This window comes from Asterias rubens, chromosome 20 (genome assembly GCF_902459465.1).
Source record: "Asterias rubens chromosome 20, eAstRub1.3, whole genome shotgun sequence".
In the NCBI taxonomy this organism is placed as follows: domain Eukaryota; kingdom Metazoa; phylum Echinodermata; class Asteroidea; order Forcipulatida; family Asteriidae; genus Asterias; species Asterias rubens.
The window spans coordinates 6,629,627-6,701,715 of record NC_047081.1 but is presented as its reverse complement, the minus strand read 5'-3'; the positions used below and the strand labels follow the sequence as shown (position 1 = coordinate 6,701,715).

General features: G+C 39.3%; 3 protein-coding genes and 1 non-coding gene across 4 annotated transcripts in view; 1 reads left to right on the top strand and 3 right to left on the bottom strand.

The window, feature by feature from the left end:
- Positions 1–11,380, bottom strand: part of LOC117303918 (vitamin K-dependent gamma-carboxylase-like) — a 20,137-nt gene extending 8,757 nt beyond the window's left edge. The window contains exons 1-9 of the mRNA XM_033788377.1: positions 11,218–11,380; positions 7,369–7,649; positions 6,788–6,943; positions 6,161–6,326; positions 5,306–5,384; positions 4,490–4,596; positions 3,339–3,502; positions 2,486–2,655; positions 520–693 (exon numbers count right to left, since the gene is read on the bottom strand). Coding sequence (XP_033644268.1) covers positions 520–693; positions 2,486–2,655; positions 3,339–3,502; positions 4,490–4,596; positions 5,306–5,384; positions 6,161–6,326; positions 6,788–6,943; positions 7,369–7,573 — 1,221 coding nt within the window. The 5' untranslated portion in view covers positions 7,574–7,649; positions 11,218–11,380. The remainder of the gene's footprint in view (positions 1–519; positions 694–2,485; positions 2,656–3,338; positions 3,503–4,489; positions 4,597–5,305; positions 5,385–6,160; positions 6,327–6,787; positions 6,944–7,368; positions 7,650–11,217) is intronic.
- A 4,219-nt stretch (positions 11,381–15,599) lies between these two features.
- Positions 15,600–20,714, bottom strand: LOC117304047. Its single transcript, XM_033788526.1, has 3 exons — positions 20,623–20,714; positions 16,475–16,748; positions 15,600–15,969 (listed from the first exon to the last, which is right to left on the bottom strand). The coding sequence occupies exons 1-3, from the start codon at positions 20,692–20,694 to the stop codon at positions 15,881–15,883; spliced, it is 435 nt and encodes a 144-aa protein (XP_033644417.1). The 5' UTR covers positions 20,695–20,714; the 3' UTR covers positions 15,600–15,880.
- A 222-nt stretch (positions 20,715–20,936) lies between these two features.
- Positions 20,937–21,007, top strand: Trnag-gcc. The gene has a single exon. It is a non-coding gene; the product is annotated as a tRNA-Gly (tRNA).
- An 11,773-nt stretch (positions 21,008–32,780) lies between these two features.
- Positions 32,781–47,701, bottom strand: LOC117304104 (centromere protein U-like). Its single transcript, XM_033788605.1, has 10 exons — positions 47,335–47,701; positions 42,953–43,040; positions 41,863–42,034; positions 40,215–40,681; positions 38,413–38,539; positions 37,879–37,984; positions 37,325–37,403; positions 36,352–36,461; positions 35,612–35,771; positions 32,781–33,099 (listed from the first exon to the last, which is right to left on the bottom strand). Exons 1-10 carry the CDS (start codon positions 47,433–47,435, stop codon positions 32,983–32,985), a joined length of 1,527 nt encoding a protein of 508 aa, XP_033644496.1. The 5' UTR covers positions 47,436–47,701; the 3' UTR covers positions 32,781–32,982.
- Between the last annotated feature and the right edge of the window lie 24,388 nt (positions 47,702–72,089).

The following is a 72,089-nucleotide window of genomic DNA, read 5'->3' as shown; positions in this document are numbered from 1 at the left end:
TAAACTAACAATAGTATTATCATATTCTAGGAGTATCCATATAGACCTTTGGTCCACTTGTTATATAACCCTACAAATAAGAAGCAGGGACTCAAAATTAACACTTGACTCAGGCTAGAGACCGGTGATTTTTAGCATTGGGCCAGTAAACTAATACAGTACAAGTATTATCATATTCTAGGAACACCCATATAGACCTTGGGTTCAGTTGTTATAACCCTATAAATAAGAAACAGGGTTTTGAAATTAACACTGGACAGTGATTTTAGCACCTGGCATTTTAGCATGTACAACAGATTTACGAGACTCTCCTGAAAACATTGCTCTGTGATTTCTCAAAAACTTGATGACTAATGAACTTGAAACTTCTACAGGTAACTTATATTACAAAAATCTTCATACATAGTGAGTAGGAATTTATGTCATGGCCAAAAACTTCTTATACAAAAGGTATCAAAACCCTATAGGAAGGGCCCAGCTGACTTGATTACAGAAATCTTACGACACATTTAGCCTTACCTTTGTAAGGAAGTGAGAGTAAGGCAAGAAGAGCTGAATTGCGATGTAGAGGATGAAGAAACAACTCGTCAGATGATGGAAGAGACCGGGACGCCCATCTTTGTTCGTCTCCATCTTGGGTTTCTTCTCTTTTGTGTCTTTAGATTTGATTTCTTTGGCTTCTTTGGTCACCTCCTGATAAGGTTTGAAAAAAAGTTTTACTTTGATGAGAAAAACCACTGAAGGAAACGGTTGAATTAAGTCTCCATGATATATAATGAAAAACAGTTTCCTCTTTTACCAAATTCAAACACTGGGTAGACCGCAGACCTCAGGGCGTCAGTTGCCGGCACGCTAATCCAGACGATACAGGTTCACTTCCCACTTTAGTCAATTTTTCTTTGTTCAACCCCAAATTATTACAAATTTACCCACTCAGTTTCCCTTGTGGGGTATTTCTTTATATTTGAGAGAAAAGTTTGATCCCCTTGAGGTGATCCCCTCTACTACCGCTACCTAGAGGTTGTATCATAACCTTGGGTGTGATCACTGCATGGCTATAAACGATGGTTACAGGTTGTATGGCTTCTGACTAGCATTCCTAACAAAGATAGGGACAAAATAGTGAGACGGCCAGGATGGGTATATTCAGAATGCGTATTCAGTTAGACCCGAACCGGTTTAACTTTACAAGGTGGTCATAAGAAGTTGTTCCCCTTGCGTTCAGAGAGCACTGATGAGTTAAAGCCACTACAATTTATATTTGGTTTTAAGAGGTCGCACCAGACCAGACCCCATTACTCTAACATCCGGTTTATTGGTCACCGTGTTTCTTTAACGATCACAGAGGTCAATGGGTCATCTGTTGTGAGTTAAACCGGAATTTGTATTTTTTATTCTGTCCACACAGTGTTAAAGGAACACGTGCCTTGGATCGGACGAGTTGGTCTATAAAAAGCGTTTGTAACCATTTTTTATAAAATGCATATGGTTGGAAAGATGTTTTAAAAGTAGAATACACTGATCCACACAAATTTGCCTCGAAATTGCGTGGTTTTCCCTTTTACTGGGCGAACTAACACGGTCGGCCATTTATGACTGCCATAAATGGCCGACCGTGTTAGTCGCCGAGGTAAAAGGAAAACCGTGCAATTCCGAGGCATGTTTGTGTGGATCATTGTATTCTACTTTTACAACATCTTTCTACCCATGTGCATTTTATAAAAACGGTAACAAACGCTTTTCAAGGACCAATACGACCGATCCAAGGCAACGTGTTCCTTTAAAAGATATTAAACCCAAAGCTGTCTAAAGATAAACTTTCCAGCTCAATGGTCTAACTTTTACGGGTTAAACCTGATTCAGTCTAACTTAAGAGCTGTTCAGACACAATTAACTCAATCGTGTTGAACCATGAGTTTAACCGACTTTAGCACTGTGTTTGAACAACCTCTATTAGGGCGAGACAGCTCAATACCCCACCCCCCCAAAAAAAAAAAAAATGAATATCAAGCCCCTCCTCCACAAACTTCATGTACATGTTTAAACAGAGCTTAAATCATTATTCAATATTTCTGAAAAAACACCTGTTCATACTTGCTTTCCCTACCGTTCGAGAATTCCCTCATGTTCCATCTCGACCACCGCCTTTGGTTTTCTACAGAATAAAGTGCGCCTTTCAATGATGTGTTATTATTATTTATAGGTGCGTTCGATAAGCTTCCCTGGGTCGACCCTGGTCTGCCCCCGTACGTTCGAATAGCTTTGACGTCAGTCCAGGGGCTCAGCAAGGTCAGCCCTAAGTGCCCTGCTTGTGGAGCGGGTCACTTGGGGCTAGCCGAGGTGCATGCCGTTACCGATAGAGGGTGAGATTGTTCACTTAGCTCTTGTCAGGGGCTCAACCAAGTGAGCACCGCGGGGTCGACACAGGGAAGTTAATCGAACGCACCTATTATTATTGTTATGTGAGAGATTTGATGGTTTGAACCTTTTCCTTGATCTCCGCCGGGTACACACAGTGATCACTTCTCTGCTGACTCTCTTGGGGTGGGAGGAGACGTGTGCTCAGGAAAGATGGTAGGCGGGAGAGGAGAGACCTTGGCCAATCAGCATAGCAGAACACTGGCATGGTGAACAGCATCGCAAAAGGGAACATACCTGTCAATGTAAAGAAGGAATAAAGCGTTGACCATGTACCAGGTGAAAATTCCAGTTGAAACCTGGTAACCATTCAACTGGTTTCAACTGTTTCAAACTGGAGTTAACTGGTGTACCTGTTGAATGTAACTAGAAGCTCAAATAGTTGCAAAAGAAAGCAGTTCAAACCAGTTGAAGGAACCAGTTGCCAACTGGTATTTCTCGTTGTGTCAACAGGAACCAGTACAAACCAGTGGAAGGAACCAGTAACCATCTAGTGGCGTAAACAGAACCAGTTAAAACCAGTTGAAGATTTTATCTGATTTCAGCCCTTCAAACCAGTTGAAGGGTGTCAACAGAAACCAGCTACCAGCGGTAAATTTGTACCAACAGAGAGCAGTTGACACTAGAAGAGGAATCAAGTTTCATTCTTTAAGGAACAACATGGTAATTCGTCTGAGAAATAGTCTTAAGATTACATAGAGTAAAGGAACAAAAAATAAATCTTGATCCCCAATGCAACAATAACATCAAACATCATTGTGGCACCCGCTGCCAAAATATAGGACTCCAACTGCCTCTAGCCATCGAGCTAGCTGTGGTGGTCCCATGGTAAGATGTCTGCTCTAGCAATGCAAAGGTTTGGGTTTCAAAAACAGAAAAAATAAGTGTTAAATAAAAACAAGCCTTTTAAGATTCCTTACCGATACTGAAAATCTGAGAATTCATAACATGAAAACTCCCGCAGAAGAAGAACGCAAAGGGACGAGTACGATCAAAGAATAGCCAGAAGCCGACTGTAAGATCCAGCAGGAAACCTCCAATGTGTACAATCAACACATCCACCTGGCGGACGGTTAGAAACATCCTAGACAGAAATACAACTTTAATTGATAACATTTTTTATTTAAGAATGGTTTCTTCAGGAACTCATACAATAAAAACAATAATAGTGGCTTCTTTAAGTTCTTGTACATTGTGAATATCCATCACTCAGTGTCGCTCAAAACGCTTTTAACATTCAGTATTTTCCTGTAAGGGATGAGGGACTACGTTTGTGTTATTAGACTTACTGCTTTTACATAGTACCATGTAATGGTTTATACGTTGCTGTGGCGCAATATGCAGCCAATCAAACCAGGAACATCGGGGCGAACCCCTTATCTTTTCGATAAGTGCACTGGGTTCTTGTTTGAGTACGTTACACAACACACAGGACCAATGGCTTTACGTCCCATCCGAAAGATGAAGCATCATGGTTTAAAGACACTGGACACTATTGGTAATTGTCAAAGACCAGTCTTCTCACTTGGTGTATCTCAACATGTGCATAAAATTACGAACCTGTGAAAATTTGAACTCAATTGGTCTTTGAAGTTGAGAGATAATAATGAAAGAAAAAACACCCTTGTCACACGAAGTTGTGTGCTTTCAGATGCTTGATTTCGAGACCTCAAAATCTAATTCTGAGGTCTTGAAATCAAATTCATGTAAAATTACTTCTCTCTCGAAAACTACGTTACTTCAGAGGGAGCTGTCTCTCACAATGTTTTATACTATCAACAGCTCCCCATTACTCGTTGTGTAAGGTTTTATGCTAATAGTGTCCACTGCCTTTAAGTGTCTTGCTTATAGGACACCGGTGTCACAACCAGGACTCAAAACCACACTCTGCTGATCAGAAACATCCGAGTTTGAATCCGGTGCTCTTAACCGCTAGGCTACGACAACGCCACAATATATGTTGGTGTGCGACAGCGATGGAGTCCACTGTACAGATTCATGTCAGGGCCCAATTTCATAGGGCTGCTTACGCAGAAAACTACTAAAGGTGTCCAGTGTCTTTAAGACTTACTTGAATGGATCAAAAACCCAGTGATTGGCCAGCGAGTCCATGGAGTATCCAAACAACCAATCAGCATCGATCTTCTTCAAGCCGGCCAGGAAATACACCAAGAATATCTAACAAAGAAATTAGTTTCAAAATCGAAATAGAGCAATTATAATTGAAAATAAAATACCCAGAGGAAATTGAAAAGAAATTGATATTGCCAGAGACTCATCTTTAAATGAAATGTCAACTGTCATTGGCTTTTTATGAAAAAAAGCAGAATTATTCTTGTAATTATCAATTTCTGGCAATAAAACCAAGGATGTCTCTTATATGAGTGAATTTAGTCACTATAGCCTGCAAGCCTGAAGAAAAACCTGTAACCAAGGGAGCATTAGTGAACCAGAAACACTGGGGTTAACCCCTACTCTTCCACGATAAAGAAGTTCTGGGCTCTTTAACGTGTAGTACCAATCCTAGTATAGAGGACCTTCGGCTGAAGGAAACTTTGTAAAGCATCCTTGCTCTGTTGATCAGACACAAACTCTGTTGATCAGGAACACCAGGGCCCAATTTTATTAAGCTGCTTAAAAACAATTTCTTCTCAGCAAAATTATGCAGGATACCAGCCACAGATAGTAAATGTGAGATGGTAGTTTGGCTGGTTACCTCATTCTGGTAAGCATAATGTTGTGGTCAGCTACTATTTGTGCTTAAGCAGCTCTATGAAATTGGGCCCAAAGCTCGAGTCCGGTGTTCTTAACCGCTCAGCCACGACACGCCAAGAATGAAAAAGTGATTGCTGAGCACTAAAGAGGAACAGGGGATCTCCCTTCTTACCTGTGTCCGGATCATGGAGTAATTCCAAAGAGGAACATGGGCATTCTTAAGTTTGGGATTTCTCAGGCTATCAATGGACCTGAAACGGTGAATTGAATTAAGACATGAGTTTTAAGAAACACGTTGCCTTGAATCGGACGAGTTGGTCTATAAAAAGCGCTTGTAACCGTTTTTTATAAAATGCATATGGTTGGAAAGATATTTAAAAAGTAGAATACAATGATCCACAAAAGTTTGCTTCGAAAATGCATGGTTTTCCTTTTACTGTGCGAACTAACACGGACGGCCATGACTCCCATAAATGGCCGACCGTGTTAGTCGACAAAGTAAAAGGAAAACCGTGCATGTTTGTGTGGATCATTGTATTCTACTTTTACAACATCTTTCCAACCATATGCATTTTATAAAAAACTGTTTCAAACGCTTTTCAAAGACCAAATCGACCGATCCAAGGCAACGTGTTCCTTTAACGTACACAGGTGTGAGATAGCAAGAAAATGAAAAATCCAAAATTGCATAAGAATATCCTCTTGCGGTGAAATGAAGCTCCCTGAGGGTATAGAATGTTTTATTTTAGAGGTTTACAGACTCTCTACGTATCATTTTAAATAAATATATGATGGTCACAGAACATAACCGACAACTCTTTTCAAGAAGCGTTTCTGTCAAAAACGTTTTTTAGATCGAGTACTCAGCAAGTAATATTTTAAGGGAAGCTTTCTACGATCATTATCATTAAACTGTGTACATGTAAGCTTAATGTAAATGTGTTGTAAACGTGTTTTGTCGTACAAAAAGTACCCAAATACCCTTAATTGAAGCTATTTGATATGAACTACGAAAGTCTTGACTCACCAGAATCTATTGGCATCATAAAACAGCAACTGAAAGCTGATCAGCCCATAGAGATAAGAATGGTTATTCCAAACTGTCTTATCTAAGAAGAAGATATACCAGTATGGAATGATGAAGAGCAGGCAGCTGAGACGGTAGAAGGCACCTAGTAGGATGCCAAGTGCACCTAGGAGAAGGGATGGAAATAATGATGCAATTAATTGGTTCTTAATATGCTCTATGATGTACAAACTGTAGAACACACTAACAAATGAAAACAATATTACAGGCAAGGAAATTATTAACATTTTTTATTGCTTCTGTTGAGTGTTGATGCAGAGTGGTCTAGTGTATCGGACTGAAGCTCTGGTGTGGGTTCGAATCCCGATCATGACACTAGTGTCCTTTAACAAGACACTTAACTGCCATTGCTTGTCTCCACCCAGGGGTAAATGGGTACCTTTGAGGGTAGAGATGGTTCTTGTGATTGTATTAGCTTAGTGCTACATATTTGGCAGCACAGGCTGCATACTCCCAAGGGAGCTGAGATAAATTAAGGAATGAAATAAATGACTCAGTGACAAGGGGTAATAATGTTGGAGCGACATGAGCGTCACTTTACTGCATAGGCAGCAACAAACTACTTACCAGCAAGCATGACGAGGTACACAACGTACATCCAGTCTACTGGCAGAGGACGAAGGAAATTGAAGAGGGGAAAATGGCACGTCATGGGATCCCCGAAGCGAGTGTCAATCATGGACATTCCTCTCTCTTGAGGAATATCGATCAGCATTAAAATACCTGAAATAACAAATCAATTTGGTCGATAAGTAGGATTTGAAACTCTGCCCGGACTTAATCTCATAGAGCCACTTAAGCAGAAAAAAATGCTTACCAGTCACAAATTGTATTTGAGAAATGGCGTTTTGGCTGGCGACCTTATTCTGGTTAGCAGAATCTTGTTGTGCTTAGCTACTTGTTGTGCTTTATAAGCAGCTCTATGAAATTTGGTCGTGGTGAGAGAATAGTTAGGTACGGTTCAGCATTTTTTACGGAGCGCTGTTTGCTCTGCTTTTTTTGCTCTCCTTGGAAAACATTAAAGGATCAGACAAATTTGAACCAATTCAGTATTAATGCTATTGAAAAAAAACCTGATACAGATTCACTTAAAGCAAAAATGTTTATTAACTATTATTAAAAGTTGTTTAAATTTCCCAGTCACTGACCGTATGTGATTCTGAGGACCCCTAACCCAGCTGGATCCCGTGGTGAGTTCATGAAACGCACAAAGCGCCCCCAACTGTTGACATCGGACAACCCAAACCCTAGTAGTCGCTTCATGCTGCTTTGTTGATCAACGTCCACTTTGTTGTTGCCATGGTTACTCTTCGGATCTGAAATAGCTCCTTTCTTCTTTGATACCTCCGCCATTGTGGTGGGCAGCCGGTAGCGAGTCAATGGAGTAAGATGTGACCATTTAAACTACAGAGGAAATGTTTCTTTATGCCTGAAAAATATAAATGAGAAAATAGAACCAATTGCTTACCAACCACAAAGACCTTGGTATAAATGTAAAACATTAGTTCACGGCCCCACCTTTCAACCCTAGCAGTATTTTTAGACTAGTTTGTCTGAGGAGAGGGAGAAAAACTGTGGATAAGGTGCCTCACGACCAATCAATCCCATGGTCTGAACATCCAAAAAGAAATACACTAAGAACAATTTGTCTTCGTTTTCTCCTTTTTCACAGATCCTCCTTGTTTGTCCGTCTCATTCACTAATGAATTACTGTTCAGCTCATCTTCCCCCCTCCCCCATTGATTTCGTATTTTGTGTTTCCAACCTATTGTAGTTAAACCAGCCCCTACCCTCAAACCCTGGTCTCCTTCATTGTTCATCCCTCGCTATTTCTTTTTGCTTTCTGATTCTTTCTTTTCATTTATTTCCACTTGACTACTGGCTTCTGTTACACACTTTACTTCTTCAGTTGTGTTTTGTGTTTAGTGTTGTCATTAAGCCCTTTCTAGTGTCGGATATCAAATAACTAACTATTTTTAGACAAAAGGCAAAAACATACACAAATTATCAGGTTCGGTTTGCAACTCACAGCCAACGAGGGCGATTTATTACTAGTTCTTACTGAAATTATTTTGTGGTTGTTCTTCTCTTTGTAACAATTGTGATAGTGGAAAACATTTCAATTCTTTTTTGGCTCACTTAGACAGGGATCTGTCTTCTGTATTATCAATATCATTTCACAATAATTATGATAAGGCATTGTGAGAATCATCCATCTGTTTCAATAGATTGTAAAAAACACAAAACCTGACTTTTGGCACGTACGAATTAAAAAAGGAAGCAAGGGCAAAGTGAAAAATGTGTGTACATATATATAAACTTAGTGTCAAGTAATTAATTAACCACAGGGGAAACTGAATGGGTAAATTAACTGTTGAGGTTGAACAAAGAAAAATTTACGCCAGCACATTCAAAATTCTGAGGCTGCTAGTCAATTTTTCTTTGTTCCATCCCCCACAATTTACTATATGTGAAATAAGTCAACCACATATATAAAATGATGATAATATCAAACAAATAATCTTAGCTCTTCAAGACTTGCAATTCACAAACAAAGCCCAAATTTTATTGTAAAGCTAGCCCTATTCACGGACTCCTTTCGTTTTCGTTTGTACAAAGAAAGGAGTCTGTGATTAGGGCTGATGTAAATAGAATGAGGCTCGTATGATCCTTACTTAGGACAGAAAGCACACCACTTGAAAATAAATTAACGAGTAGACCTAATGGAGGTCATTGTAGAAGCTTCATTCACAAAATGTCTCAAATCATTCTGGAAGCATAAAACCATATGGTGAAACACGTACCTGCATCTTTGCGTCAAATTTACACTTCACTTTTTTTTCTATTACATCTTTGTATGCTACTGATGTGATGGGCAATTTCACACTAATTGATTGTAAATTTACTTACATTTTAAGTGTTTTGTGGTAAATTTAAGTCTGCAGCTACTATCATTCTTTTACTGCAAGCCTACCAGTTAATTTTTGTAATTTAAGATGGTTCTTTTACCAACCTTCATTTCTGAGCAAATAACTGATAATGAGTCTCCAAGTGGGCCTATAGGTAAACGACAAAGACTGATTGATAGCAGTGAAGTGACTGTTTTTTGGGGACTGGAAAATTGTACCAAAAGGTTAGCCTGTTTCTGTTCCAAGATTTTCCTTGTGACTTAATATTCATGAGATGGGAAACAAACTGTTTTACTATTTCATTCTTTAATGCCCTTTACAAAAAAATCATCAGAAGCCACTAATCAGAAGAAAAGGTAATTCCTCTAAAATAAAACGTATGCAAATATTTACGCAGCGCACATTCAGGTCGGTTCAAACAGACATTTAATTTCCTGCATCTTTCGACCACTTGCACAACACAGAGTTTCGTCCACCACTGTAAACATTTTGCGAGTCAATCTCTATATCTCTGTACAATTTAATCCAAAAATGACATGACAGGATAGTAGACTTGGCCCAAGTCTATCTTTCGTCGAGTCTGTTGAGTCGTTTGATTATTCCACTGAAAAATTGCACCCAAATCGAAGCTTTATTTCACCACTTTGTTGTGCGCACTCACTCGCAAGGATAAAGACAGGTCCCTGCTGTCAGATCCAGTGATTCCATTGGGTACAATAGTACGTGCAGTGACATGAGCTTTCCATGCCCAAACACTGCTACGTACGCAGAAGAATTTGACTGCGTATCTCTTTGTGAAATGATTGAGGTCAAAGGTGAAAGTGCTACACGCTGGTTTGGAGGCAGGCCTCTGGCGTTATTCATGAGCCTCGAAATGTGACGTCAGATGTTCAGGCTAACGCGACCCAAGTCACTGGATTGGCAACTAATTGGCACTAGAGGGCGCATGTTAAAAAAGCTCATCTGCTGCGGCTACTGACTCGACAAGCACAAGACCCGACTTGAACCAAGTCTAACAGGATAGGAGCGTATAAGTGCACTTCATGTTGGGCACTACAAGGGGTCAATAGGGAATTTTTTTATAATGTTGACTAATCGTGTACACAGAAAAAAAGGGGGCGCTAAACCATGACATCATACTAGTTCTACGGTTTAGTTAAAGACAGCCGGTACTCGCAAGAGAAATTTGTTAGGTTAGTTTCTGTTTCCCATTAGAGACTACCCATTAACAGGGGCGCAGTACTTCTGATCGACTGCAGAAGTCAACAGCGCCCCAGTTTCTGGGTCTACATTGAGAGCATAAAGTAAACAAATGTGGTTTAAATAGATGAGCTGGAGGCCAGTGTGTAAATCTTTTGAAACGAATGAAAGCAGCAAAGGTTTTTAATTGTAATCAACATTGCCCCTTGGACGTTCGCTCATTGATTATTTATACAATTAATATAATAGTCTCAATCAAAGTGCACGACAGATTTTGTTATTATTATGACAACAGACAAACAAAAGACAAGAAAAAAATCAAACAAAATCAATGTTCTTGTTTTACTCTGGAGGGAATAATAAGGAAGATTCTGAATTCTGTCAGTGAATTTTGAGAAATTCATTGCATTGTATTACAAATACGAATTTACAATGAATTCTTAAAAATTCACCGACAGAATCTCGCCGACGGCGAAGGAATACGTTGTCGCAACTACGACAGAATTTGCCACAAGATAATTTTGAGGAACTCATTGCAATTTGTATTACAAAATTAATTTTCAAAAATAAATTCCTACACATTTACTGACACAATCTACCTAAATTCCCATACAATACAAGTTTAAAAACATATGCTTTTGAAATGAAACACCAGTTGAATACTGACTGCAATGCAACTGCTAGTGGTGCAAGGTTTACAGACAGAAATACTGATAACACTGCGTTCTCCAACCCAAAACAATCTCACTCGATCCCCCCAGTCACACTCACACTGTCAATCTCTGCTGCAGAGCTCCTAAAAATAACAATGAATTCCTCAAACTTCACCGACAGTGACAGAATTCCCTCCAAATCTCAAAACATGTGCTCAAAAGAACAGGTATTCACCAGTTAAATGCTGCTGCTCCTGCTAGTACAAGGTAGTGGTAGTTACTGAACTCCTTCTGCGATCTCCAAAACCGTCGAATTTCACTCCCACACTGTCTCCTCTCTGCATGCAGCAGCTCGAGCGAAAGCAACCTACCGTGCACAGCGTCTACAGTACGGCAGCCGTCTGCTAGGTGCAACATGATATACCGTTCATTATGTATTTTCGATACTTGATTGACCTCAGCCAAAACACACGTGTGCCTTGTGTACGGAAGTCTTCGCGCATGCGTAATAATCATACATAAGTCAAGTGGATGCGGCCGATTCACAACAGAGGTTTGATCTTGGAGTTGGGAATTGAATCGATAGTTGCTACGTACAGTGTGATGTCATCAATGTAATACCATGGAGCAATAAACTAATACTGATGATTTTTGTCTTGCAATCAAATATTGCGTTGTGGTTTCTTTCTTATGCCTACACCTTTGGACCCGGTTTGAATACCACCTCCGCAGACCGGAGCCTTGTGGATTAGGTTCAGTCCCTGATTGCGTTTTCCCAATTTCGGGGATCTTGTACATTTCCTCTCGTTTCCATTGACTTTATAATTGAGTTGGTGGAATTTATTGTGTCATAAAATAAAGTAAATAAAAATAAAGTGATTTAAAAAAATCTGTATTAGACCCGCAGAATTACCAGAGTCACAAACGGTTCACTTTTAAATTTATTTTAAAATGTTGGCTAAGTTGCAAAAGTGTAGTCCTAGTATTTAGCATGGTATTAGTAAGTAGAAGAAAAACAAAATGATCTCTAACTATCGGGCAAAACTAACTAGCGGTGTGATCTAGCAACTACATGTACTTTAGTTTGATGGATACTTGGGGTGGAAACAGAGGTCCGTTGAGAATGCTCGTTATTCTTAAGTTACCCGTAAAATCTTCTATTCATGTCCGTGGGTGGTACTCTTGAGAATACATAGTTGACCTATTTATAAGGGTTTAAAATAGTTCATTGTTTTATAGATAAGGTTATCAGGACGGGAATTTTGCAGTTCGGGCGGCTGCCCCCCAAAAACATAATTTTGTACACTTCTCTTGTCATTCCTCTGCGGGGAAAAATTAGGGCACCGCAACTTGTCAATGGATGGAAACAATGTGACGGACGGGGTGATTACCAAATAAACACACCCTTTGAGTTCTATCGACTGAAAAACCGACGGGATCGGAGGAAAGACCGTGGACATTAAATGATTATTTCACAAGATGGTAAAACATGAAAAAACAAAATTGATTACAATAGTGATGGTCCTCACGCCATGATCGGTATGGAGATAAAACATTATCGGATCAAATTTATTTACTATTTGTTTTAGAAACAAAATTCAGTTATGACGCCGAGTTTTACTCAAATAGTAGTCTTTGTTCACACGCCAACTACCATCCGGAGTTACAAATTAAACAATAATATTATTTGGAGGCAAACAAAGCTGGACACCTATATAAACCCCATTAATAACATTACCAATTATCTCATTTAGCGATACCCGTCTTTTTGCAAATTAGTTTATTTATTTGTGCTGGTAGTAATTTCTCGCTCACGCGGTTTTCTAGGATCACAGAGAATTAACAACACGTGGCAAACTACAACTGGTTAAAAGAGCACACACTTTTGAATTTCCAAAGTAAGAGAGGCCGGACAGCGTCTGTCTGTGAATAACTAATTAGGCATTATTATAGGTATTTATCTCCTGATTGTTATACACAAAATAAACAGTAAAGGGCAACAATTATCTTTGTGTGATAAACTGTTACCATTGGATACAAAAGCTTTTTTTTTTAACCGGCACTAATTAAAAAAGAACTAATAGTGCCTATCATGCAGTCGAGTGAATCCTTGTATATAATTTATGTGGTGATATAACAATGCACACAAACGGCCCATATTTTATTGCATATTCCAGCAATTTTTCTAATCCAAACTTTGCCTCATCAAAACGACCACCACATGAATATCCCCGGACTATTCTGAAGTAAAAAAACCACAAAAACATTACTGGTTGATCAATACGTATCCGAACTTCCCCTAGTCCTTCCCCTAGTCCTTTATGATTATTTATTGTGATATTTGGAAATAAAAAACAAACAAACAAACAAACAAACAAACAAACAAACAAACAAACAAGGAAAGCGCGAGGAGGAAAATATTTGCTGGCAACATCAACATTTGTACAACTACCCTTTCAAAACAAAATACAACTTTATACACGAGAATTTGTGAATTATATACAGAATTCAATTATAACAAACAAAATGAACCTTCAAACTAACGATTCCTTTCAAAGGTAGGGTCATACGAAACAGAAAAACTGTAATGGAAATTGCAGGGTGTTTACTAACAGTACCACCTTTACACAAGCATACTTTCATATAAAGAAATTAAAACTCTTAATTTTTTTTTTTTTTTTTGGGGGGGTAAGCCTATTTACCAAAGTATTACCCTACCTCTTAAACAATTAATTACATATGCTTTGTAAGCACCTGTTTTTTGTACTAAAAAATAATCAAAGAGCATAGTTTACATTATTGCAAAGAATCTCAACAGTGGCAAGTGACTACAACGTCTTGGAATCATACACCGTCCAGGGCTCGAAATTAACACTGGACCACAGGCCCGAGGTCAGTACCTTTACCACTGGGCAAGTAAACTCATGAACAGAAATGCCCAGTGGTCATTTGTTTTCAATTGATTAGTAACAGTAATACCTCACTGTGTAGTATCTTTGTGATTTTTTTTATGAATCTGATCGATCTTTTAATACTAATGAGTATCTAATTAGCATGACAAATGAGGTAGATTATGTAGTGCTTGCTCATTTTGAATCTGGTTTTGTAGAATAAATTGTGGTATCGTAAAGCCACACACCCTACAGTCTAATGGATTTTCACCCAAAATTCCAGCCCTGCCGTCTTTCAACTTCCGTCTAAGCAATATCCACTTGAATGTGAACTTTGTTTACAATACGTGTGACCTTGTACATTCTTTGAGTATTCTGGCAGGCACAATACTGCACAGGTCGTATGGGAAAGTTGACATTTTGTGTCATAATTTCCACATAAAACCAAGAGTTATGAAAGTAAAGCTGGACAAGTTTTGAGATGTGCCCCCCTTTCATCATATTATCAGAAGTTGATAAGAATTAGACAGTGCAATCTCCATAAAAAATGATATAAAATGTTACGATTTCTTCAATTAGGCTGTGTACAAATTTTGCCTGCAGGAAGTCCAGGCTCTGTGGCTCTTTTGTAATATAATAATAATATCAAAGTCTTATATAGCGCACGTATCTACCAAACAAGGTACTCAAGGCGCTGAGTATATACAAACTTTCAGAAAGATAGGTTATTGCAGTGATGAATTCTGAGACCCAATTATTTAGCACCTTACAAGGGTTTACAAGGTGCTACGGCGCATTAAGCAGCCACAACCATGAACACCGGGGCGAACCCCTTCTCTTTTTGATAAGTGCACTGGGTTCTTTTACATGCGTTACACAACACATGGGACCAACGGCTTTACGTCCCATCCGAAGGACGAAGCAATGGTTAAGTGTCTTGCTCAAGGACTGAGTGACTGATCCTGATAAAGAATCAATGTCATGAGTTACTAGCAGTAACTCTGGGTTGTTTGTCTGCAGCAGAAGTTACATCGACACAGGCTTGGTCTTGCCATAGAGGAATGAATCTAATTTATCTGCAGCAGAAGTTACATCGACACAGGCTTGGTCTTGCCATAGAGGAATGAATCTAATTTATCTGCAGCAGAAGTTACATCAACACAGGCTTGGTCTTGCCATAGAGGAATGAATCTAATTTATCTGCAGCAGAAGTTACATCGACACAGGCTTGGTCTTGCCATAGAGGAATGAATCTAATTTATCTGCAGCAGAAGTTACATCGACACAGGCTTGGTCTTGCCATAGAGGAATGAATCTAATTTATCTGCAGCAGAAGTTACATCGACACAGGCTTGGTCTTGCCATAGAGGAATGAATCTAATTTATTACTCCATGGCCATGCTTGCATTGGCTCTTCTGAAACCCAGGAATAACACACAAATATCAATATCAGCAATGAATGTTAGCATTCATTGCTGTTATTGGAAACAGGTAACATGACTATGGGTGCGTTCAGACAGGGTACTAAAGTTGGTTTAACTCATGGTTCAACTCGATCGAGTTCAACTCAGTGTGTCTGAACGGATCTAAAGTTAGTCCGAATGGAGTTCAACCCACAAAAGATCAACCGTCCAGGGAGGGGGTTTATCTTTAGACGGCTTCGGGTTTATCTTTTAACACTGTGTGTGGACAGAATAAAAAAAGAACAAATCCGGTTTAACTCACAACAGGCGACCCATTGACCTCCGTAATCATTACGTAAACACACGGTGACCAATGAACAGGACCATAAACAGCCCGTTAGAGTAACGGGGTTTTATTTTTACGATCACACCCTGCTGCTCGTAAAAGTTAAACCGGTTCGGGTCTAACTTAGTACGCTGTCTGAACATACCCTATTAATATAGTGACAGCATGATAACGGTCTATACACCGTTTGAACTTCAAGGTTCCAAGTAATATCCACTTGTTGGTATATAAACACCATGATGAAGAATCAATGTCATATCACGCGTTACCAGTACTGGATATTGGGGTTGTATGTCGGCAGCAGAAGTCACATCGACACAGGCTTGGTCTGGCTTTCACTGGCTCTTCTGAAAAAACAAACATCACAAATATATTGATAACGTAAACAAATGTTTCTAAAATTCTGTTTTTAATTGGATCGGTTAATTTTATGCACTGTCCACTATTTTTACTGTTTGATTGGTTTAATCCTATAGATGTAAAATGAAAATACAAAAACTACAATCAAACCCGTGAAATTTCGTTTCAAAAGGTGGTAGCATTTTTTATTACCGAAATTATTGCCGAAATTCTGGAGTGGTTGTATCCTCGCAGGAATAATAATCCCTAATTAAAAATACACAATCTGAAAAACATATCCGACAAAAACATTTCTCAGATTCAATTTTGGGGGGATGAAAACTGATATCTTTTTCAAAGTGCAACGATTCTCAAAATGATCATACTGTCGAAAGCTAGCTAAATTACAAAATGTATTCTCTTTTCAAAAAGAAGCGACTTTTCAAATCATCAACACAAACTTTAAATGTTGATTAAATAGTTCTGAGCTAGACAATTACTTGTGGTACTTACTTGAAGTGACCTGCGCAATTTGACCTTTTAACCTCTTGACGACCTCTTGTATGACCCCTTTCATGACCTTCCTCTTCTTCTGCGGATTGCTGTTGGTTTTGTCCGAAGTTCTCCAATGTGGATTAAACAACGTCTTCCAGCTAATCCTTGCTGAAGAGTCGTCATGATCCTCTGAATCCCAGGTTGCCTTAGCAACTGGGAATATCAACGGCTTAAGGAGTTCATGACCCCATATCAACCAGAATTCCTGGATGGCTGCTGGGACAATCTTGTTCTAAAGAGGAGATAAAATATTGAATGGTTACAAAATTTAAGTTAAAGCAATGCATTGTAAAACTAAAGCATATGTTATGATACACTGAGTTGCATATACAATGTAGCAGAGGTCTGCAATTTCAAATTTGAGAGGGCAAGTCTATTTTAATTTTGCAAAGAGCACTTCCATTAGCCTTTTGAGGTATGGTGGATCACACTACTCCTAGAACTATGATGTTCGTTCCGCTATTGGAGACGATAGCGGCACAAACCTCATAGTTCTAGGAGTAGGTGGACACTATTTGGGTGTGTATACAGACAGTTTTACCAAAACCCAGTGTCAGCCACATCTCAAAAAGGCTTTATTGCATTGGGAAATCGTTTAAAACGTCTCTGGGAAACTTTTGAAGGGGCACCAAGGACCAGTGCGACGGACGTAGGCCATCTGATCATCATTTCTACTTCCATGCCAAAATAAAACTCACTGATATGCTTATAAATAAACTATTACAAGTCTATGGATGAAGGAAGGAAGAATGGAGTTTAGAAATTCCTGAAAATTCCAAACTCCTTCAACTTCGCAGTAAACACTACACTGGTACTACATCACTGTCTTTAATGTCAGACAACTCGTCCGTTCGGATAACTCAACGGTTCAGACAGCTCGACCGTTTGGACAACTTGACGGTTCAGACAACTCGACTTTGAGACAACTCGACGGATGGCCAAGACAATTTATGACGGATGAGCAGCTGACCTCCGTTACTAATACCAGGTCGTGCGAAGATATGGGGCGCCGTCTGTCAATTAATTGTTTCGCATTTTTATGGCATGTTTTTACCATGGTTTATGGCAATTAGATGTAAACCATAGAAAGTGCTGCCAAATCCTTTTTATGGTTTACATACCAGTAGTATTTTTGTGTGTAAGTTTATGGTTTACAAACCATGAACATGCAACAAACATTTATAAAATCATGGTTCATAAACCATGGAAATTTTACGCATCTTTCAAACATGGTTTATAAACCAGAAAAAATGAAGAATCAAATTCATGGTTTACAAATCATGGTTTATAAACCATGAAAAGTTGGTCATCTTAAAAACATGGTTTATAAACCATGAAAATTTAAGCATGAAAATCATGGTTTATAAACCATAAAAATAGAAGCACGAAAATCATGGTTTAAAAATTATGGATTATAAACCATAAAAATTGAGGCATTTAAAAAACATGGTTTATAAACCATGAAAATTGAAACATGAAAATCATGGTTTACAAATCATGGTTTATAAACCATAAAAATTGTAGCATGAAAAACATGGTTTACAAATCATGGTTTATAAACCATGTAAGTTGAAATGTGAAAATCATGGTTTATAAACCATGAAATCGAAGGCATCTAAAAAACATGGTTTGTAAACCATGAAAAGTGTGAATAATCATTGGCTTTCAAATCTGATTTTTATTTATTTGTTTTATTTATTTGTTTACCCTTTTTTTTCTCTTAAAATTTATAATAAAGCGTATAAATAAACAGTGATAATTGAATCAACAAGCTGATCGTTTAAATTTTAATATAAATAATAATATTGATCGGAGGGTAAAAAAAAAATTCTCAAAAAATATTAGAAAATGATATAAGGCACATGGCTTCTTTAAGCCTCTGTATTTTTTTTCCAGAATGCTCAGCAAAATATTCAGTCACATGATTTGATCATCATGAATTGGGAATTTAAATAGTGTTTGATACAACTTTTTTGAAAATTGAAACATGAAAATCATGGTTTAAAAATCATGGTTTATAAACCATAAAAATTGAAGCATGAAAAACCTGGTTTACAAATCATGGTTTATAAACCATGAAAGTTGAGGCATCTTGAAAACATGGTTTATAAACCATGAAAATTGAAATGTGAAAATCATGGTTTATAAACCATGAAATCAGAGGCATCTAAAAAACATGGTTTGTAAACCATGAAAACTGAAGCATCAAATTCATGGTTTATAAACCATGAAAATTGAGGCATCAAATATAGTTTACAAATTATGGTTTATAAACCATAAAAAAATGTGCACTCACAAATCATGGTTTATTACGGAAGCCCATTAGCGCCAGTAAAAAATAAATTTCAAATTTCGCAATTTGGACAGGGAACTGTCCGCCGTCTTTTTAGGAATCTTAGATCCCGACGGAGTTAAGTGTAAGGAAGATTCTTCAGAGAAGGTCTTCGTTTATATAACTGTCATAAGAACAATGATTAGAAGACAGTTGTAGTTCCTATAATTCTGGGTGACCCAATGACTTACTAAGTCCCCAGAGTGAAATAATTAAAAGGATAAAAATCAAACTAACATCACTTGGTTGGCAAAATTGACATTGATTATATCTGAGTAGTTTTAATGAAATACATCAAGTCGAGTCTCCACCGTGAAGCATTTTTTGTCATGATATATCTACATGTATCCATACCCTTCAAATCTCCGAAAACGCTTGTTATATGCTTAACAGAAAACCTATGATTTCAAGTCCAATAAACCATGATGGAAACATGAACAGTTGTTTTATTATTAATTTTTGTTGAACATTTAACATGTAACGTTGCAGAAATCGGTCCCTAAAAACAGTACACATTGCCCTGGATTTGGCGAATGTTATGAAGTAAATTTAAATGGTTGGAAAGATGTTTTTAAAGTATAATGTAATGACCGCACACAATGCCATTTGTGTGATTTTCTTTATACTACGTGAAGTAAAACTGTTCGTCATTTTTTGGTGGTGTCAAATCTTTGACTCCACAAAATGGCGGACGCCAGTCGATAGCTCTCGTCAATCAAACCACTGCACTTAAGGCCGAGTAACCAGCACATAGCACCCTCAGGGGATCCTCGAGGGAATCCGTAATAACGGATTGCTAATCCGTAATAAAAGATTGTGAATCCGTATTAACGGATTACTAATCCGTAATAACGGATTACTAATCTGTAATATTGGATTACTAATCCGTAATAACGGATTGCGAATCCGTAATAACGGATTACTAATCCGTAATCAAGGCCCCTAAGTATCTTAAAGGTCTCGATAAGATCTCCTCGCAGCCTCCTGCACTCCAGGGTGGTCAATTTCACTTCCCTGAGTCTGTGAACGTAGTCTAGGTGAGATAGACCTCCAATCATTCGCAATGCTCTCTTTTGCACTCTTTCTATTAGGTCAATGTCTCTTTGAAGATGAGGCCTCCACGCCTGAACACAGTAATCTAGGTGTGGTCTAACCAGTTCTTTGTACAGTCTGATGATTGTTGTTTTGTCTTTGTTCGTAATGGTTCTGTTGATTAGCCCCAGGGCTCTGAATGCGCTTTTGACTGCCTTCGCACAGTGGGTCTTTGCATTTAGTGACTGATGGATGATTACCCCAAGATCTCTTTCTTCACTTACTGTCTGAATTATACTGTCACCAATGGAGTAGTTGGGCTTGATGTTACTTAGTTGTGCTTGATCGGTGTGTAGTGTGAACATTTCAATGTCCATCAAGTTTTAATATATGTTTGCATACTTCATATTAACAAAAGAAGGTAATTAGGGCATCGGTTGATATAAGGCATCATTATTTTTTCCCAATTCAAAGAAAAAGGCATAATAGCGTGAAAACTGGTAAGGGGAGGATTAGTTGAGATAATCGTAACCCTCCATCCTCCCGACGGTCTCATAATCGTAACCATCCATCCTCCCGACGGTCGGGAGGATGGAGGGTTACGATTATCGCAACTAGGGGAGGATATGAAAATAAACCAATATTTTAATATATTGAATTGAATTGAAAAAGCTGGCATTCCATGGGTCATTGTTATGCATGGTCATTGCTAAGTCATGGTTATGAAATAATTATGACTTACTTTAATTTTCTCAATGGCCCATTTCCGCAGTCTAACGACATTCTGAAACCACAAACGTAACCCACCTGTCATCTATCTCCATCATGCATGTCATGTCGTCCATCATGTCCATGCCGGTGAACTGAACTTGTTTTTTACGCATGTGTTAAAAAAAGCCTGACTGACACTCAACGGCTGTTGCAAACAAATATATAGCGCAGGTACTTACTTGCACTAACGCCATGTATTCACAAAGGTACTCTACAGTACTGAAACAGCCGTATGCTTTTAAGTGAAATTAATATATTCTTGCGTTTGACTTTCATCGTCAGTGAGCACTGGTGGTTCAGTGGTAGAATTCTCGCCTGCCACGCGGGAGACCCGGGTTCAATTCCCGGCCAGTGCAAGTTTATTTTTTAATGATTTTTTTTTTCACCACAGAGAGGATAATCTCATCCATACTACCATGGAGGAATACGATATTTTACTTATTAATCTTTTGTTAAAAAGGTTCCTTTTTAGACAGATTTTCAAAACATTCTTTTAATTTATTGATTTTTCCAACACTGAGAGACTATGGTTCAGTAAACTCATCATTGGCACGAACTTATTTTCATCATGATTAGAAAAATTGCAGCTCAATGTATACTATTTTAGTTTCTGATAGATCCACATCCAAGTTCATAAGGTCACTGATCAATTAATTGATCTTTTTATCGGCTTCCAAATTCAGATTCTCCAAACCCACAACAGCTAAATACAACAGAATTGCACATGGTGTTCAATCTCAACACCGCGTAAAGTTAAGCCTATTATCTATACTAATACCGCATTTTACTATTTTCATAATTGCCCGGCCCCAAACATAATTTTTGATTGATTATTATTTATGTACGATCGAACTGACGCGGCCGAGCCGGGGTAAAAATTGGCTTGTATTGTAATTAATCGCATTTAAAGTATCGTTCCTGCGGTTTGTATAACGGGGAATTTCCCAAAAAGTTAGTATATGAACTTAAAAATTCGGTACCTTAAATTTATAGCCATTTATTTACTTGGAAAATTATATTTAATATTTTATAAGTAAATGATCAAAAACAGAAAGGACACTGCTTGGAAAAAATTACAAACACACAGCGCGCATTGTGCAAGTTGCCCGTATCAAAACTGTCACTCGTGTGAAAACTTTGTGTCAGATCAGAAGGTCACGTCTTGCCCGGTAGCGGGCGTAAGCACTCATACCCAATATGCCCGGATTGCCAGAATGCAAATTTAATATAAAAAAATATTGGCAAAACTTAACATTATTTTGGATAGGCCTAAAATGTGTTTGCAATCCAAATAGTGACTAAACATAATTTTCTTAAAAATTACGACATTTGAGTAAACTAAACGCCACTTCGTGAAACCTGCGACGATTAACTTGACTTCAATCTCTTTAATTTCTAAACACTCACCCCTAACAGCTTCTCTGTTTTCACCATCTCCTTCGGTGAGCATTTCGTGGACAGGAGGAGTTTGATGAGGGACAGAAAACAGTCCCTATCTTGTTCCGAGAGGGCGGTATACGTGTCATCCACACACTGCTGGAACACGCCAGTGTTGAGCCTTGTTACTTCAAACAATGGGGGTATCTGAACATTATTGAAATGAAAACAAAGAAGGGAGAGAAAGAGAAACAGTAAAAGATTAGGTCGAAAGAGTACTTTTCCTTTTTTTCGAGTGTGTGTTTAACAATGTTTTTTTAACCGCCATTAATGAGTTTATCAAGGAATGTGTGTACAATTTTATTAGAGCTAATGTTCATTATTCATGCAGTTGATGCATTCCCTTTGTTGTTTGCACATCATACCAATTTCTCATTCCACCATTGGTCATTGTATCTCATAAAAAATAATGTGCGCCAAGTGTTCAAAAAGGAACCAGACTATTTTTCCTTCCAGCCTCGGTTTGGTTAAATTGATTTGAATTAAAGTAATCAAGTCGGCGGCACCATGAACAATAACGGTCTGACTCAAATCGGGGAAACCAAATTACGGCAAGTAATAGTCTGGTCTCTTGAATAATGACTAAAACAAGTTAAAACTCACGTGTGTTCTGCGGTGACACGACGGGAACATAGATCGCCATAAATCAGTACAGAGGGACGATATCATCCCGGGGTCTGTTGAGTTATCAAGGATCACAATACGCTGCACACACACCAACAAGAAGAAGGGAAAAAGTTACAATTTTTTCTCTCGTAAACTTCGGGTGGGATTCCTCCCTGGCTATAAAATGGTTATGGCTTCTGACGGGTACCCCCCGACAAAGATATTATTGAAATCCTAGACAGACAGTATGTAAATAAATTGAAAGTTATAACCCAGGACCATAGAGCTATATAATAAGACTCTATGCCCAGGACCCAACTCACCCGCTACACTCATTCATTCACATTCTCCCATCAGGAAGGTACCGTTCTCTCTCTACTCACACAAACCGGTTCAGACGATCTTTTTTACCCAGTGCTATTAATCTTTTTAACTCACTTTTTACAAGGTAACTTAGTGGTTGTTTTTCCATTTTAATCAGTGATGGTGAGATTTTGATAACGTTTCTCTCTTTTAAAAATTTGAACTAGCCTATTTATTGCCTATACTAATTTTTTGTAACAAACTTCTTCTGAATTCGCCCTCTTTTGAATCATCCTCCAACCCACATTAATTTCACATGAGTGGGACCAAATCTCTGGCGGTCAGAATTATACCTCCATGGAATTATCAAGGACACCGGCACGTTAATCCGGAGGTCGTTGGTTCCAATTTCGCTCTATATAATATGAACAGTTTTGTATTTCTTTACTTCCCCATAACTTGGCAGCCTTCTGTTACGGCACTCTTATCATAAAAAAGCTATGTCTATAGTTTCGGTTCTTGAACTTCTTACGGGAAATTGAAAATGTATCTTCGGCAAGTCTTGGTAAATTGTGGAGAGTAAATGCTTGTAATGTTGCAGTACGCCCTCTGTGGTTTCACTGCGGTAGATGGTAAACTGGACCACGCATAGAGCAAGTCTAGAATTAGAAAAAGACAAAAAGAGTGGGTAAAAACCAAAATTAATTTTCTTTATACATTTATTTATTTATTTATTTATTTATTTATTTATCTATTTATTTATTTATTTATTTATTTATTTATTAATTTATTTATTAATTTATTTATTTATTTATTTATTTATTTATTTATTTATTTATTTATTTATTTATTTATTTATTTATTTATTTATTTATTTATTTATTTATTTATTTATTTATTTATTTATTTATTTATTTATTTATTTATTTATTTATTTATTTATTTATTTATTTATTTATTTATTTATTTATTTATTTATTTATTTATTTATTTATTTATTTATTTATTTATTTATTTATTTATATATTTATTTATTTATTTATTTATTATTGTAGTTATTATTTATCACGCATACTGGTATGACTGGTATCTGATCTCAACTGGGTGTTCCAACATTTGTTGTGTTTCACTTAAAGGTAGTGGACACTATTGGTAATTGTCAAAGACTAGCTTTCACAGTTGGTGTATCTTAACATATGCATAAAATAACAAACCTGTGAAAATTTGAGCTCAATCGGTCGTCGAACTTGCGAGATAATAATGAACGAAAAAACGCCCCTGTCACACGAAGTTGTGTGCTGTCATATTATACTTTATTTCGAGACACTTCAAATTCTATTCTTGGGATCTCGAAATTAAATTCTTGGAAAATTACTTCTTTCTCGAAAACTACGTCACTTCAGAGGGAGCCGTTTCTCACAATGTTTTATTACCATCAACCTCTCCCCATAGTACTCGCTACCAAGTAAGGTTTTATGCTAGCCTAATAATTATTTTGAGTAATTACAAATAGTGTCCACTGGCTTTAAATAATTTGTTTTAATGAAGACGGGAATAAAATGGAGATTGTGAAAATCAAATTCTATATATCTCTCTCGCAAGACGTGCTACAATTCTAGAAGTGGTTTTCACTTTGATACACACACTTCCCTCCCCAATTAGTTCTGATTTTGCAGTGCGCCGTGTTTGTTTACATCCAATACCAACTATAGGTCACGTGACGCACGGAGCGCAATAGGAGACTTTCCAACGCTAGGTGGCAGCAGACATACCGGGTAAATTTCCATTGTTTACGTAGTTCTGAACATGCGCATAATTCTGAGAACAATGGATTTACCCGGTAAGTCTGCTGCCCTCTATCGTCCCAGAAAGTCTCCCATTGGTCTATTCAAAAAAGAGTGAAATACCAACCTAATTGAAAAATGCAAAATTGAAGCTGACAAACCTTTCAAAATCAGGCGCGAGAGTTACTGCAGCTCGGTGAGAGCTTGTCAGCCTCAAAGAATGGTCGCAAAACATCATGGGGGTTAAGATTCTGTTTGACTTGGTCCAGTCTTTGAGTGTTAATTTTCTTAGAACGTCCGCCATGAACGGGAATGATAAGACGAGATGTTCCGTCTCCCTTTTGATTGCAAAACTTTTGATGGCCTAAAAGAAAAAGAAAAAAAAAAAGTCAATACTGAAGGAAAGGCTGTACATAGAATAGGCTTTCAATATCGAGGGAAGTGCAAGACAAGCTAAAGCTGAAAATAACGCGAAAATAAACCTGTCTGAATCCCCTGCCTATCAAAAACATTCTTACTCTCTGTATGTAAAAGAGTGAAAAAGCACTCTTTGATGAGCCATAATGAAGGACAACTCTTTTTGGAGTGGTCTTGCACTCGTTGAGGTTGAAGTTTGCATCTTTTTGAGTGATTTTTCACTCTGTCCTGGAGTGAAACCCCACTAAAAGAGTGAAATAACCACCACTCTTTTTGAAGAGCCATAATGAGGGACAGCTCGAAATGTAAAGAGTGGTGTTTTTCACTCTTTTACATTTAGAGAGTAGATAGGCATTATTAGAGCTGGAAAAGTTCGCAGACAGTGTTTACGTTTCGTGTGATCAACTAACAAAACTGTGAAAATGTAGGCTCTGTTGTGTGAGTCAGGTTTTTTTTTTTACCCACACACCGATGTATGTAGCACTACATACTCAATACTTTCCCAAGTATGTTATTACTCGGGCGGGATTCGAACCCACCCAATTCTAGAGCATTGTCTTACCAACTAGACTGCTGAGGTTACCTATTATATAGCTTGAGACAGTTTGAATGCAGGAGTAAATAGTGAAAAGCCATACGCAGCTTTTAGCATAACACTTCTCAAGTTCTCAAGTTTTGTTATAACAACCGAAATTAGCTTTTAGCATAACACTTCTCAAGTTCTCAAGTTTTGTTATAACAACCGAAAGTAGCAGTTGATTTTTTTCCTTTTTTCTTTAAATGTTCTTAGAATACGGTTTTCTTAATATACATTACCTGTTGCGTATTATCTGGCAGACATCCTATCACATCCATGGTTAAATCACTCCCATCACGAGACTCACTGGTACCCGATGTCATCCGCTGGTTTCCTTCATCTTGCGTCTCTGCACCACCAGGAGCAGTTATTCCGTCTTCTCTCTCTATTATTCGGAGAAGTAAATCTTCCTGATCTAGCTTGGATGAGGTTTTGGGATCTGACTTCTGGATGATGTTGTCTTCTGGGTGGAGTGTCTCAAGATGGTTGTATAGATAAGACGCATTGCTCTGCCTTCTTGAAGCATCAGTGTTTCCTGAGTCACATCTTTTGAAAGCAGTATGCAAGAGAAAAATTTGATATTTAGGGATTTATCTCACGGCAATCATGAGTAAAAGATTTCTTGTCACACCTTTATGCATATTTTCTTTGTGAGAAAACATCACTGCATCTTTTATTTTGTAGTTTTTAAACATTCACTTTTGTTCTGGTATTCTTCATAAATCTCTCTCTAAAATATAAAATTGTGTCCGATTTTTCTTTTACAAAGCAAGTTATGATCTTTGAAGTTTCGAGACAATAAAGTCCCTGTTGAAAAGTCAAAAAGTCATAAACCAAAACTGGAAATTGCGTGTGACAAACTGCCATACATTTTCTGCCTTGGGTTTAACAACAACATTTACTTTTGTATCAAATTCATGCATTTTAAAACAATATCCACTTTACATAAAAAATACACCTTACCTTTGGTTCTCCAGAAAGGTATTAAACGATGCGTTAAACCGGTGTAGAATCGCTGCACTTTCCATCAAAATTAAATCCATGTCCAAGTTAACATCGAAGATAAATCCCTCCAAGTCTGAGAGATTTTATCAAAATTCAAAGAAACAGAGTATCAAGACAACGTGTTCCATTGTTCTTTATTGTCACCCATTTGTTTACAACCTGCACAGTTGTTTGTAGTTAAGAGCCAGCCTGTGCAAAGCTCAAACAATTTTAATTAACCGCAAAAAAATGTCACGAATTTATTTTGCGGGAGCTGCCACAAAGCTCTTAAATTATTTGCCAACTCTCGCCAGACTGATGTTAGATTTCCTTCAGATTCGATCTTCAACTCCCTGAATGATCATGGTCTAAAAAACAACGTCTTTGTGACACTAGAGCAAAGTCAGAAATTGATCTCTATTGAAAACCAGCCCAGTGTTTTCACCGGATGTCAAAATAAAATCGATGACCTTTTGGATCGAGATGGTACACCCATCCGACCCCCCCCCCCTAAAAAAATACCGATCGAAACTTCAAAGTGACGCTATAAGCACAAACTGCAACAACAATGTTATTCCGCTTATCCAATTGGTCAAACTGAGAATTGATTTTATAACTAAGGTTATAGTTGAAACAAACAGTCCAGTATTGAGTACCTTTTGAGATCGTTTCCCTTAAGTTTGATAACTTTCCAGACAAAGTTATCTGGTTGATTGGCTGTGGGCGGTTTCTTCACGAACAAAACAACAATCTGATGATATTACAAGTAGTAAAAACTGGGTTTGCAAGGATATCAAATAAATGCTCAATATGGCTTCGAAAGCTTATGATTATTCGTGTGGAACCATTTTTTCTGCGAAATATTTCTCTCTGTGAAATAAAGCCAATAATATTTTGGAAAACAGTATCCGAAAAACTTCAAAAAGCACCTCACCCGCAATAGCCGATTTCGGTTGTTTACAACAACACTAAGTGAGACATGATGAAATTGGCATGGTGTCTTCATTGTTGTCCATACTACCACACGACAATTACAATTTTTTTGTTAACAGTTTGCTCATGTAGCCCTATATTGTTGAACACAAAAAAACATTGAAGAAAGTGGATTTGAAAAGACGATAGTTAGACACATTTATTTTTAAAGTGATGTTTCTCGAAAAACCTAACGAAAAAAACAACTTGCAAAATATAGGCAGTGTCAACATTTATTTCGCAGGTTTTATCTGACACCAGGGGTCGATTTCACAAAGGTAGTCCTAACATAGGACTAGTCCTAAGCAATGCTAAGAGATAGGACCAGTAACTCATCCTAACTTAGGACTGGTCCTATCTCTTATAAGCATTGCCTAGGACTAGTCCTAAGTTAGGACTACCTTTGTGAAATCCACCCCAGGGTCACTCGATTTCACAAAGATAGTCCTAACTTAGGACTCCTTAGGAGTTATTAAAACAATTCCCAAGTTAGGTCCAATCTCAAGATATAACGCATCCTCACTCTATGTGAAATCGACAACAAACATTCTCTGCTTCTCAGAGATACGGTGGGAAATCAACAGATGGTGGTCCGTGGAATATTCCCCAAGCCACTTTGTCTGGTCAGATCGAAAAAAGATGAATAGTATGTGAGCATCGCTTTGTCATCGGCGGTACACCTGTGACAGTCTTGGTTTCAAGACGTTCGCACCGAAATGGATCAATTCCAACGACAGAGGGCGCCACTTGGTTCAATTTCTTACTACAGACAGTCATCAACCGCTGAATCTAAGAAGAAAAGCGCGCCCTCTGTCGGGTTAAGCATGATATAGTAACGTCTTGAACCAAGACTACAAATGTTGCCATTCACCCGGATAATCAATTCGATGGGAGAGGTTACAGGTGGACGTTTCAGGATTATAGCATGGGTGTATTGTCATTCCTTAATAATGTTTGGGTGGATAAGAAGACGATATGACTGGTTTGTATTTACGCCCGGGGTAAACATTTTTCATGGGCAGGTCTCCAATGCTTCGTTTTTGAAAGGGCAAGGGCACCAAGGCATTTTCTCCTTGGTTAAGGGATGAGGAAAGTGTACACTTCTACTGGAGCATTTCAAAGGTACCAAGGGGCAGGGAGGCAATCGCCTTTGTTGTCTCCGTGGAGGGCAATGAAATATAGTATCCGGCATATGCATGGTAACACATTATGTTCAGACACCTTTATGTTCGCAAACATTTATGTTCCGACATCCCGATGTTCCGAAACCCATGGTGTGTTTTCCTAAACCTAGATTTTTTAAATATTTTTTATATGGTTGTCGGAACATAAGGGGTGGAGGGATGGAGAACAGTCATCGTTTTCATGTACCGGTAGGTCTTTCCGTTTTGATTTTCGAAACCCTTTTGAAAGAGGAGTAAATATTCATGAATAAAAATACTACATTTCATGTCAAGATGTGCTGTACCAGGTGATATTCTGGTGATGTTTAATTGATACAAAAAATAATTGTTTCGTTTTACAGCAGGTAACGTGTTCCAGGGCCTAGGTCATTAAGCATGTATAGGCCGAAAAAATTGCTCAGACAACAAAAGATTGCAAATATCAGCAGAATCATCCAGAGAATCGACATCCCGTTTTTTTTTTTTGCATTTTGGAAGGGAATAACTCAACTTTAGAAGCGATGAAGAAAATTTAACTCAATAAAATCTTTTAGCAAATTTATAAAGAATCTAAATCAGATAAATAATTGATAGTTAGTTTTGAATTTAAACAAAGAAAAATTGACTGGATTTTTACTTGAACCAACGACATATGGATAAGGCAGTGGACACTATTGGTAGTTGTCAAAGACTAGCCTTCACACTTGGTGTATCTCAACATATGCATAAAATAACAAACCTGTGAAAATTTGAGCTCAATCGGTCATCGAACTTGCGAGATAATAATGAAAGAAAAAAAACACCCTTTGTCACACGAAGTTGTGTGCGTTTAGAGACCTCAAGTTCTAAATCTGAGGTCTCGAAATCAAATTCATGGAAAATTACTTCTTTCTCGGAAACTCTGACACTTCAGAGGGAGCCGTTTCTCACAATGATTTATACCATCAACCTCTCCCCATCACTTGTCACCAAGAAAGGTTTTATGCTAATAATTATTTTGAGTAATTACCAATAGTGTCCACTGCCTTTAATATACCAGCGCTCTACCAACTTGGCTCCTCTAGCCCTAGTGTTATCGGCCTCTATATTAGTCAGTATCTTAAAAGTATAGTTTAAATCATAGTTAAACAAACTGTAACTATTTTATAACATTACACAAACACATCAGTGATCACTGATTTAAATTCGGTAGAAACTACCAAATAAATTACAAATTACTTGAGGGGTAGCACCTGACCATTCCCAATCACTTTCGGTTTATTGTATAATTTTGAAATGACCTTTCGGTGTAAAACAACAAAAATTTGTTATGAAGTTCGCAACAAACAAGGCTTAAAGGCAGTGGACACTGTTGGTAATTGTCAAAGTCTAGCCTTCACAGTTGGTGTATCTCAACATATGCATAAAATAACTAACCTGTGAAAATTTGAGCTCAATCGGTCATCAAAGTTGCGAGATAATAATGAAAGAAGAAAACACCCTTGTCACACGAAGTTGTGTGCATTTAGATGGTTGATTTCGAGACCTCAAGTTCTAAATCTGAGGTCTCGAAATCAAATTCGTGGAAAATTACTTCTTTCTCGAAAACTATGGCACTTCAGAGGGAGCCGTTTCTCACAATACTTTATACCATCAACCTCTCCCCATTACTCGTCACCAGGAAAGGTTTTATGCTAATAATTATTTTGAGTAATTACCAATAGTGTCCACTGCCTTTAAAGTCGCTCTAGGTAAGGGACTACAAGAAGAAAATGATTAAGCATGAAAATAACTGTGGAGAGCTGGAGGCAGGAATTGTACAATAGTACAATCTAGATTGTAGGATGGAGGGAAACATCCACCAGGCAAGGAGTTCCAAAGAGATGCGGTATGTGGAATAAAGCTGTTGGAATGACTCTTTGTTCTACAACTCACAAATCAAGAGTGTATGATTTAGCATTTTAGTAGGAATATGACCTTTCAGTTGAGGTCATTTTCATGACCCCTTTTTGTAATCTCAGAGGCCATTTTATTTAAAAGCGAAAAATAGTTGATGGCCTGACAAGTCAACCTGGGCCCAATTTCATAGCGCTACTTAGTGGCAAATTTTGTGCTTACTGTGCAATTTTTATTTCATAGCGCTGCTAACCATAAGCACACAAAAAGGCATGCTAATCTTCCGGTGCTTACCGCACAAAAATAAATGACATCACAATGCAAATCCATGGTAAACGTTCAATACGGCGGCCAAATTTTTCTGCTAACCTGTGAAATGAGCTAAGGCTTAAGCAAGTTTTTCTGCTACAGTTAGCACGCAAAGTTGCTTACCATTAAGCAGCGCTATGAAATTGGACCCTGGCCCAAGCAGAGTCTTTCTCAAAGTCTCAATTGAGGTAAATTTTTCCTCAAACAAAATATGAAATACAAAGTGCATCAAAACGAATCAATCAGATATTTTAATAAATAAATATACATTTCGTTTTATCTGATGTTTTGTTTTTTACTTGTTTTTATGAATTTTGAATGTACATAAAAAAATGTACAAAAGGTTATTGAATTTATGTAATAATATTATATACATATATGAGCTTTGTACAAATATGCAAAATAGCAGACACAGATGTCTTGATATCTGAAGGCATATTGCATCCAACGTTAGATTAGCAAAAAGCATCGATTTATAGGTATTATACAGATTAGGTAGAGCTGACAAAATAGTCATATACATTGTTCTTGTCTTGTGTGGTTAACCATATACATGACATAACAAACCTGTGAAAATTCAAGTTTAATCCGTTGTGCGAGTCAGGAGAAAACAGTGAAAACCATGCACAATTTTCAGCAGGTAAACACATTGTCCTAATTTTGGTTGAAATTGAAATCAGCTTTTGTGGTTTTTAAAGGTTATTTAATATGAGTCGATTTCAGAAAAAGTGGTTCCAATCTAGTATGAACTTCATAATCAATAGGCTTTCAGACTAAAACTAAAGGCACTGGACACTACCGGTAATTTTGAACTTAAAAATAATTGTTAACATACAAACTTACTTGGTAACCAGCAACGGAGAGCTGTTGATAGTTTAAAACATTGTCAGAAACAACTCCCTCTGAAGTAGCAAAGTTTTTGAGAAAGAGGTAATTTCTCACTAAAATAATAATTGACTTCAGACCAAAAGCCTTTAATTAGGCATCTGAAAGCACAGATCTGTACAATAAGGGTGTTTTTCCTTTCAGACTAAAACTAAAGGCACTGGACACTACCGGTAATTTTGAACTTAAAAATAATTGTTAACATACAAACTTACTTGGTAACCAGCAACGGAGAGCTGTTGATAGTTTAAAACATTGTGAGAAACAACTCCCTCTGAAGTAGCAAAGTTTTTGAGAAAGAGGTAATTTCTCACTAAAATAATAATTGACTTCAGGCCAAAAGCCTTTAATTAAGCATCTGAAAGCACAGATCTGTACAATAAGGGTGTTTTTCCTTTCAATGTTCTCTTGCAAACTTGATGACTAATGAAGCCCAAATGTTCACAGGTTTGTTATTGTATGCGTATGTTAAGTGAGAATACTGGTCTTTGACAATTACCGAAGGTGTCCTTTAAAGGCAGTAGTAATTGGTAATTACTCAAAATAATTATTAGCATAAAACCTTACTTGGTAAAAAGCAATGGGAAGAGGTTGATAGTATAACAAAATGTGAGAAACGGCTCCCTCTGTAGTGAAGTAGTTTTCGAGAAAGAAGTAATTTTCCACGAATATGATTTCGGGACCTCGGATTTAGAATTTGAGGTCTCGAAATCAAGCATCTGAAAGCACACAACTTTGTGTGACGAGGGTGTCTTTAACAAATTTCATTATTATCTTGAACCTCGACGACCGCTTGAGCTGAAATTTTCAATAACAAACCTGTTTGTTATTTTATGCACCAAGTGAGAATATTGGTCTTTGACAATTACCAAAGGTGTCCTTTAACAAATTTCATTACCCTTACAGTCCTGTATATTACCTTTAAATCCATTAATATTTCTATACAATATTTCTCATAATATTTATACTTTACATATGACGGGCAAACTGCCTACTCGTCTCTGATTGGCCTGCAACCTTCAATGAGCCTCTAACCATTTCTCAAGTTGATTGTTGACAGATCTTAGACTATAAGCTGATCTCGACGAACCTTTCACATCGGTCAATAGAGGGCCGATATTCGGAGAGCTAAACTCCTGTTAGAAGACACCAAGAAATACAAGTGGTTTATATTCACATGAAATTTGAGAGTTATGACAAAGCCTTATGGAACCATTGAAATGTTTTATGTCTGACAGCACCATAGAGCTATATATATTGACTAGAGCGCTAACACCCCGTTATACACGCACTAAGTTTTTGAAGCCGTGTGGGCGCATCCATGTTTATCTACAAACCAATACAAAAGCTTGAAATTTTGTACAGCAATTATACGGCTATTTGCATGATAGTGCATTTGTTCTTTTTTATGTGCAAAAAATGCAGTAAATGTGAACGCACAATCTGCTGATCAGCGCACAAACTGCGAGCGTCATGTGCGTCATGATTAAAAGTCGCCTTTACGTTTTTTAGTACGGCAATCAAGTCGAAGTTACGGTTTTTGTAGCGCGGACGTACGCGAGTGGACAGTTGCGTACGTAAGCGCAACGCCGAATGTAAAATAGTCGCGGCAATGTGTTCTCTTAAAACTACGAATTCACGCAACACATAAAAAACATGCCTGCGCCCACAGTGGCTTCAAAACGAAGAGAAAGTTAGCCTATGGACAGCACACATCCTCCACATTCATAGCCTTTTGTCAAGGCCTTCGTGCCTTGGACAGCTTGGTAGAGCCACGATCCCAAGCGACTCGGACTGGGGGGGGAGATCACACGTGCGAGTCAAGTGGCAAAGTATGAAACGTGCATGATTCATAACTTGTATGCAAAGTGCCGAGTGATTAACCAATCAAAACACGATAGTTTCGTCCATTTGTTAAAGGCAGTAGACACTATTGGTAATTGTCAAAGACTAGCCCTCACAGTTGGTGTATCTCAACATATGCATAAAATAACAAACCTGTGAAAATTTGAGCTCAATCGGTCATCGAACTTGCGAGATAATAATGAAAGAAAAAACACCCTAGTCACACAAAGTTGTGTGCGTTTAGATGGTTGATTTTGAGACCTTAAGTTCTAAATCTGAGGTCTTGAAATCAAATTCGTGGAAAACTACTTCTTTCTCGAAAACTATGGCACTTCAGAGGGAGCCGTTCCTCACAATGTTTTTTACTATCAACCTCTCCCCATTACTACTTACCAAGTAAGGTTTTATGCCAATAATTATTTTGAGTAATTACCAATAGTGTCCACTGCCTTTAAGAAAGGGTTGAGTTAACGGAATATACCAAAAAGACAGACAATAATGGAAGCGAGTTCATGGTGAAATGAGTTTAGAAAGTACGCTTATAAATAATACTAGCAGCTTCGCGCGGCACCCCGCTAGATGATGAAAATCCTTTTCACAAATATTTCGAAATGTAAAGCCCCCACCCCCCCAACCCCCAAATTTTATTAATTTCCACAGGCTCCTTCCAGCCTATAGCCCTATAGTTACCCAATGTTTCCAAAATTATAAAGCTTCCGTTTGATCCCGTCCTTGTCCATTTCTCATGCCGTTTGGAAGTCAATGCTTTTTTTATAAATTATTCTCCATTTATAATCTTTTCAACATATGAGTCACCTGTCAGAAAGATTTCAAGGAAGTCTGGTAACGACATCGACCACTGGTTGACATATGGTCGCCTGCGAAACATCAATCTGAGTTACTTCATTCATTCAATGCAAATTCGTGAGATTTGTTTCGGTTTTGTCCTGGCACCCAGCCTCTGCGACCCCCTGCGCAGCAATGAATGAACCACTCCGGAGAACCATGCTTAGCACAACGTGAAAGTAACCCGACCAAAAAGGGGCAGATCGAATGCCGGGTGGGCGGGCAAGGGGCAATGGGTGAACCAATCCGGAGAACCATCTGCGAAACACTGTCCAATGAGTCGCCTGTCAGAAAGATTTCTAGGAAGTCTAGTAACAACATCGACCAGTGGTTGACACACGGTCGCTGCCCAAACTTCCTCCAATCAGAAGACTCGTAAGTGGGAGTTCGGGTCAGGGTTTTGTAGACTTGCAACCCGCTGCTGAAACGACACAACCGTGTTGAATTCCACAACGATGTTGTTGAACTCGGAAAGGATGCCATGCCACTGGACCTTCTAATTTCAATCCAAGATGGCGCAGGTTACGCTTTTAATAGTATAGATAAGAGAATGAAGGATTAACTACTTGGACATAATCTGGAAAAGGGTGGAGAGAACGCAACAGACATGAAAATATCATACCCCAAAAAAGAGTTAGAAACGAATCTAAGATGGATGATTGTTGTTCTCCCAGAGGCAGTGTGCACAATTTGTTAATGTATGCTGACCAGCTGACCCATTTCGCTTCTGATTGGTTTGGCTTTTTGCTACCAAAAGGGTAGCAAAATCAAAATTTATAAAGAAAAACATTAGAAATCACAGTCAAGTTGTAAAAGGCCACTTGCGCGCGTGGTCCTTTTCCCAATCGCTTGAGATCGCACTTCTGAGGACAGATTTATGACTTGCAACCAGTGTCTGTTAAGCAAGATTTTTCTGTACTTGAAAAGTACTAGATGACTAGATTGATATTGGTTTACCGGTTTAGCATCTCCCGTCTCGTCTCCTCTGACAGTATTATCCAAGTCTTGATGAAGCTGCTGAAGATCAGTCAGGAATGTACTGATCTCATGAAGCTCTACTGCCTCATCTTTCTTGTATGAGGAGTTGTTTTTTAGCTCCCTGATGCGACTGTTCAATCTGTGTGGACAAAGAGAGAAGACAATCAGTTGAGACAACCAGAGGTAAAACGCCGTCTTTACAGACAACTTGGGTTTTTAGCTCCCTCCCTGATGCGACTGTTTCGAAAATCAGTGGAGACAACAACCAAAGATAGTTCCCATTGACACTTCCTGATAAATGCTATTTTTATGGGCAACTTTGGTTTGGGCTTTGAGCTGCATCAAGCGTTCTAAACTCCCTCATGCATCTGAGGACAACCTGATAAACACAATCTTTATGCCCAACTTGGGTTTGGGCTTCGTGCTGCATCAAGCGTTCTAAACTCCCTCATGCATCTGAGGAAACCTGATAAACACAATCTTTATGCCCAACTTGGGTTTGGGCTTTGAGCTGCATCAAGCGTTCTAAACTCCCTCATACATCTGAGGACAACCTGATAAACACAATCTTTATGCCCAACTTGGGTTTGGGCTTTGAGCTGCATCATCACACTCCACATATATATGAATTTTGTTCATTATTACATATATACATATACTGTACAAGTGTTCATTTGGGGTAGTAACTGTTAATAAAGAAACCCGTTTTGAAGCAATACCTAGCGTTTTCTTGTTGCAACAACAGTAATCTCTTCGTCTGTTTGCGGGTTGTAGCGGTCATCCGTGTGAGGGCGCTCTTCAAGACCTTATACTCCTGGCTTAAATCAATCTAATTCAGAAAAAAATTAAATAATTATTAACAGTTACTGAAGCTGTATGTGGCTTTAAAATTCGTGTAAAATATTTCTATAAATATTTGGCTTGCAGTAACACCATGTGTGTATCAACTGTACAGGTAGATTATGTCCTTTTGGGATTTTTTCTTGCTTTATATTACATTCTATCTCCTGACAATGACTAGAGCAAGCTAGTCCAAGCGTTGAGACCAATTAAGAACTCACTCCGCTGTATAGGAATTTATAACGAGAAGTCCCCTCGATCCACTAAAGCTAAAGTAGTAGTCCCAGCCAATTTTCTGCCTTCCGTCCAGGTAGCAGTTAATAGTAAGCAGGATAGTTCTTTACAGGGCTGAGCGGTTAAGAGCATCAAATTCAAACTCTGGTGTTTCTGATCAGAGTGTGGGTTCGAACCCCCAGCCGTGACACTGTGTCCTTAAACAAGACACTTTAACCATTGCTTCGTCCTTCAAATGGGACGTAAAGCACTTGGTCCCATGTGCTGTGTAACGCATGCAAAAGAACCCAATGCACTTATCGAAAAGAGAAGGGGTTCGCCCCAGTGTTCCTACTTGTGGCTGCTAAATGCGCCGTAGCACCTTGAAGGAATCACACGAAGCCTTTCTCAGACAACTAAAAGCAAACACAATTCTTTGCAACAAGGTTGTTTTTTTCTTTCATTATATTCGTGGAACTTTGATGACCAATTGATGACCCAAATTTTCACATGTTTGTAGTTTTATGCAATATATTGAGATACACCAAAAGAGAATACTGGTCCCCCCCCCCAAAAAAAAGAAGGTATTTGGCTGCTAAAAATGTAATCAATTTCCCGCCATATGGCAACAACACCCACCTTGTCCACTAATTCCTTCTTCATGATGTAGAAGAACTTTGTCAGTGCTCGTCTCTGTGAAGAAGATTCTAACTTCTTTCTGCAAAAATAAAATAAAAACAACCATTAAGTTCATATTTGTGGCCAAGCAGTCTATTTCACTGGACTGAAGCTCCAGTGCTGTCAGCTGCAAAGTGTGGGCTCAATACACGGTCATGACACTTGTGCCCCTGTGCAAGGCACTTAATATTAGGAAGGTAGTGCATTCTGCTCTACCAGCCAGGATCCTAGTGGATGAACCCATGCCTTCACCCTTACAGACTGTAAAGGGGGTAAGCATGTTTCAGCCCCAGAGTTGGGGGCAACGTGCCCCTGGTGGCAGTTGATTTTGGTAGACAGCCCCAATCAAGTTAAATGTAGCTCTCAACTTGAAGTGGCCGTCCCGCCATGTGATTTGGGCGATACCTCATAAATATATAAATAAATAAAATAATATCAAAACATCCAGTGTGCACATTATGGCCTCTCTTCAAGTATAGCTGGTATCCAACTTGACAAACAGCACAGGTACCTACTTGTAATCAGCGGTAACCTGCTCCAGTGTATTCAGCACTATGTCTAAATCGGTTACATCCGTTGCTACGCGGCGGCGGCCATTACCAGACCACAGGCGAACTTTAGCTGATGAAGAAAAAGAAAGAACATGTTTTATCCAACAACTGCAAAACACCAGCTTTGATTTACTTTAATAAATACTAACAAATCCTCGATACATTTCTGATACTGGTATTAAACCCCCAAAAAATATCAAACTGGAACAGTCTTTTTTTTGGCGAAAAAAGATGACTGATCAAATGCTTCAGGAATGAAGCCTTTTAATTTGAGTGAGAAATAACCTCTTTCTCAAAAACTACGTTACTTCAGAGGGAGCCGTTTCCCACAATATATGAACCTATCAACTGCTCTCCATTGTTCTTTACCAAGTAAGTTTTTATGCTTAAAATAGTAATTACCAGTAGTGCCTTTAAAGTGTTTGAGTTTTTACTGACGGGAAAACTAAGCCAAACTCTCAGTATTAAAGGTGCACTGGAAGTTTCCAGACTTGTTACCTTTCTTAGCTCCTGGAGCAGTGGCAGTCTGCTGTTGGTCGCCCTCTGGTGGTGGGGATAGCTTTCTTCTTCTGGATACACCTTGTCTTGACACAGGTCCACTCTTTGGAGTTTTTGTGATAATGCTCTGTAAGGACAAGTTCAGATCATAATATTGAAGAGGGAAGTTTTTGTTGAATGTTGATTAGACGTAGACTTGATTAAATTGATACCTTAAAGGCAGTGAACACTATTGGTAACTACTCAAAATAATTATTAGCATAAAACCTTACTTGGTAACGAGTCCCATTACGGGGAGCTGTTGATAGTATAAATAATCGTGAGAAATGGCTCCCTCTGAAGAAACGTAGTTTTCGAGAAAGAAGTAATTTTTCACGAATTTGTTTTTGAGAGCTCAGAATTGGATTTTGAGGTCTCAAAAATCGAAATCAAGCATCTGGAAGCACACAACTTCGCCTGACAAGGGTGTTTTTCTTTCACTATTATCGCCCAACTTCGACGACCAATTGAGTTCAAAATTTATTAAAATTTTAAATTGATTGAGTTCAAGATTTATTATTTTGTGCATATGTTGAGATACACCAAGTGAGAAGACTGGTCTTTGACAATTACCAACAGTGTCCATTGCTTAAAAGAATACTAACTTTTCAGAATATTTTTTCACAAGGAAAAATACTTGTCACCGATGTGAAGTGGTTTATGAAACCTACAATAGTCGCACCATTAGGGGAACCTAAATTGTAATTGTAATGTTATGTTATGAATGAAACCTACAATTGCCAAGGAAACATTGTTAAGGAAACCTTCAACTTACAAGGAAACCCACCATTAAAGAAACCTATGATTGTCAAGGAAACCTACAATTGTTAAGCAAACCTACAATAGTCAAAGAAACTCACCATCAAGGAAACCTATCATTGTTAAGGAGACCTACAATTGTCAAGGAAACCTACCATAGTCAAGGAAACCCACCATCAAGGAAACCTATCATTGTTAAGGAGACCTACAATTGTCAAGGGAACCCACCATTTTCAAGGAACCTACAAGCACCACTGACATTAGAGAGGTTTCGCAAGTCTACGGATACACATACAGATATCGATACAACACTTTGTGTGTTCACGTGAGACGTATCCGCGACTATCGTATTTTGCATTTACACGTTAGCAACGGATACAGGAGCTCATACACATCGTAGAAGAAACGATACTGTTTTGCAGCCTTTTAGCTGTCTTTTCGTTCCAGATCAAAAACATTTCCAACGGAATTGCTTTCACTGGTATCAATGCTTGATATAGATAGAAAATTGTTAGTCATTTGCAAGAAAAAGGATGAGAAAATGCAGTGTATAATTAACAGAGTCTCTATAGGTCATGCTTGTCGGGAAAAACACTCATGATGAATGAGAGCGCACTCAAGTGACACATACCTATATTTCGCGAAACAAAATCCAACACGCAGCGGACGTGAATGGATACAGTTATCATATCCAGTCTATCAAAAACATTTCCAACGGAATTGCTTTCACTGGTATCAATGCTTGATATAGATAGAAAATTGTTAGTCATTTGCAAGAAAAAGGATGAGAAAATGCAGTGTATAATTAACAGAGTCTCTATAGGTCATGCTTGTCGGGAAAAACACTCATGATGAATGAGAGCGCACTCAAGTGACACATACCTATATTTCGCGAAACAAAATCCAACACGCAGCGGACGTGAATGGATACAGTTATCATATCCATATCTGTATCTGCATCCTCACGCTTGCGAAACCTCTCTAATGTTGTAAACGAAACTCACCAATGACTTTTCACCTGGTGTTAGAAATCGACTCTGATCATTTCTCCATTGCATAAGAGGTGTACCAGTTGACCTTCGACCCTTCACGGTGACATCTGGGCTGGCAATTCCCATCTGTGATTGGCTAGAATCGGCAGTCTGATCGGCCGCTACGGTCGGACTATCGTTGACCACTGGACTCAAAGTGACTGACGGAATGGCACTTTCATCACGGTCCGCACTATCATCGTGACCTTCGACCGAAGCGGATGGGACCCCCTGTGAAGAGCCCTCATGTGACACGCTGGGATCCTCATTGGATGCGGGTGTCGAAGTTGCAGGGGGAATGACTGATGCTTCAGGGCTGGTTACAGGAGCGGCGCTCGAATCAGATGGAGTGTGCCCCAGGATGGAGGTTGCAAGACCCCCATCTGAGACCACACCACGACGAGACGAACGATGTAGGTTGGATGAAGTATGCGAGGACGCTACATAAAAAAAATCATGAGGCGTCATTGATAAATAAGGAAACTATTTTAAAAGCAATCATCAAATTGGCCAGTTATTTGCTGGTGCCATGGGATAACACTCAATTTGTGACCGATTACGAGGGAAAGTTTACCTGTATTTTTTTTAACCGTTTATTTTTTTAATCCTCTATATTGATATGCTTTAAAACTAACCTGTGAAAATTTCATTTCAATAGTTTATCTTGTTAAGAGATGACCCCGAAAGTTGTTTAGTTTATACGCATAATGAAGAATAATTCTTAAAGTCAGTGGACACTATTGGTAATTACTCAAAATAACTATTAGCATAAAACCTTTCTTGGTGACAAGTAATGTGGAGAGACTGATGGAATAAAACATTGTCAGAAAGGGCTCCCTCTGAAGTCCTATAGTTTCCGAGAAAGAAGTAATTTTCCACGAATTTGATTTCGAGTCCTCAGATTTAGAACTTGAGTTCTCGAAATCAACCATCTAAACGTACACAACTTCGTGTGACAAGGGTGTTTTTTTCTTTCATTATTATCTCGCAAGTTCGATGACCGATTGAGCTCAAATTTTCACAGGTTTGTTATTTTATGCATATGTTGAGATACACCAGCTGTGAAGGCTAGTCTTTGACAATTACCAATAGTGTCCACTGCCTTTAAATGGAAATTACAAATTGTGGCATGTTGTGGCTGCTCTGATAAGAGCACCTATTATTTTTATTATTAAACTAAAGACACTGGACACTATTGGTAATTGTCAAAGACCAGTCTTCTCTCTTGGTGTATCCTAACATTTTGTATGCATAAAATAACAAACCCGTGAAAATTTTAGCTCAATTGGTCGTTTAAGTTGCGAGATAATAATGAAAGAAAAACACCCTTGTCACAAGAAGTTGTGTGCTTTCAGATGCTTGATTTCGAGACCTCAAATTCTAAATATGAGGTCTCAATATCAAATTCGTGGTAAATTACTTCTTTTTTGAAAACTACAATACTTCAGAGGGAGCCGTTTCTCAGAATGTTTTATACTATCAACCTCTCCCCATTACTTGTTACCAAGTAAGGTTTTATGTTAATAATTATTTTGAGTAATTACCAATAGTGTCCACTGCCTTTAATGGTTTCCTTGCCGAGCAAAAAACTGCTAAATTCTTTAATTTGTTGATCTCTTACTTTTCTTTTGAGAACTTGGGCGTGATCTTAAAGATGGACTGGCAATGATGATGGGACCTGGGCTCACTCTAGGTCTACCGGATGATGACAGAGAAGAAGCCTGACTAAGGACTTGAGGAGACGGTGAGATGGTGACTGAGCTACGGGAGGAGGAAGCTGCATCGTCGTCATCCTGTAATTGATTAAGAATTAAAACAATAAACCACAAGGGAAACTGACTGGGTAAGTTTTAAATGATTTGGGGTTGAAAAAAAAAAAAAAATTACTAGAAAAAAGATATGGAGACAATTGTCAAGTTAAAGGCACTGGACACCTTTGTTTTTGGTCAAATACCAGTACTCTCACTTGATGTATCCCAACATATATGTATGAAAAAACAAACGGGCTGTGAAAATTTCGGCTCAATTGGTCATCGAAGTTGCAAGATAATAATGAAAGGAAAAAAAAAACTACTACATGCACAAATTTGTGTGCTCCCAGATGCCTTAAATGGCTTCAGGCCTGAAGTTGTTAAATATTTGAGTGAGAAACTACCACTTTCTCAAAAACTAAAAGTATTACCTCAGAGGGAATCGTTTCTCACAATGTTTTATCCTATTAACAGCTCTCCAATTGCTTGCTACAAAATAAGTTTTTATGCTAACAATTATTTTGAGTAGTGATTACCAATAGTGTTAAGCTGATAACATATTTGCAGACAGCGTTTATGTTTTGAGTGATGAACCATATTAAAAATTTCAGTGGAAATTTGGGCTGAATCTTGTGAAAAGTTTGAAAAACCATGCACAATCTTCAGCAGGTAAACATCATTGTCATCAATATTTTGATTGTAACAACCAAAGTCAGCTGAACTTTATGCAATTTTCAAGCTGTTCAGATACAGTTTTCTTGTGTGATGGTCATCTAAAATCCAATAAGGACTGACTCGCAGTTGTAAAATTTGTGTGTGTGTCGCCTTCGAGAAAGATTTTTTTAAAGAGTTAAAACTTGAGGAAATCACAATGTATTGTGACAAAGATCTAAGACTCCTCAATTAAAACTATTTTTTGTTGAGAAAGGGTTCTCCTTGTAAAAAAAACTCCTCTTGTACCTTTTGTTCAAAAACCCGAGCTAACGGCGATTGTCTTGCCTCCCAGTCACGGACAAATGTAAACGCTCTCAGTGTGGTCTGTCTCTTCCTGAAACGCAAACAACTCAGTCAATCCTAACTCATTGAAAATAATGTGAGAGCCAGTTAACTTTTGAAATGAAACCATAGTGGCCAAGATAAATCGTTTCTTGAAATGCAAAACAAAAGCACAATCCTAAAATTAATGTATAAACTGAATGTCTAAACTAAACAAAATAAATTACCTACTACGTAACGTACAAGTGTTGTTGGTTAATTAACACTAAAAAAGTTTACAATAACATCCATCATTCAGAAAGTTTGTGGTTGGTTGTGCCCTTTTGGTTATTAATCAGAAATGGATTTATAGAAGGTTTAGACTAACTCTTGAGGAAACTCAAATTAAGTGCAGCTGCAGGTGCAGAAATACAACTTACTTTAAAACCCTAACAGACCAAACTATTAGGAAACATACTGCCCAAGTCCTTCAATATCCTTCAGTTTGAAGTTGTCGTAAACCTAAAGTGTCCAAATCCTTCAATATCCTTCTCTTTATTGTAAATGAACATACTATCCCAAATCCTTCTAAATCCTTATGTGTTTATGATTTAGGTTAGAGCTCAGTTGGGGCCCTTGGTGTATTATATTTGATATTTGCGCCATTTTGAATAGTTTCTTTGTTTGTTTTTTTTCTTGGCTCAGTCAACAGATATTTTAGGGTGGAGTCCGTACCATAAGTTCATCGCCCACTCAGATTGAAAAATATCCTGATGTCATCATTGCCTTTTTTTTTTTTTTTTTTTTTTTTTGGGGGGGGGTTGTGGTTACTCCTTCTCTTTTTCCATCCTGTGTTTCTTCTCTCCCCGACTCTTCTTTTTCCTCTTCTCTCTCTTGTCTGTCTTCCTTCGTTTCTTCTGCTTGGAGCGCTCATTAGATGTGCTGGAGTCTACTGCTGAGGTTGAGTCGGTCGCTGGCTTGCTGGCATGCTCATGAAACTTGATGAAGCAAGCTCCAGGACATAGATTTAGCATGCACTGCTTGCATCCAAACTTCGTTGTCTTGAATCGTCCTGATGATGTAACCCCGTTGTTGCTTATGCACCATCTGCACCGTTTGGGGTAGAGCCCTGGCATCCACTGACGTATACAACCTATCGGTAAAGATGTTGTGGTAGCGCTCAAGATGGTGTTTGGCTACTTTCAGAGCGATAGCTGTCATCTTTGTCGGCTTGTTATCGTTCCATGGATGAACGATGAAGTTCAGTATAGCGCCAGTTGTTGATTCTGCGAGGACGTAGACCTTAAAGCCAGCTCTGATGGGTTTTAGCGGCATAAAAAACTTCTTTACTGATGCCTTGAAGCCTCGATATTTAATCATTGCCTCATCGATCGTTAAGTTCTTTCCCGGGTTGTATTTGTGGAGGCATTGTTGTCGGACACACTCCCATATTGGCTCCAGTGGGTAGAGGGGGTGTCTTTTCTTGTATCTGTATTGGTGGGCCTTGTCGAAGTAGGATGGATCCTTGTCTGGGTCATTGCAGGCCAGAAAGGTGTTGAGTACGTTGAACTGGTTCCTTGCCATGGTTGCAGAAATCAGGTTATTCCTCAGAGCTGGGTGGGTCGACCAGTAGTTCCTATAGTTGGCCTGCTTGATCAGTCCCATGAGGATGTGTAGCCCAAACCAAGCTCGAATCTCTGCTATGTTGGTTGCCTTTTTTCCCGCTGCTCTTATCTTCATGTTTGTCCACTTGACTATAAGAAGGAGCAAACTCAGCGGGAAAAACTCGACGAAATACTTCAGGGCCGATGAGGAACGCTTGAAGCAAGCACCGAGCGGCTTTTTACCCTTGAAGGGCCGCACCATCACACTTTGGAGTGATCTTGTCCAGCCATAATCATCTGAGGGGTAGTCCCGTGCTTGTGCGATGGGAGGCTCTGGGTCGTTGTCAGACTCTGGCTCTGCCACTCTTCTTCTTCTTTTGACATTTTCCTTTGGTGTCTGTTGTTTCTTTCTTGCCTTTGGGGCAGGCTCAGGGATGTCACTGTCTTCCTCTTCATCCTCGTCATCTTCATCGGCCTTGTACTCCTCTTCATCGTCTTCATCATCATCCGAATCAGAGACGTCGGGATCATTCCCATCTTCATCACCCCAATAATCCTGGCCAGGATCATCACCGTCATCACCATCACTTTCTTCTTCATCCTCATCATGACTTCCAAACCAGTCGGTTACAACACTGCTATCGGTCTGCCTAGATGACTCTGCACACTGGTCTTCCGCCATCATCGCTCCCACCGCCTGGTCCAGGTATTCGTCCTCACTCTCAGAGGAGCTTACAACTGCCCGGTATTTTTTCCCCAAACGGATACCAGCAGCTTTGGCACTGGTGTAGACGACGCTTCTTAACTCCTGTCTTTTTGCCTCAGCCTGACGACGCAAAAAACCTCCATCTTTTGCCTTTGGTAGGGGTTCTTTCCCTCTTCCTCTCTCTCTGCTTGCACCTTTATACACTCTCCCTTTATTCTTCTCCATGGCAGCTCTCGTAAACACTTCAGACTCCTCTTGAGTCAAAGATTGCTGTAGTGCTCTAGCTTCTCTTGACGACATGCTAACTCAATGGTTGTCTGAAGTAGACAGGGGAGGAGTAGCAATCTGCACTGACTTTTATGGGGAATCAGCACTTAGTTATTACATAATTCTTCATTGATATTAAAATCACATAAACTTTCATATTGTTGATACCCATTGACCTATGTACCTCACTGAATTTGGCTTATTGTTATTGAAATCAATTTATAATTTTACCCTCAACCAAATGGAAGTGCCCAGCTGTATTATGGCCAGGACAATGCCCTTGAGAAATTCCAAAGATTCCAATGGCATGAATGGTGTGTTTACAAAGCCTGTGTGGTATACAATGAACACCCTTTGCATGTGGACCCTAAAACAATGACCAAGCTAACAAAGAAAATTTCAGTTGCCAAACAAAATAATATGTCTCCGCCGGTAAGAGCCCAAAACCTTAACAATCCTGTTTTGGCCAAGCTACATGAGACCTAATACCTTCAAAATCCTCCTTTGTAAAAATAGCCTAATACCCCAAGTCCTTCTTAATCTCATCCTCATACAAACTCATAGTGTCCCAAAGCCTTCAAAATCCTCCTCTGCTGCAGATCACTAAAAACCCAAATCCTTCTTTGTCATACACTTCAGCAATGAGGATATTGAAGGAGTTGGGCCCTTTAATAAAAGGGTATTTGTAGGTTGCCAGCACTTACACTTACACTTAAGGTTTGATGGGATTTTTAATATTGTAGGCTTATATGCCTTTTAACACCCCATATCCATTTTCATTCAGGTATTTGTCGAAGCTGTTTTTGAACTGATTGGTTGTCTTGTCGTTGACCACTTTGGCTGGGAGTCTATTCCAGTTATCTACAACTCGTTGTGTGAAGAAGTGTTTTCTGAGATTGAGCCCTTTGTTTCGCCTTTTTTCGTAGAGCTTCATGTCATGGCCTCTTGTCAACCGACTGGATAACTTTCCGCACCTCGCCACCACTTCCACATGTTCACAAATTTTTTCAAAAAGGGATATCTCATTGAAGTAAATTAGATACGGAAAAGTTTCCGTATGGCGTCACCACTTTTTCATTCGAAATAAAATAATATAGTATCCAATTTACCTGATTGATATATCCCTTTTTGTAAAAATGAGTGAAAAAGTGGTGGCGCCATACGGAAAGTTATCCTTAGGGAGATACTATATATTATTTCATATTGAATGAAAAAGTGGTGGCGCCATACGGAAAGTTATCCAGAGCCTTAGGGAGATACTATATATTATTTCATATTGAATGAAAAAGTGGTGGCGCCATACGGAAACTTTTCCAACCGACTTACTTATTCAGTGAATGTGGAAAGAAACCCAAACCAAACCGAACATGCACAGCACAGTTGAGTTATAAGGCAGTGTCCCAGTGACTGTTTTATTGTTTAACTAAAAAACATTTTACACTTTTTACAGTGAGTGAGACTGTGAGTGTGCAAATGTTATTTAAGCAGTTAATCACTTAAATAACAAAACCACTGTCACACTACTACTAGAGGGCCTAAAACACTTAACAAGATCACTTTCAGCATAGAGTATTTCAGCAATCCAAACTCGTTGATTTTTATATAAATAACAACAATGAAAACAGGGTCACAAAAAAACAGTACAACTTGTTTTAAACAAAAATGACATTTCCAAACATTCACTTTCAGTCCACGCTAAACGAACACAAACACTAACAGTTTGTAGTACAAACACGACTGTTTTCGGTCAGTAGTATGATATCATCTAACTACGTGCTACATCAACTCACGCTAATCTTCTTCTTGTTGTTGCCCTCGATCTTTCTGGGACGATTGTGGTGACTTTTCCTTGTCTAGAAGCAACACTTTCTTGACTGCTTTGAGAAGCCATTTTGGGCAATCGCGCGAATATCAAGCTGTCCTAAACTCGGCTATTGAGGGCGCTCTTTAGTTTCAAGTGAGCGATGCGCGAGTGCCCCGAAAATAAAAATCATTGTTTTTGTTTTTAAATGTAAACAACTGCACTCTCTCTGACCACGGAGGAGGACTCAATGCTCCGACCGAATAAAATTATTTAATAACTAACAATAACAAATTTGATGCAAGGAAACATTAAAATAAGCATTCACAAATAAAAGTCCACCATTATATAGTTGTCGAATATCCTAATTAAAAAAAAAAAAAAAAAAAAAAAAAACATAGGCTAATTAGGCCCATTTGAACGAACTACACAAGAATGGGCCTAGGTCCCCTAAATAGCCTTGCCAGTTTTAATTGTTTTGTTCCCAGTTGTTTTATTTGTACACCCCCCCCAAAAAAAAAAATAAATAAATAAATAAATAAATAAATAAATAAATAAATAAATAAATAAATAAATAAATAAATAAATAAATAAATAAATAAATAAATAAATAAATAAATAAATAAATAAATAAATAAATAAATAAATAAATAAATAAATAAATAAATAAATAAATAAATAAATAAATAAATAAATAAATAAATAAATAATAAAAGAAATAATCAAATAAATAAATAAAAAATAAAAGAAATAAAAAAATGAATAAAAACATGACAGAAGGTCCCTTACACGCAAAACGACCACCCCAGGTATTTAGTATTGCGAATGTAAAAACCATAATCCACATCGGAAATTGAAAGAAGTCCCAACGCCAATCTTTCTATATCAATCGATGTTTGAGGCCTAGTACGTGATCTTTTACCAAATAATATCCCATTAGTTTCTTCCTCCTGAAGAAGCTGTTGACACTGTCCTCCGCAAATCCTTCGAACCGTGACTGCCAAGCATCATGACAAAACACCTGGCAGGCATCTTGGGTCAACCTTGCCGCCTCCTTTAAAAGCTCCTAGGCGTTTGATTTCACTGTGGGATTAAAAGAAAAGGCCCAAATTTATAATTAATACTTAATGCGTCTTAAAACAACCCTGGAGGTTTATGGAGATGTCAGTGTGCAATGATGCGGATATAAGAAGTGACCATGGTAAACAGAGCCTCTTTGCCGATGGTGTGTTTCAGTTTCTTGATTGAAAGTAGGGAGGAGGAAGGAAAACATCCTCGATGGGGTCGAGAGAGGAGGTTCTAAGGAAAAAACTCCTCTGGGATACGGTATGTAAAATACTGGAAAGAGCACGAACGAAGCAGAGACTAACGCGTTGACCTCATCGGGGTCAAATCATGGTCTTCTTTTCTTCCGCCTCTCATTTTTTAAGAGGATCGCAAAATAATAGAGAATTGTCGACACGTTAAAGGCAGGGTATACTTTTTGCAATTATCAAAGACCACTATCCTCACTTGGTGTAACCCAACATGCACAATAACAACCTGAGAAAATGAGCGCATTATTGGTCATCGACGTTGCAAGAAAATAATGGGCGAAAACATCCTACAAACATTATGTGTTTTTAGATGACCGAGAAAGGCTTCATGCATGCCTATAAAAGCCTTTCGATTAAAACTTTGTGGTGAAAATAACCTCTTGCTCCTTCGAACGGGGGTCGCCTCTCAGCTCTACAGTTCGCTTGTTTACCAACAGTATATCTTGCCGTACACCTAAGAAAATGTGAGCAAAAGTGAAGACCAAACATAGTCATGGCCGACAGTTTTGGCCTGTGGAGTTTACCAACAGTATATCTTGCCGTACACAAGAAAATGTCAGCAAAAATAAAGACAATGGTCTTCATTTTTAGTCATGGCCGACAGTTTTTATGGCCTGTGGAGTTTACCAAAAGTATATCTTGCCGTACACAGAGTGATCAGGTAGACCTATCTAAGAAAATGAAGACCAAACATGGCCGACAGTTTTTATGGCCTGTGGAGTTTACCAAAACTACCTTGCCTTACACCGAGGTAGACCTAACTAAGAAAATGTCAGCAATAAAGAAGATCAAACATGGCCGACGGCCAGTTCGCTAGGATCTGGGAGAACACAGCGAAACTGCATGTTAACAAAAAGTGGCGGCAACCATCGCACTACATGAAGAATGTTACTCTATTCATCATATTAGTAGCCTATCCTTGTGTTCATTGCTCCGCCAGAATGACTTCCAATAGCAATTATCGTCCATCAACAAGAAACATAGCGCGGTTTTATGTGTAAATCTGGGCGCTAATGCCTCGAGGAAAGACTGGTCGACCTGATAAAATTAGCATCTCGGAAGAAGACAGCCTTCATATAAATTCCACTGACCTAATTTTGTTTGCCATCCTTGAATCTGGAGAAGGGGATCATTGATTTGAGAAGGAGGGAGTGGAAGAAGTTAAGGCCGTGACCGAATTGGCGGCTCACTGGCTAGCCTACATCGACGGCTGGATGACACCGGGCGATATTGTGCGTTGAAGTATAGGACGTCCCTTAGCAACACACAGTCGTAGCCGTAGCCGCTATTAAATTCGAAAGGAACCACACATGAGACACATTAAGAAAATAATTCCTGGACGCACACGGTGCCAATAATGTAATAATGTTGCCTCATGAAGTAGAACCAGACTATGGCTCTTTTCGAAACCGCGACTTCGGCTCCAGAATTGGCTCGTAGGCTAGCTTGGTCCTGCAGGTTGTTTTGACAATGCGCGCGGTGCTTTCGAGCCTGAAGCCGAATCCAAAGCCGAAGCCGTGGACTCGAAACTCGCTTTCTAGAATGGATTAAAGATGGCCTGCCCCCATATACAGGTTTTAACGGCTCAGACACAGAAGGACTTTTTAAAATGTGACAAGAAAGACAAACGAACAATATTAATGGGTGGCATATATGGAATGAGAGGTGAGGCGCGTTGTATCACACCGGCAGGTGAGGGTTACCTACCCCCCCCCCCCCTCACAGAGATGCTGTTAATTTGCAATGAAAAGTATATTTTGCATTACAAATCATCAACTTCTGGCCTGTGCCAGAAACATCACTATGGAAGTATTTGAAATCAATAATTGGCAGTAACAGTATTCTCAGCATATAATAACAAACTCTAAAGGGCTTCCAAACTTTTCAAGATATAACAAGTGCCGTAAGCATGGGGTTACCTACCCCCTTGTCAAAATGTGACAAGTCTTTGTCATTTTACATTGAAAAGCATCGTATTTGTAAAGCACCAACTTTTGACATAAAAATGGTTACATCCCAAGTGTTCGAAACCAACAATTGTTATAGCCAAGTGTTCTCAACATCACTATAATAATTTATTATAAGAAAACACTAGGGCTTCAAAACTTTTCAAGATTACATTGAGTTGATTGAGTTCCCTGAGTAACTTAGGGTTACCTATACCCCTCCCATCCAAGAGATGCTGGCTGGCTTCTTCACCTCTTCGCTGTGTACAAACACTATATACTTAAAAACTTGTCAAGATATGACGAGTGCCCTGAGCACTGAAGGTTACCTGTTTTAAAAAAAGAAGAAGTTTACAATGAAAAGTATATTGTATTATAAATCACCAACTTCTGACCAGGCAGCAGAAACACCCCAAGAAGTGTCTGAAATCAACAATTGGTGGCAATCCAGTATTCTCAAGAAACACTGTAGGGCTTTAAACTTTTCAAGATTATAAAGAGTGCCCTGAGCAACTGAGGGTTACCTACACCCCCCCCCTCCTCCCATCCCAAAGATGCTGGCTGGATGCAGAGCTCCGGGCATCTTCACATCTCCATCTCAGCAGCGTCTTATAATATGAAGACCCCTGTTTCGCTTCTCTCCATCATCGTCTTGGCTGATGTTGCCCCCTCGTCTCATCCTCCCGTAGCCCAGATGATGAGAGATGACAGGAGAACAACACAGCGGTGTTATGAGTGGCAGTCAGCCCGTTACTAATGTGATTTATGAGATGATCACGGCTCAGAAATGGACCGACGAGAGAAAACCAGGTGAAACCCGTTGGGGAACGGGGTCCTGTATAGTAGCCTACGACGGCTGTTTTATGTGGGGATATAAACTTGGCTGTTTTAGTTTTATTACAAGATGGAAAGTTACACTTCTGTGGTTGGAGCATAACCTGTCTCCCTGTATACATTGTTTAACTTTGGTATTTATTTATTTATTTATTTATTTATTTATTTATTTATTTATTTATTTATTTATTTATTTATTTATTTATTTATTTATTTATTTATTTATTTATTTATTTATTTATTTATTTATTTATTTATTTATTAACAGTTATCTCTTTATTCTACATTCATAAATACCTCAGACAGTTTCGCTATTCCTATTGGTGGAGAGCGCGTCACGTGGGTGTGTAAAAACCCAGTTGTGCCACATCACGCGATACGCGCGACGCGCACAGCATTCCCTTATAAGGAGTTGTTTACCCGAGGGCGGCGGAGGGTTTTACCATTTCACAGCTGGAGGGGTGTTGTGTTGAAAGAAATCATTGAACAATTATAATTTTTGCATTTATTTTACTTTTTGACCAAAAAGTGTTGATGTTTTTGACCGAAGATTTATTTATGAATGGGAACCAAAGTGTGTTGAATCGGTTTTCAACTAGTGGTTTAAACCCGCCAAGGCCTGGTTCTTGATAATTTACCTCGATATCGTCTCGGTAAAATTATCAAGAACCAGGCCTCGTTGGGATTAAACCACGTTTAAAACCTCCTCATCACACATTGATTCCCTTAGTTTAGTACTGTTTATCCTGGATGTTTTGCTTTGTGTTGCTGTAACAGGCACATCCATCTCAAGCCTCGGTTTTTAGTATGATGCATCCAAGTACAGATGTGGAAATAGTTATAATGTGTTATATTGGATTGAGTTGAATTATAGAGCACAATAATCTGTTCGTGTTCAGCTGATGTAGATACAGTCACTTCAACTAAAGACGTATTTAATTTGATAACAAAACAATGATGGCCTGAACACTTGATGGCTTGGACTTCAGGTTTTCATCCCCATTTTTCAGACCAAGCCATTGCAAGAAATGATGGTAGACATTACAAGGAGTGAGACCTAGCCATTACAATAAAAGGGATAAGATATGAGAGCTAGCCATAATAATGAATGAGACCTAGCACTACGAGGAATGATACATATAAAGCCACTGCAAGGAATTAGATGAAGCCATTATGAGACCTAGCCATGACAAGTAAGACCAAGCCACTGCAATGACGGTCAGTTATTCAAGTGATTTCAGAATTAGTAATTGAAATCACTGTTTTTATTTAAAGGTACTGGACAGCACCGGCTAGGAAACGGCTCCCTCTAAAAGTTTGTATCACTTAATTATTAAAGACTTCAGGCCTGAACCCATTTTTAGTCATCTGAAAGCACACAAATTAATTTGTGCATCAATGCTTTTTCCATTATTCTCTTGCAACTTCGATGACCAATTGAGTCCAAATTTTCACAGGTTTGTTGTTTTATGCATAAGGTTGGGGTACGCCGAGTGAAAGTACTGGTCTTCGACAACTAAACCAAAGGTGTCCAGTACTTTTAAGTCTAGTTCATCTTTCATTGTTTGTATGTCCCTTATTGTGCAAAACAGGTGAAAACTAAATGTCCAACCAACCATCCACAAAGTTTACTTCCCGCTCCTATATATTATTCCTGCCATGCAACAGTCAAGACACTTGTTTTATTCTCTTGAGGCGATGATAGCCCTTGGTGTTTAGCAAGCCGGTGTGCAGCGATACGTCTGTGATCGCCGTACAGCTGAAGACAACGATATTACTTTATCAGTCAGCTTGGAGAAACTGACTCTGACGTTGAGATTCCTCATCTCTCTGTGTCATAGCCTGGCAGTTGTGTCTTGAAGAGTTGTGTCTTGAAGACTGTGGCTTGCATCCAGGAATTGGAGCAGGAGTGAGAGAAGAAGCACACAGACCGGGGTCCGAAATTGTAGCCCCCCAAAATGTAACTAACAATGTATCCAAAAATTTAAGATAAAAGAGAAAACATAGCAGTGTGTTACAATAGAATTTTAGAGCGTTCACTTTAATTCATTTTAATCCTATACACTGGTATTTATTTACAATAAAACTAATAATGTGAAAATTTAAATACAAAAAGTCCCGTTTCTGAGATATCGCCGAAAATCCGGTTATGTCCACACAGTAAGAATAATCCGAAATTGGAATGCACACGTTTTAATCCAAGTTTTAGATTTGAGTATTTGGGGATACAAACTGATATCTTTTTTCATCACCACATTATGTTAAAGTGAAATGATTCTCAAATTGCTTTATACAATCGAAAACTGTTAGCTGTACTTCTAATCATGTAAGTTTTATTACCATTCATTTTAAGAAAGCCTAACCAAATGAAAACGAGTTTTTAAATTTCTCAGTCCAAAGTATGAATCCCAAGGTATATCGCTGAAGCACAGCAGAACTAGAGGTATGCAGTCCAGGCTAGCCTCCATTCGTGTAGTTACTTCTGTCCATGTCTTTGAGGGCTAAGATCTAATGCGATAAGCGATGTTGACCCGCGCTGTTATTGGCTTGTTGAAACATCTAAAGCAATGAGACTGCTAGACTCGCTGTAAGTCCATCGACCAAAAAATAGATGCGAGAGAAATGGTCGAGCCTTCAAACTGTGCTTTGTGAGAACTTTCGAAGAAGTTGAAGGGTTTAAGACTGCAGAATTGGTTTTGCTACAAAACATTTGCTGGCAGTGTAAGCACTTTATGTTATCCGACACAATCCCATACATAAACTGACAAAAGTTGGAAAAGTTTGAGAGCAATCAGCCAACTGGGTCACGAGAGAATAGTGAAAAACCGATTACACATTTTGCATGACATCGATGCAAAAAAGGAAATAAAACGTTCACTGAGCGGTAAACTCCAATTGCGAACTTATATCTAAGTTAATTCTCATCAAATATTACATTTCAGACAGAAATATTTCAAGGGATGTTTTCTTCTATCATCATTAGGCCGTGTAAGTTTTATGTAAATCTGTGATCTTCACAATTTTGTTTCTTACCAATTAGTTAACGTTCCTTTAAGATGAGGTCGTAAACAGATCATGAAAGCACAACTGCAAAGCTGGGGTGTTGGGGTGGGGGGGGGGGGGGTTCCCATAGGCCCAGGTGATTCAAGTAAAGCTCTGCACAGTTCATAACTAAAATAAATTATGTCAGGATTCGCTTGGTCCAACTTGAACAGAAAAGGTAAAAGTGTGGCCAGGTCGGATTTGAAATGGTGTCAGAGTGAAGTGTATGGACGGTCCGTACTCAACACATCACAATGGACTCTGGTGCAACAACCTCCTCTTGGAGCTTTCTCCAGAAGACTATCAGAACATACTGATCGAAACGTCAAGTTGAAACCAATGGCTCTTTTCAGAACCACCCCAAACTCATTTAAAGATAGTCATTACATAGTGTTACCGCAAACCTTTCCATAAAACCTCCCCATACTTTCCAACACACAAGCGACTTGTAAAGCGAGTCTACGAGAGCTCTATTGCATACTGGAGAGGGAGGCGATCATCTAAATGAAGAAAGTGATATTACCCCTGGTCATCAATCATCTCCAAGACGTTGATGATTCAGGGTGACATTGATGAGGTAGTAGATGCTATTTCAGGCCAAGTGATCCTCCGAAGAGCCTTCAGGTGCGCAGTGGAGGATACAATTCATAACCTCTTCTCCCTTTGTTTGCTGTAATCGTATTAGAACACCGGTTGAGATTTTTTTTTTACGGTTCATCCGGGCTAACGATTTACTTCTTCAAGACGGTGGCGAAGGGAAAATGAGGAGAAAAACATTTTTCTTGACTACTGGATGAAAAGTTACAACTTGGTTTTTATCCGCGTCGCAACGACATGTCATTTTTCGTGTTTGACCGCATTGACTTGGTTTTAGTATTACGAATCCATAAGCTTAGGCATACTGCTCCTAGCCTCAAGATAAAAGAAGAAAAAGAAGAAGATGATGGAGAAGACGATCATATCTAGAGACATCTTTACTCCACAACGATTTAAGTCACTACAATAGGGGAATAAGTATACGTTGAGAACACACACAAAAAACCATGTGGGAACGGTAAAACAAAATACATATTATAATTGCAGGGTGAAAAAATGGGGGACGGAATAAGAGGACAGAAATTCAAACCAAGAAGAAATTTAAATATACAGAATATGGGGAGAGTAACAAAAACCATACAGGTAGAAACAAAGCAGTATTTTTTATTTATTTTTTATTTATTTTTTTTTTTTGGGGGGGAGGGTACGCATTTTGTGCAAGATGCTTAAAAAACAAAATTTTCGCCAAATTGTTTGAGTTTATAAAAACAAAACAGTTCAATCAAAACCTTTATCATTCATTCTGGGCAAATTTTTCTCGCAAAAAAAATCATCAATTTATTGCTCTTGAAATATAGAGCGGCTTCCCGCGCACGTATAAAATGCATGCCTCAGGGGTCCGGACAACGACTCCCAAGAATTCGGACGTCCCTTCTGTTGTTTGTACCCGGGGAAATCCTGATATTCTCCTCCACTCCCCACGTCGCTCATATCATCCTAGTAAGTAGGGACATCCTGTTTTTATTGTCATGTTTTGCAGACATTGCCCCCTCAAACAAATTGCCCTAAATTGTCCGCACTATCGGTTTTGACACGCAGTTATAACAAAAACAGTGTTGTTTTTTATCCGTGGAGTGCGCGCTTTAGGAACGGGGGAGTGTTTGTGGTTATATTCCGAGGCACGTTTTGACGGGCTATAGCGTGCTGAGGCGAGAACGCTCGGCGGGCTACCGGAGGCGATTCAACGGCCCGATCAACCCCTCTGTTGCATGTTTACTTTTAATTATGCGAGGCGACATCAAGTGAACTAACCGCCATATCATAATACTAGGAACATGTCGTGCTCAGATACCCCCTTGGCATTGCCCACCAAACAGTTTACTTTATACACCGAGATTTATTTTTTGGGGAGTTTTTTTTTTGTTCTTTCCATTTCACTCATCTGTCTTAAGGATGCTACTACCGTCTGCTTTGGAAATACTTCATTTTCAAGATGTCAAAAATGTCTCATAAATGTCGGTTATACCATGGTTATTGCAAAGTTTGTTTAAGGTTACGAACACACCGTCATCTCTCAGGTTATTCGTGTATTAACTGCAAACATTGTGACAGTCAATGTCGTTATGTCCCATTTTAGCAGCCATTACTTTTTGCTTTCTTCCCATGCATTTCTGCTCTGTCTGCATCCTTAAAGTGATGAAAATGATCACACCTAAATAAACTAACTTCCACGGTACGAGACACAGCCATGAATAAAATACCTATTTCCAAAAATCAGTATAGAGTCTGAATGAAGTGAGTTGTTTAGCGCCCTCTTGCGTTACACTATACCATTCGTACACTATTTCTTTATCGTACTATCAATACATGGTCTAATGAAATAATAATTCAAATGACAGACAATACAAAAATCGAAATCAAATTCGTGGAAAATTACTTCTTTCTCAAAAACTATGGCACTTCAGAGCGAGCCGTTTCTCACAACGTTTTATACCATCAACCTCTCCCCATTACTCGTTACCAAGTAAGGTTTTATGCTAATAATTATTTTGAGTAATTACCAATAGTGTCATTAAAGATGTACCTTTCGTATAACATGCTCATTACATGTGCTATCGGTCATGACAACTGCTTCTCATATAACAAAATAATTATATCAAACCTTGTTTTAGCCTCGGTTTGGTTACGTTGAGTTTTGAACGAAAATCCAAGATGGCCGCCCCCTTCGTATACGGTAAATGCAACCAACGCCTAGTTCAATAACCCTGTTCCCTATTCACATATCCAGCAGCCGCACACATTGTCATTACATATCTCTTCAATACTTTCGCTCTACATCTATCAGAGTTGGTCATTTATTTGCTTGTGTCATTTCCCATTAGCCACTCCACTGCCGCATATTTCCTCTTTACCTCTAGCCGCTATATCCAATCCACGCGGCCCCCTTATTACATGGATGTCCATATTAACATCGTCAATAGCAGCAGCGGGCACTGGCATTCTATTAGTGGGGCCCAATGGTTAATTAGTACGGCGCAAACCCTCGGGTAATTCACGGTCCCTCCCCGGGTGATGATGGAGTGACTATAAAATTGTGGTTTCAATGGAAGGTGCTGGGAATAAATCTCCATTTTAAACGGCTCATTTTACATCATTTCGGGCTACTGATGCGATGCACTCCACAGTGTAGTCCTTATTTTACGTGGAATCGTCCTGAGCTTTTTAATCTACATCCACTTATGGGTCAAACTATTAATCATGTCGAGTTGGCACCTAGATATTTATTTGAGACATCTCGACCGCAGAATTAGCATGTTACCAATTTAGAAACTTTCGTATTATATTGAAATAACAGAAGTCAATCTGGAGATTGATTTAACCCCAAAGGCCAGAAAAACTGAGATGAACGGATGAGATAACACTATAGGTCGACCTGGGGATGGGTGGCAGAGATGGGGGGCAATGACACTGAGGATCCGCCCCCTAAAAGTGCACCTCGAATCTTCTACCGTACAGCATGCTTTGTGTGATATGACAAAACTAAACTAATGTTGGAAACTGTTGGGGTATCTTTACTGGGTGATGCAACTTGTCACAGTTTCTTCTTCTGGTCGATGCACACCATTCAGTCGAAACGTCAAATTTAAAGAAACACTTTAATTCCGCGCAATATTGAGCTTGCTTACTACCGTTCTTGTTAAAGCCACTGGACACTTTCGGTAAACAGTATTGTCCAAGGCCCACACTTTGTGTATCACAACTTATATATAAAATAACAAACCTGTGAAAATTTAAGCTCAATCGGTCATCGGAGTCGGGAGAAAATAACGGGAAAACCCACCCTTGTTTCCGCACGTTTCGCCGTGTCATGACATGTGTTTAAAAAAAATCCGTAATTCTCGATATCGAGAATTGATATTGTTTTAATGTTTTCTCCAAAAGTAAAGCATTTCATGGAATAGTATTTCAAGAGAAGTCTTTTACCATTACCTTCTGTAAACCCTGTAAATTATTTTCAAATCTGTGAACTTTTAATCTTTTTCTGTACCGAAAGTGTCCAATGGTTTAAGTAGAAACAGGTGATCAACCAAAAATGTAATGTCAACAATACTTATTTTGATTGGCTCCAAATTGACTCTAATGACCAAATCAATTTCTAGCAGATTACGTCAGAGGGATGTTTCAAATTCTTCGGTAAACAGCCTGAGACCAAAGTAACTAGTTACAAGTGAATAATATTGCAACTTAAGTACACAACAAGACGAAGAGCAGAACACATACGTACAAGGTTGTCTTTAATCAAGTTCACTGTCAGGATTCATTTCTTCTACAATGACAAAAATCTATGCCACTTTATTGGCAACACTTGAGTGACAAAATGGCGCTGCAATCTGCGCCACACACAACAAGAACAACCACGAAGCATGACTAAACCGCATGTCGTCTGTCATCCTTCTCACAGATTGTTTTAAACTCCAAGTTCAACATCAGAATAAATTACTTCTGCTCTGAACAAATCACTAATATACTTTATTGACAACAATATGCCACATTATTTGCAACACTGTCTTGAGTGCCAAAATGGCGCTCCGATCAGCGCCACTCTATAATAAAGAACAGTCAATCTGTGTGGAGCGTGACTGAACCACAACATGTCGTCTATCTCATCCTTCTCCCAGATTGTTTTAGACTCCAAGCCATTTTAATACCGCAGTGACCGATAGTGCTTTCTGTGTAATAGACGCTACTCCACTGTCCTCGCTCCACGGAGCAATGAAGCACTTGGGGCCCGGTTGATATTTCAGTCAGACAAGACCAGCCAACGGAAATATAATCTAAAGCTTCAGTATTTTCTGTCTCTCTCTACAAGGAGATGTCACAACTTGGAGTGATCAGTCGGCATGACGGAGACGTAGCGGGGGGGGGGGGGGGGGGGTGTCTTGAAGGTCATTGACAGAAATGAGATTGAGGAGGGAAGACGAGTGACATATGTGATTAAACTAGGCGCGGGATGAGGATAGATTGGATACTGGGAGGATGGATGAGTGAGAAGATGTAGAAAGGGAGGTCAAGGAGAATTGTGTATAAGACACAGATGAAGAATGTAGGATGGGAGACAAGACGGGATTGGGAGGGGCTGGGGAATTGGGTTGGGGAGGGGAGGGAGACAAAGGGCTGGGAGGTGTAAAAAGAGGGTGAAGAACTGCGATGGGTTACAATTATTAGATGAAGAAGGGGAAGAGGCAAGATGACAACGGGAGGAGGGGTGGGGAGAGCAAAACGAGATGGGGAGGGGCTAGGAGAACTTGGTTGACGGAGGGGTAGGAGGAAAGAAACAAGGGGGGGGGGGGGGTTACAAAAAGCTAGTGAAGTCCAGTGTGGATTATAATTACTTTATGAAGAAAAGGGGAGGGGCATGGAGTACGTGGGACAAAAAGGGAAGATGTGCAGTGGTCTTTTGGTCGATTGATATGAGACGAAGAGAAGAGAAGAGAAATGAGACAAAGGAAGACGAGGCAAGAGAGTGAAGAGGAATTGTGGTTGTTGGTTTACAAAATGATGAGATAAACAACAAGGACACTAGAGGGAGGGAACAGGAAGATGGGGAGGGGGGAGGGTGGGGTGGGGGAAAGGGACTGGGTTAAGTGGTATGCTAGTCTTTGGATTGAAAGATGTTATAATATTGATTTAAAGAGACGGGGAATGGGGCAAGAAGACAACGGAAGATGGGGCAAAAAGAGGAGAGAAGCGGTGGTCGTTGGGTTACAAAGTGCTGAGATGAAGAAAAAGGGGACCAGGGAGCGAGACAAAGGGGTGTGGGGAAGAGGGAAGGGATGAGGGTACGGTGTACTTTGGGTCAACTAGTGACGACTTAGAGGTTGCAACGATGTACGAGGTACGAGGCAGAGAGACAAATGGAAGGAAATTTGAGACGAACTGAGGATGAGAGGAGGTTGGGAGATGCAAAGATGAACATAAGATGTAATACATATACCAATATTATTATTAATTATTACTATTCGTATTATTATTATTATTACATATAGATGGTGTCAAGGAGTGGTCCAAGGAGTGGTGCAAGGAGTGGTGCAAGGCAAGAAGTTCCCTTACAGTGCAAGAAAAGGAGACAGATTTCAGCCAACAAAGGGAGATGGGAAGGGTTGGCGAGTGATGGAAGTCTGGCGATACAAGAAAGTCAAGAAAGTGAGGAAACAATGAGATCAGAGACTAAGGAGGAAGTGGGTACGTTGAAAGGGGAAAGGAAAAGATGGGGAAGGGATGTCATGGATGGTGGAGAAAATACTGGGATGGGAGGTAGATGAAATAACAAGAGAGATAAAACAGCTTATTGCTTATTATAACAATGTCGAGTGATTTCACTGCATGGGAACTTCCAGTTGGAATATTGTTTAGTTGGTTACAGCTCGATAGTCCGAAGGTTCGATCATCCGAAGGTTCGACAGTCCGAATTGACAATAAGGTACGATAGTCCGAATTGACAACAAGGTCCGATAGTCCGAATTGACAATAAGGTCCGATAGTCCAAATTGACAACAAGGTCCGATAGTCCGAATTGACAATAAGGTCCGATAGTCCGAATTGACAATAAGGTCCGATAGTCCGAATTGACAATAAGGTCCGATAGTCCGAATTGACAATAAGGCCCGATAGTCCGAATTGACAACAAGGTTCGATAGATGCGGACTATCGGACCTTATCGTTGATTCGGACTACCGAACCTTCGGACCAGTGAACCTTCGGATCAATGAACCTTCGGACTATCGCATCTAATGTTCGGATTTACGAACCCTATTTCATTTTCGGACTAATGAACCCCCTGTAAGGGGAAATTTGTGCGTGCGGACTATCGGGTGGACACCGTTTTGATGTAGGTATTTTGTCCAAACTATAATACATATAGTGTACAAACAACGGTTCTGACTTCCACATTGTTTCTAAGGGCAGTTTGCCCAAAATAAAATAAATATATCATAATGTAAAAAACAAACCATGGCTCTACTCCTTCCCTCACTGCGTAAAGTTATTTTTGGAATAATATTGTTTTGATACAAGTCTGAAGTTATAATCCATGCTTCCCACGACTTTGATACGAAAGCAATAATTACGTTGACACAAACCACCCGTAAGATACACGTCTTTTAGATTGCATTTCAACTTGCACATGATTTTCCTTCCCTCCCTGAAGCCTTTAATACCACCAAGAAGGTATACTTTCGGCTCTCTCCCCAGCCTGGTCATGGGTGTAGCGCTTGTCAAGACTGGAAGAGTAAAGTGGTTTGAGGGTGACTCAGGCTAGAATCGGTTCATCTAGTCATCACCACAGATCCACCCAACCCAAATCTGTCTTGACATTATCATCAACTCCGACCGCTGCCCCCGACCAGGGAACCCGCCGATACCCTACCGGGCCGCGGCACCGGATGAAAGGGCCCACTCGGTTTGTGCAGGCCGCTCTCACTTCCCAGCCCTCCCAGACACAATCAGAGAAAATCTGCAGAAACACTCCTTAAATAATACATCAAACGAGCTTTTCCAGATTTTGTTTGGCAGCGTTGGGGCTTCTTTTGGCAGGCGCAGGCAGCATAACGCTCGCGGGACGACGGGACAAGAAAATCTAATATTGGAGACAGTACCAGTTACAGGGAGCTTGCAATTTTGGACGCCGCTGGCGTGGATTGAAACCATCTAGTAATTTGTGAGATGCGGCGATACAGGTGCATGTCTTTATTTGCTGCTGGTTTTCCCACATTAAAGATGTGAGCCGATAGAGCAGAAGGGCGCCCTCAGCGACAGATGGGGCCACTAACTTGATCAATCGCGGGGAAATAAACGGAGTGATAAAAATAACGTGCACAGAGGACACACGTCCAAAGGGGAAATATTATATAATTGGATTGCCACACGCTTGACTTGAGACACTGTTTTACGGTAAACAACTTTTCCACCCTAAATTTAGGTGAATGTATTATTTTCTTTTGGACATAGTTGGTGACCATACTTCCAACGATACAATGAAGTAGATGCAGAAAGAAGGTGCGAAGTGTCTTGTACGAAGGTACGAAGTGTCTCAGGTACGAAGTGTCCTAGGTACGAAGTGACCAGGGTACGAAGTGGCAAAGGTACGAAGTGTCCTGACACCGAAAAACTCACCAATCAGCGCAGCAACTCAACATGATAGGCCGATCAAAATTAGCGGCTGCAGCTACGACTACGGCTTGATTTCCGCGTTTCAATGCTTTGTTTGTTTGATTGTTTGTTTTATTTGCATGATCTTCCCGTCAAGGGAACTCGGCAAACTCTCACAATACAAACGGCAAGCTGGCAACAGCAACTCTCTAACACATTGATGGTCTAAACGACACTGGACGCTATTGGTAATTGTCAAAGACCAATCTTCTCACTTGGTGTATCTCAACATAATATGCATGAAATAACAAACCTGTGAAAATTTGAGCTCAATTTGTCGTCGAAGTTGCGAGATAATAATGAAAGAAAAAAAACACCATTGACACACGAAGTTGTGCGTGATATGCACGATTGCGGGACCTCAAACCCTAATTCTGAGGTCTCGAAATCACATTCGTGGAACTCGAAAACTACGTACCTTCAGAGGAAGCCGTTCACTGCCTTTAAGAAAAGACATGAATCAAAAACAAAAGGAGCCCAGGCAATTGGGTGGGCTGTTGAAACTCCACATGTGAACATTGGAGACAAATATATATAAATTCAAGTGAAACTACAATTTAATGTTTGTGAAACAATCACTAGGTGTTCGGGTATCATTGGGGAAAAATATATTTCACAAGTGGATATGTTGTTGTACGATGACTTCATCTTCTGGACGAGGTCTGTCTGTCCATTTTATGAACCAACGTCTGTGTTGTGTTTACAATAAACCAAACCAATGTGAAAGTGTTTCACGACCCGGGTCAATTTTCTCCATACAGAAAAAAAGCCACCCTTAATTTCCCGCTACCACCAACTGCTCGTTCCCCATAATCATAATACCCACCCTTTTGATTGGCCCTCCGCCCCACCATCGCGCACGTAATTGGATACGAATACTAGTGGGTGGCCCCGCGGTATCCTCAAACGAGTAGTTCACGTATCCTTAATACGTCAGGTCCGATTACCGACCGGTTGACGTATGTCTGGCGTTCCATCGCCCATCCAGCTGTAAGTTTTTAATGTTGTCTGCCAATCACAGTTAGTATCACTTATCAAACAATCTTTGTAGGCCAAGTCTTTGTTTTTCAAAGACCTTTTGAGACAGTTTCCGCTTGAAGTATTAAAAGTAAAAAGGAGAATAGCTGTCAGTCAGCGCTCATTTCCTGCCTAAGTTCTTGAACAAACTTTCCCGGTTTCAGTGTCATAGCAAGTCAACAGTCTCTGTGAACCTACCGAGGAAAAGTCACTCGAGACGGCACGTATTCTTTCTCTGACACGCACCGATGATTTGACAGTACTTCAACTTGATAAGGGGTTGGAATACTTTTTAAATTGAAAACGAAAAGGCATCATACTTTCATGTGATCAGAGACCGTACGTGCTCTTGCCGATTTCTGTCTTGAATGTGATCAACACTGGCAGATCAAGGCTAAGTCAGGGTGCCACTCCCATCTGTATTAGTATGAGCCATCAATCACAGAATGTTTTCGAAACCAAGGCTTTGCCTCCTTCGGCTTTGGCTGCCTGTTCGAAGCCTCGTACCGAAAACACACGGTTTCAAATCGACTCACGAAGCCTAAGCCGGAGATCCCATGTTGAATCCACGGTTTCGAGAAGGGCCAAAGGGCCTCGCTTCATAATAGTGCTATTGACGTTGACCATGCGGCCGACAACCATCTCGTATTTCCAACGTTGAAATCAAAGTGACTGAACGAGGCTGAGAATGATCCATTACTGTTGTTTTGCAATATTATTCATAGTCGGTGATTGAGGGGAGTTGTCACAGTGTGATAATGTTACTGCACTACCTCGAACCATGCTCGAACATTTCGCCAGAGACCCCCTCTACTTTTTCAACAAACCTATACTATTATAGAGCTCCAACCCCTGGAAGTAATTTCCATTACCAATGTAGGAATATTAATTTTATTTTACCCATACACCGATGTGTGTTAGCACTGTATACTCAATACTTTCCTGAGTCATGTGAGCCCTTAATATTCTTTATCCCCAATGCGAATCTCTTACAATGTAAGGATATTTTCTGTTGTAGTCATTCGCACTTCTAGTTCACTCCTTCGTTCAGTGTGTAAATGTTTTGTCAATTCAAGACATGTTCTCTTCTCTCAGAGCAACAAAATGGGTGGTAACTTCTTCTAAATCAGAACGTGGGGGTAGAAATCAGAAAGACTGTCTTTGGACTAACGTGCGAAAACCAGACATCTCTTCTCCATGCGCTGCATAACAGCGCCCCATAGAAGTCTCAGTACCTAGTCGTTGTAATGACCGAGGGTTGTAGTGCATTAGAGTTTTTACAGACTATCCCATCTTGAAACACTACCACAGTCAATAAGAAATCAACTATTGATATCCATAAATTGTTGACACCAACACCAAGCAATGTCGATGTTTTATAATTGACACTTGCTGCGATTACCAGCAGCACACCCCGGTCCCAAGTCCCAGTCAGCTCGAGGGACTGTCAGCTGTCGGTATCCGCACAGCAAGACAGGCATAACACAATATTTATCATCGGCTGGTCGGGCGACAACAGAGAGAAAGCCGACGGGTAAGAAGGCACATTGCACACCGCCAACCTCCCCGGGCAGGTCAGCAGGGACGGGGTATGGACGGCCGTGGGGGCAATCATCGTGGTTTATGAAAAGAACCCGCACACATGTTACATACACATACACACTGAACATATGCACATGCACACATTTATATGTTCAATTGTGGTCCTTTCGCTATGGTAAAATGTACCTATGCTCTGTATGATAGCGAATGCTTTCAAAATTGACTGGTTAACCCATGGACGTGTAATTCTTTCCTCCATTGGTTAACCAATGGCCTTTGCCGTGTTCGATAGCTCTGACAGACTGTGGCTACCGCAAACACTTCATGTATTCCACCTTATACATAAACTGACACACCTGTAGAAGTTTGAGATCGATTGGTGAAAAACCGATTGCACCTTTTGCATAATACATCGATTAAAAGAAAAATTAATAAAACGCTCACTGAGCGATAAACTTCAAACGGGAAATTTTTTGTATTATTCTCATCAAATATGACATTTCAAACGGAAATATTTCGAGGGATGTTTTCTACTATCGTCATCGTTAGACCGTGTAAGTTTGATGTAAATCTGTGACATCAGACGAGTTTTTCTTACCAATTAATAATGTTCCTTTTAAGAGAGAAGAAACTGAAGTCCACTCACCTAACAACTCACTGTAAAAAATATATTAGTCAAAACAACACTAATTAGTCGTATGAGACATGATTTTGACTAACTTACATCAAAATCATGTCTCATATGACTAATTAGCGTTGTTTTGACTAATATGTTTTTACAGTGCTCTACAAAATTAAACCAGCATAGTCCCGGTAGACTGCACATTCAACAGCTCAGAAAACAAACCGCTAGGACAGAATCTGCAATAATTCACACACAGAACAATTAGGACATGGAATAAACTCACACATGCATCACAATTCATTAATGCCTTCACAAGTTCTTTAAAGTTCAATCCCCCATGGTATGTTCCTTGCTCTATGATAGGAATTACCGCAAGTTGCCTGGTGAGGAAACCTGGATCAAGAATGCTTACAATCGAACAAGAGACACCAGGGCCCAATTTCATAAAGCTGCTAAGCACAAAAATTTGCTTAGCATGAAATTTCTGCCTCGATAAAAACAGGATTACCAACCAAATTTCCATGCGATTTTCAGGATAATCAAACAACAGTTGAACACCTGTAACAAGCAATGTGCAACAAATGGAAATTTAGTTGGTAATCCTGTTTTTATCAAGGAAGAAATTTCATGCTAAGCAAATTGTTGTGCTTAGCAGCTCTATGAAATTGGGCCCAGGTCTTACCGTTCCGCAACAGGTGTTACAATCCACGTTCATTTACTAAGCACTATTAGTGAACAAGCCTTCCTCAAGTTCCAGAACCGGGACCCCCCCCCCCCCCCCCACACACACACACACTCTGCTGATATCATGAGATACTCCAGAGCTTGAGTCCAGTGCTCTGAACCGCTCGGACACGACACGCCGCAAATATTAGAACATTTGAAAACGGCTGTTCCCTATATAATGACTTGTATAATACACAGTTCCAAGGAGATTCATTCATGTGTATAGACTTGTGCTATTTGAGACTAGTCTTTTCTAGATGGAGTTTCTATATTCTAGATAATATTTAACAAAACTATCTCTAAAAACCATGTTTGGGTTTTAGGCATAACTATATTGTAACAATCTAAGGTTAACACTGTGTTTTGCCATTTCCGCACGCCATACGTCAAGACACGAACATAACATGGACTTGTCAGTATCATGCGGTCTGAGCGTCAGCCGCGATACTGCACAGCGTTGACAAATTGACATCAATATAACAAGAAAGTAATGTCGATAGTAACACAGAAAACCCCATGGAAGATTGAAGATTGTAAGAAAAGCACTGTACTGTAGCACCGAGGACTGGCTTGAGTTTCGGTATTTCAATTTGTTTAGGTTTGTGTCACCTGGGAGACTGTAGGCTGACATAAACGGTCACCTCTACGACGATGTATAAAAATCTGCAAAACCCAGTATGGTTTCGTGATTTTATTGAAACGATTGAATGATTAGAACCATATGCATTCACAAGAAGACACTAAGAGCACACCATGCGATAAAGACAGTGGACACTATTGGTAACTACTCACAATAATTATTAGAATAAAACCGTATTTGGTAACGAGTAATGGAGAGAGGTTAGAAACGGCTCCCTCTGTAGTTTTCGATATAGAAGTTATTTTCCACGAATTTGATATCTAGACCTCAGATTTAGAACTTGATGTCTTGAAATCAAGCATCTGAAAGCACACAGCTTCGTTTGATAAGGGTGTTTTTTTTTCTTTCATTATTATCTTGCAAGCTCGATGACCGATTGAGCTCAATTTTTCACAGGTTTGTTATTTAATGCATATGTTGAGATACACCAACTTGTGAGAAGACTGGTCTTTGACAATTACCAATAGTGTCCAGTGTCTTTAAGTGAGCGTCAGAGGGGTGCAACTTATAACAATACACAGGATTAAGAGATTTTACAAATAATTACTTGGTACCATTATAATTCAAATTTTTATTGAAATTTTTGAGCAAAGTGAAATCTGATTCAAATGATTCAATGCTTTGTCAGAACTGTACGGCCATGTTTCGGCGTGGCTTGGCAACAGTCTGGCTGCTTTCGTTCTTTTGAATAAACACGCCACGATTGCCATTGCACACACGGGGAACATGACCAAAATGGAGGCAGCGTGATTAAAGACCATGGAGTAGAAGAGAGTTCTAGCCGTGGTGGATCCAGGGGGGATTACGGGGATCCACTATCGGAGGAAATTGCAACGTCAGTTCGGCAAGTCATCAAACGACCCTGGCAGTCCAAACGTGATGATGGGACTCACGGGGCGGTTGGGTGGAAAGAAGAGGGTGAATTGTTTCGGGAAGATGGGGGAGAAAAGCATGTTCTTGTCGTCTGCTAGAAAGATTCTATGTCACATCATTTGTTCTGGTTTGCTTACAAGGTAATTGTATTAAAGAGGGGTTGCAACGTGCGGTCGCAGCTAGGAGAGGAAGAATTAGAATAAATGTGGCTTACTCTTAACAATTGGTCCATTGTGTTCCAATAGCTGAAAACCAGTGTAACTGTGTAAAGGCATTGTCACAATTAAAGGCACACAACTGCATGCAGTGCATGCTACATGACCCCTTTTGTAATGAGCAATTAACAAATATGAATGAATTCTCTTTTTAGAGATTGCTCGGGGTTGATTTCACAAAGAGTTAAGACGTCACTATGGGGTTTTCCATGCTTATATCGAGTTAGGACGAGTTTACCAAGGTTCTTCAGACGTTTTCTGTGCGTACTTCATTTTCTTCTTCGAGACATTAGCCAATTACAGAACCAATAACGCGTCGCTGTAGGTACGTACACATGTACATGAAGTTAAGATATTTTCCCATGGTTATCAGTATGGTTATATGAGACTCCGATTGACATCACTAGCCACCAAAGAAGAGAGTACACAAGACATCAACTCAAGACATTTACGTCATTAGCAAGTGTACTCCTACTGCTCATGTCATAGCCACAGGGCTTGATCTAACCATATCTAACGCAGGAACTGCAATCTCTCCAACTTTCTGACAAAGGTAATGATAGTATGTCAAAGTTTGTCCAAGCTCGTTTTCTTTCGCCCTCTGGCGTCCAAATGCTGGTTTATTTTCGTCTGGTACCAATCAAAACCTACAGCTTTTTCGTTACTGTTGTGATAACACTGACACCCGTGGAGATTTTTTTGTTAACCGCCAATTTTTCTCATTTTGTCATTTTCCCGAGTGGGATCCGTCGGCCCGTCTTTAATCACGAATAATTACGTCACAGGCTCTGGGCGCCAATCAACGGCTCCCCTATGTTTCCATGACGATTTAGCTGGAGGAGATATAAAACGTGTGAAGTTGTCAGAGCCGAGTTTATCATCCCCCTGCACTGTAAAAAAATCTCTTAATTATTTGTGCAAATGTTGCCGCCATATTGTTTTTTGGCGGGATATTTAGCGGGGACTAAACGTAGGGTAGCCAGGAAACGACCGCGTTCGGGGGCAGCTGTGGTGACATTAGCGGCGGCTTTGACAAGCCGAAGATACAAAGTTTTTTAATTTGTTGGGAAAATGCGTTGCCTCGTCACATCCGTAACAAGGCCCCGCGATGCCCTGACGTGTTTTTTTTTGTCTTCTTCTTAACCGACAGTCAAAACCGGGGTGCTACAACTTAATTTCACAAGTCGCCACAAGCTAACCGGCATCGGTGATGATATCTGCGGTGTGATCACGGTGATGGGGGCGACGCGGGGATAAATTTAACAACTTCTGGGTGATGAAACGAAAGACATTTTCGTGTTTTTTTTTAATCTTGTACCTCGTTGTCGGCAAAAAGAGTCAAATCCACCTGCCTTGATTTGGAAGATATAAATTCACACTTTAAGACAAATGACCAGCCGATCTATTCTTTTTTTTTTGTCAAACATAAAAATAAGAAGCAGGTAAAAAAAAAAAATCTCTGGATTAATTCAGTACCAGAGTCCATATTTTATTTAAAATAATGACATTCAATAACTGCAGGGCAAAAAATGCTAACCAGTGACAGTTAACCTTTAATTAAAAGTGTAAAAATTATAGATTTGGAGCATGGAAAAGCCAGTCAACTACTTAATTACATTATACATTATCGGGTTGCCCAGTCTTTTAATACGCAGCGTAATTTAACTTAATATGTACCACATGGCTTGGTTATTGGTGCATTTCGTTGATCATGGCGCATCACTATTGCCGAATGTTACCGTACCTTATCTTGATGCAAAAGATTGAAATTGCTCCCGGTAATGTTACACTATATTGGTTCATAGACCGTTAAAGCATACACGTGGTGAAATGGGTTTTCTATCACCCTTTCGACCTATACATTAGCTTGAATAAAGCAAGGCATACCATACGAAAATCCGAGATAAATAATCCACGCAGGAAGGTTAACCCGTTAAAAGGCACACACAATCTGAGAAGCATTACTGACAGTTACACTTCTCAGATTCCAATTTAAGGCATAAAAAATGATTTATTTTTTTAAATAACCACGTTACTTAAAAGTGAAATGTTTCCCAAATGCTTTGCACACTAGAAAGCTGCGGCCGTATAAAGCTTCTAAACCAAAATGTTGTATTGCCATTCATTTTATGAGTGGTAAACAAACGTAAACCTTCCCTTTAACAATGATGCAGCGTACCTTATCTTGATTCACGGTAAGCGCACCAGAAACCTCAGCAGTATTAATTTCAAAGAGAGCAAAGCTACATCAGCAGTATAAGAAGCAGTTCCGGCACCGGTAAAGCTAAAGCTTGTCCATCTATACAGTTATTAAAAATGTTCATGTCCGCTTTGGGAATCCACGCGAATTCACGCGATAAGAGGATTTGCCAGAAGTCACTCATGCGCAGTTAGTGATTCTAATTCGACGGGACAAGGTCATTCCGACGACTTGTAGCCATCATTTTTTAATGGAGCTTTGGATCAAACATTCATAACCTGGTAACACATTATATGTGTTCCATTTAAGCACCCGTAAGATGGGAAACCCTAAACCCACCAAAATACCCGTCGAGGTTACAGAGACTGTTTCATAATCTTACATGACACACATCCATCTTAAAGGCAGGGTATATTCGTCTACAGTTTAGGTTGGCAAACACCAGTATCCATTTGCTGTATCCCAACATACGCATGATATCTCCAGACTTGTGAAAATTGGGGCACAATTTGGTCTTCGAAGTTGCAACAACACACTTTTGAGCAGTGCCCCATGCGTGAAGCCTTTCTTGGATTCAATTTTGGGTGAAATTATCTTGTTTTCTAAACTACTTATTTCAAAAAGGGGGTTGTTTCTACCAATGTTTTGTAAAAGTAAGTTGTTATGGTTATTTACATGTGGCGAAATTACTAACTAAAGGCAGGGAGGTAAGGTTTCTGACGATGTTTGTTTGTTTAAACATTAATCCAAGACATGTGCACTGAAACAAAAACTGCTCCTCTCCAAACACACTTTAAGTTGTCATAGTTTCGGACGAATTTCTAAAGACTTTATAGCCAACAAGGTAAAAAACCTCCCTTAACTTAACGACCATCCGTCGTTTAAAAATGTTAACCCAACACTACCCCCTGTCATTCATCTGCTGTTAATTACACCTTCACATGGACAACGTATGACAGGCATAATTGAAGGGTTGATGAACCCGAGTCTACTCGCACGTTGATATACGCTAACCTTGCCGTTGATGTTAACACTGTCATCCCATCATCTAAAAACTTAAAGGCACTGGACATCTTTGGTTATTGTCAAAGACAAGTATTTCCCCACTCGGCGTACCCCAACATAATGCATATTAACAAATCTGTGACAATTTGGACTCAATTGGTCATCGAAGTTGCAAGAGAATAATGGAAAAAAATCTTGTTGCACAAATTTGTGCGCTTTCATCAGATGCCTATTACACAAAAGGCTTCAGCTGAAGTCTTTTAGTATGCGAGTGAGAAATGACCTCTTTCTCAAAAACTACGTTACTTCAGAGGGAGCCTTTTCTCACATAGCTCTTCATTGCTCGTTACCAAGTAAATTTTTATGCTAACAGTTATTTTGAATACTTAGGAAAAGTGTCAAGCAGCAGACTTCACGAAACGCTCCATTTAGGACGAGTAACTCGTCCTAAACAACTCGTCCTCAACTTAGGATGGGTTCAATGCGTCCCAACGTCTATAGATACGGAAATTTACTCGT

Bases quoted from the DNA above. Each gene is read 5' to 3' on its own strand.
- LOC117304104 (XM_033788605.1), bottom strand. From the start codon at position 47,435: ATGGCTTCTCAAAGCAGTCAAGAAAGTGTTGCTTCTAGACAAGGAAAA. The intron at 37,985-38,412 runs GTAACAAGTCTG...TTTCTTCATCAG, and splicing joins TGCTCCAGGAGCTAAGAAAG to CTAAAGTTCGCCTGTGGTCT. The intron at 33,100-35,611 runs GTAAACCAATAT...GTCTTCTAACAG, and splicing joins AGACGGGAGATGCTAAACCG to GAGTTTAGCTCTCCGAATAT.
- LOC117304047 (XM_033788526.1), bottom strand. From the start codon at position 20,694: ATGACAGGTGGGTTACGTTTGTGGTTTCAGAATGTCGTTAGACTGCGG. The intron at 16,749-20,622 runs GTAAGTCATAAT...TCTCCTCTTTAG, and splicing joins GGGCCATTGAGAAAATTAAA to AACAAGATTGTCCCAGCAGC. The intron at 15,970-16,474 runs GTAAGTACCACA...TTGTTTTTTCAG, and splicing joins AATTGCGCAGGTCACTTCAA to AAGAGCCAGTGAAAGCCAGA.